Source organism: Xenopus tropicalis, chromosome 1, assembly GCF_000004195.4.
Source record: "Xenopus tropicalis strain Nigerian chromosome 1, UCB_Xtro_10.0, whole genome shotgun sequence".
NCBI classification, from domain to species: Eukaryota; Metazoa; Chordata; class Amphibia; order Anura; family Pipidae; genus Xenopus; species Xenopus tropicalis.
Window position 1 is genome coordinate 5,980,277 of NC_030677.2, and position 72,089 is coordinate 6,052,365.

General features: G+C 40.6%; 1 protein-coding gene across 1 annotated transcript; it reads right to left on the minus strand.

Moving 5' to 3' along the window:
* Positions 1 to 453: 453 nt before the first annotated feature.
* On the minus strand, positions 454 to 13,149 carry LOC116408401 (vomeronasal type-2 receptor 26-like). Its single transcript, XM_031895185.1, has 3 exons — positions 13,075 to 13,149; positions 2,231 to 2,354; positions 454 to 1,361 (listed from the first exon to the last, which is right to left on the minus strand). Exons 1-3 carry the CDS (start codon positions 13,147 to 13,149, stop codon positions 454 to 456), a joined length of 1,107 nt encoding a protein of 368 aa, XP_031751045.1.
* Between the last annotated feature and the right edge of the window lie 58,940 nt (positions 13,150 to 72,089).

Consider the following 72,089-nt stretch of genomic DNA (forward strand, 5'->3'; position numbering starts at 1 on the left):
TGTACCCATGATGCACCTGTGTCTCTGTGCCAATGGGGTCATTTGTAGGTTCCACCTAGTTCTCTATGGAGGTTGAAGGAAAAAAAATACATACACAAAAGCACTGACCAATGCGAATGCTGATTAGATTCCCAGCACTATATCAGCCATTTTGATATTATCTTACATATAGAGATAATGATGGCATTTTCCCGTCATTATATGGCACAGGAATCAGACATGGGGATAAAGGGACAGACTTGTTCAGTGCTGGGAAACTGTGCTTATTGCTCCCAACTCCAATTGCAGGAACAGGGAATATGAGTTTCTGATCTGGCGTGCATTTCCTGACATCACTCACCCTTTCTCTTCAATCTTTTAGCAAAATACTTCAACCCCTAAAAATTTACTAAATATGCCCCTTTTATATATCCAAATACATAAAATGAAGAACTAATAATGGTATTGGAAATCTCAGTGATGATTGTTGCTAAATAAATGGGATTTTGTGTTCATTTCAGGTCCTAGCATAATAATATAACATTTGGGCAGAAATATAGAGGCTAAAAGGCCGGCGCTTGAGGTGAGTATGGCAAATATCTCCACACACACAGTGTTTTTGCCTTTGGTGCTCAGATAGGCCGGGATCATTGTGATCCAAACACTGCAGAAGAGCAGCATGCTGAAAGTGATGTACTTGGCCTCATTAAAACTGTCCGGTAAGCTCCGAGCTAAAAATGCTAAAACAAAACTAACAGCTGCCAGAAGCCCCATATACCCAATAACTGAGTAAAAGCCAATAGCTGAGCCCTCATTGCACTGAATGATGATGGTTCCAGGGGAAGTGTGAATGTCCAGTTCCTGAAAGGGAGGAGAAATGGCCAACCAAGTCATGCAGATGATTATTTGAATGGATGAGCAGAACAAGACTACAGAATTGGACAGTTTGACTCCCAGCCATTTTCTCCATGAGCTCCCTGGCTTGGTGGCTTTGAAAGCAACACAAACCATGATAGTCTTGGCCAGGAGAGAAGAGACAGCTATGGAGAAGGTGATTCCAAAAGTGATGATGCGCAGCATGCAGGTTATATCCACAGGGCGACCGAGGAACAGAAACACACTGAGGAAGCTCAGCTTGATGGAGACAAGGAGGAGGAAGCTCAGGCTCCGGTTGTTGGCTCTCACTATGGGGGTGCCTCGGAATGTGATGAAAATTCCCAGTATCAGGAGAGTTATAATATAGAACAGAATGCTTACTGATGACAAAAATTCAGCAATGGTACAATCAGTAAAAGAGAGAAACTCTTCAGTTCTTGCAATACACTGATTCCTTTGTTCATTGGGCCATTCCAAGTCTGGGCATTTAAGGCAATTATCACTGTCTGTAAAATATAACAAAACAATTATTAAGTCTTCACCAGGCCCTTTGGCATCAGTAATAGGTTTATTAGCCAAAAAAAGAATGATGAGACACTCTACTCATTCCCTTCTATAGTTCCTAGGGCCATCCTATTATTCCTGCATTTTACTGCCACTTACTACAATTGGTAATAACAGTTGAAAGATATAAAATACTTTATAAACCCCATTTAACATAACACTTTGCTTATTAAAAGGTATAGAGGAAAGCCACATAGTTTGCTTGTTGCCCCACACAAAGAACTGCTGTACTGGGTGATGAGCAGGGACCAAAGCTTTATAATTTACAATAGGCTAGAGCTTCCCACACAGCCCTTACACCACTTACACACCAGGTAATCAGCTTGGAAAAGGAACTAAACTGTTCTGACAGCTTCCTATGGTTATCTGAGTTGGTTATCCCCTTTATACCACTTTTGCTATTGTTTATTTCAAAAGGGTTGCCCTGTAACAAGTAGAAGGCAATAATTCAAATATTGTAAAGAACCAGTTGGGTAACGTAAATGGTTGGCATAGATGTGGGAGATGTACCCAGTGTAATTACTGTCCCGAAAATGTGCAGTTGTCTAAGTTTGGTAAGTACCATCTCGAATACAGAATAAGCAGCTTTATTACCAGTTCTTCCTAATTTGTGATTCATATAATTAAATGTATTGTCTTTGGATGAGTGCGACCAGACTGCAGCCCAAAGTGCTCTCTAGCTGGGCTCCTAATAGGGGGTCATGCACTAAAATACTTTTAGGTGAAAATTTAGGTATAAAATCCCAGAATTCTTTTTATTAAAAAATTATCTGGTCCAGTTTACAGGATTTAATATGAGGAGATTTCCTACCAGTCTGATTGGAGATCTCTCCTTCAGAACACCGGACACAGTGATAGCAGCAGGGCTGGGCTCCGGGCTCTAGTGCCTTCCTGTAGCCGGGCTGGCAAGCGTCTGTGCATTGGGCTCTTGGCATCTAAAAACAAGAGAAATTAAACGCACACAAAATCAACAAAATCAGAGATACAGTACAGTTATAATTGCACAGTCACTACACATTGTCACTAAAGGCATTTGCTTGGGAAGAATTAAGCCCCAGGCTACTGAGATGGTGTTTGGCACAGGGGTAAATCTCCAGTGGTGTCGAGGCTGCAACAGGGAATGGTATAAGCTGAGAGGAACCTACATTTTCACACCAATATTCAGTGTATTCTCCTACATTTCTAAAAGAAAAAGAATCGCTCTAAGGGAAACCCTAAAGCGAAACAAAATTTCTCAGAAACAATGTAAATAAATAATGAACAAATAAATGAAAAAATGAAAACAATATAGTAAACTAACAAACTATAAGTACCATGTGGTTCGATGAGGTCCGGGTGTTTAAACCCCGGGCCTGCCGCTCAAGTTTTAGAATCTATCTCTTATGTAGTTTAAAGCCTGAGAAACAGCATGCTCACCAAAGTCCAGCCATGGTCCGGGTGCTCACAGCCCCGAACCCGCAGCTGAGGAGGAATAACTTCAAAGTGGAAGGAAGGACATCGAGCACACTTCGGACACAAGGAATCCGTTAAAATTCTGTACTTTATTTCATCATGTTTAAAAACAAAAGTGTGCCTGACGCGTTTCGTGCGTTAGGAGCACTTATTCATAGGCAAACATCAATCAGTATTGAAAAACTTTAAATAGCTAACTCAGTATGACGTTGGGGATGACAACTCAGGCCACACCCACTCCCAAAATTCAAAATTTAAAAAAGACAGACATGAGAAATACTTCATATCAGATTTTCTCTAACGGATTCCATCAAAGTTAATCCATAAGGGGTTAACATTATCAGTTAAAGACTGGAGAACATACTAAAAAGACTGTCAATTAAATAGAATCAAAATGAAACATGCTGAATATAAAATATACCAATATATAAATATACACATAACATAAATAAGTAAATGAATAAATAAAGCATGTGAACATAGAAAAAATGTGTTGGCAAAATAAAGCATGATACATAATTAGATACACCATTAGATCTTCAACTTAATTAGAAAAGATAGGTTTTTAACACAATGCCATTTCATTAGGGAATGTACTTATACCAAATGGAGGCTACGTGTTTTAAAAGCTACGTGTTTTAGAAGCAATCACCTCATTCCCAGGGTAAAAGGGGCTTCGTACTTTATTAAAATCAAGCAACTTTATCAGCAGAGCTCAATGTAATAAATCAAAAATAACTTTTAAACGTAACAGCTAATGTCAAAGACTGAGTTTAGACCTGCAGGATAACGGGTGTTAAGAGTAAAAATCCATTTGACCTCTAATCGTAAGAGCCTAGAAAGTCTATCTGAATCTCTTTCATCGGGTAAAACCCTATCAATTATCTGTATCCTTAACTTAGAAACATTTGAGTTGCAACAATGTTTAAAATGCCTGGCCACTGGACTACCCTCATTACCTGACACTATGTGTCTGATATGCTCTCGCATCCTGTTCTTCAAGGGACGGGTAGTACAGCCTACATACTGGATTTGGCAACTTAAACATGTTAAAAGATACACCACAAACTGCGTATTGCAATTAGCGTAAAAAGGTATATCGAATGTTTTGCCGGTAACAGAGCTACAAAAGCTGGTGGATTGCTTGATATACGTACATGTCACACACTTTCTCGCACCACAAATATACGTTCCTTTTGTTTCCAACCATGTATACGTATATTTGTGGTGCGAGAAAGTGTGTGACATGTACGTATATCAAGCAATCCACCAGCTTTTGTAGCTCTGTTACCGGCAAAACATTCGATATACCTTTTTACGCTAATTGCAATACGCAGTTTGTGGTGTATCTTTTAACATGTTTAAGTTGCCAAATCCAGTATGTAGGCTGTACTACCCGTCCCTTGAAGAACAGGATGCGAGAGCATATCAGACACATAGTGTCAGGTAATGAGGGTAGTCCAGTGGCCAGGCATTTTAAACATTGTTGCAACTCAAATGTTTCTAAGTTAAGGATACAGATAATTGATAGGGTTTTACCCGATGAAAGAGATTCAGATAGACTTTCTAGGCTCTTACGATTAGAGGTCAAATGGATTTTTACTCTTAACACCCGTTATCCTGCAGGTCTAAACTCAGTCTTTGACATTAGCTGTTACGTTTAAAAGTTATTTTTGATTTATTACATTGAGCTCTGCTGATAAAGTTGCTTGATTTTAATAAAGTACGAAGCCCCTTTTACCCTGGGAATGAGGTGATTGCTTCTAAAACACGTAGCTTTTAAAACACGTAGCCTCCATTTGGTATAAGTACATTCCCTAATGAAATGGCATTGTGTTAAAAACCTATCTTTTCTAATTAAGTTGAAGATCTAATGGTGTATCTAATTATGTATCATGCTTTATTTTGCCAACACATTTTTTCTATGTTCACATGCTTTATTTATTCATTTACTTATTTATGTTATGTGTATATTTATATATTGGTATATTTTATATTCAGCATGTTTCATTTTGATTCTATTTAATTGACAGTCTTTTTAGTATGTTCTCCAGTCTTTAACTGATAATGTTAACCCCTTATGGATTAACTTTGATGGAATCCGTTAGAGAAAATCTGATATGAAGTATTTCTCATGTCTGTCTTTTTTAAATTTTGAATTTTGGGAGTGGGTGTGGCCTGAGTTGTCATCCCCAACGTCATACTGAGTTAGCTATTTAAAGTTTTTCAATACTGATTGATGTTTGCCTATGAATAAGTGCTCCTAACGCACGAAACGCGTCAGGCACACTTTTGTTTTTAAACATGATGAAATAAAGTACAGAATTTTAACGGATTCCTTGTGTCCGAAGTGTGCTCGATGTCCTTCCTTCCACTCCTACATTTCTAGCCTTCTCCTGTTTAATTGTGGATCTCCATCCCTGACTATCTCCAGAATAAACTCTGAACTGGCCTTTTCAAAATTTATTTCAAATTCAGTCTTGGCATCTATAAGCCAATGCCCCATCCATGGCGAATGGCTGCATTTGCTCTTCAGGGCAGGGTACTCCTTCTTTGTGACTTTAACACTTTGTATTTGTAACAATTGGCATGTAATACTTCATGTAAGTTTAAATGTATTTATTTACGTGGTAATACTGTTCGCGCGCTAATTGGCGCGTCTATTTTAACGCAAATTCACTTTAGTGAATCAACCCTATGGTATTTCTTTAGATGAATGTGGCACTTCGTAGACATGCAAATCATTGTCTGTTGTGGGCTGTCCATTTTCTTGCTCCCCACATATTTCAGTTGCTTCCTGCCTTGTCTGGCCTTGAAGATCTGCTGTTTTTGATGAAGGCCAATTTTGATCATCATCAAATGGTCTTTGTGGCTTCCAGTCATCAGGTTCTCCAGTCTTCTTTAAATGTCTACGATTTCTTCTCAATACCTTTCCTTCCTCTGTTCTGACTAGGTACGACCAATGTCCTAGGGTTTTTATGACTTTTGCTTTCTGCCAGTGCTTGCTATATTTATCAAGTGGTTGAACCCAAACATTATCATTTATCTGAAGAGTTGGTAGATCTCTTGCTGATCTCTTGTAGTACTGTGCCTGGCTATTTTGAGTCAGTTTCAGTTTGGATTTTATGTTAACAGCAAGTTCTGGGTTCAGAAGTTGTTTAGTTATTGGTAAGAGAGTCTTTGTGCATCTGCTCATTAGTATCTGAACTGGGCTACTGCCAAAGCCTTGTGTGGGTGTATTTCTTAACTCCAATAACATAAGATAGATATCTGTACCTGCTTGTTTTGCTTTTCGCATCAGTTTCTTGGCCATTTTCACTGCAGATTCAGCTTTGCCGTTGCTCTGAGGGTATCCTGGAGAAGAGGTATTGTGCTCAAATTCCCACTTTTTAATAAATTGTTTGAACTCCTCTGACATAAACTGGGCAGCATTATCAGAAAACAGTCTATCTGGAATGCCATGTCTTGAAAAGTGGGCTTTTAGCTTTTTTATTACTGTTTTTTGATCTGGTGTCTTGGAGGTAGTCTACTTTCCAGAAATTGGAATAGTAATCAACTGTTATCAGAAAGTCTTTTTCATTCCAAGTGAACAAATCAGTACCAACTTTTGACCATGGTCTGTCAGGGATTTCATGGGGTTGCAGCGTTTCCTTCGGCTGCTTTGCATTGTGTTATGAACTTTTTAATTTGATCATTCATACCAGGCCAATACACACATTCCCATGCATGGCATAGACACCCTTCTATACCTATATGTGAGGAGTGTAATCTTTACATAATGTCTCTTCTGAGACTCCCTGGAGTCTCTTCTCTCCCTCAGTCTCTTCTGAGACTACCTCTTTACTCCCTTGAATATGATGCCCTGATGTATTGACAGTTCATCTCTGATGTAAAAAAAGGGAGAAATCTCAACAGGGGTATATTGTGTATATTTTGGCCAACCCTGTAAAATGGTCTTTAGAATTTGCATTGTGGAATCATGTTCTGTGCATGTTTGTACTTATGTTAAAGCCTATCTTTACTCATTGGCAAATATGCACACATATTGATGGTTTCAATATCCTTGTCACCTCCATGTGAGTTGGAAGGTAGGCCCTGCTCAGTGCATCTGCAATTAGTAAATCTTTTCCTGGACAGTAGGAAATGTCACAATCGTACTTTTGCAATCTAAGAAGCATGCGCTGCAGTCTTTTTGGAGCATTTATTAGAGGCTTCTTTGTAATGGTCTCCAGAGGCTTATGATCTGAATGCACTGTTACGTGCCTTCCATATGTGTACTGATGGAACGTCTCCATACCAAATACAGCAGCTAAGAGTTCTTTCTCAATCTGAGCATAACCACGTTCTGTAGTTGTTAGAGTTCTGCTTGCAAATGCTACAGGTTCTTTCTCCTGCATCAGTGTGGCTCCCAGGCCATTCATTGTATTACCACTGCTTGAGAAGGGTTATAGTATTTGAGAGTGGCTGCATCTGCAATGCCCTCTTTTACCGAGTCAAAAGCTGTTTGCTGTATTTCTGGCCACTCCCAGAGTGAATCTTTATGTGTTAACTGTCTCAGTGGGTCACACATATCTGACAAATGGCCACAGAATTTGGAGAGATAATTAACCCTGCCTAGGAAGCACTGAACTCCCCGTACATCTGTCGGGGCAGGCATCTCCTGAATTGCCCTGACTTCTTCTGGATCCACTTTTTAGCCACTTGATGTCAAAAGCTGCCCTATATATGGCACGTCAGTCATTTTAAGCTTAAATTTTTCCAGGTTGGGTTTAATGCCTTTTTGTCTACATCTTTCTAGAAGCTCGATCATGATCCCGGGGGGGGCAGATTCTAGGCTGTCACCTTCACCAACAATAAGTATCAGCTATTGTTTTAACACCTGCAAGTCCCTCTAGAGCTTGATTTAGCCTTTGCTGAAATATTTCTGGAACTGGACTTATTCCCATTGGCATTCTGAGCCATCTATATCTCCCAAGTTATCAAGTAGCTTGATTTCTCATCTAGTTCCACATGCCAGAATCCGTTTTTAACATCACATACTGACAATATCCGGCTTCTGATAAATCTGGCAGAATATCTTCTATTGTAGGCATTGGGTAATGATTCCTTTTTAGGGCTTTGTTAAGTGGTTTAGGATCTATACATAGCCTTAGTTTGCCTGATGGTTTCTTTACTATTACCAAGCTACTTATCCAGTCAGTGCCCTTCTGTACTGGTTCTATAATGTGCCTGCTGTGTAAATCCTGAAGTTTTTCTTTTAGTGGTTGCATCAAAGCTACAGGCAGTCTCCTTGTGGGTAGCCTGGATGGTTCTATGGCAGTATTAACCTTCAGTTTATATTTGCCTTCCAGGCACCCATCCCCTTTAAATAGATCAGCATAGTTTGCTTGTATTATCTGTAAATCTAAATCCAGCTTTTCTGGAGAACTTGCAGAGCCCTGTAGAGCCATTATGTTATGAAACTGCACTTTTATTAAGTCTATAGCCTGAGCAGCTTTTACCCCCAGCAGTGGCATATGATCTCTATTTTTTACAGTAAACTCCAGCCTGTAACTCTTTTTATTACACAGGTTATGAAGTTTTAGTCTGCATTTACCCATAGGTTTCAGAATACTTTTGTTGTACATCATAAGTACTTGGTCAGTGTGCTCTAGTTTAACTTCTTTTTTAAGCATATGGCAAGGAATAACATTGCAGTTTGCCCCACAGTCCAGCTGAAACTTAATGGGCTTTTTATCTAGAAGAAAAGTGGCAAAAAGTTGATTTGAGTCATTAACCATTGGTGGTTTTACCACATTTACACTCCCTGCTGCTGATTGTAGCTGCAGCCACATTATGTCTCTGTGCTGTCTGTGCCCTGTGTGACTTGCTGCTCTGCCTGCACTGGGCTGAGAAATGATTTCTTTTGCCACAGAGCCTGCAGGTCTGACCATAAGCCGGGCATTTCTCTTTGTCTCTTTCATGCCTTTTACCACAGTATTTACACAGGATTGATACTCCCTGGATTTTATATCTTATTTTGCCTTTGCCAGTTACTGCATGTACCCTACCCTCAGATGGGCCCTCAATCACTTTCACACTATCTGTCAGCTCAGAGGCTCTGCAGATCTGGAGACATTTTTCCCGGCCCAAATTCTCTTCCCTAAGCAGTCTCTCTCTCACTTAGGTGTGTGTCTCTGATTCCACAGTCTCTCTCTCACTTAGGTGTGTGTCTCTGATTCCACAGACTATTCGGTCTCTTATGAGGGAATCCCGTATATCCCCAAATTCACAAGTGGATGTGAGTATTTTCAGTTCTATATGTGTCAATATTTTCCCCAGACTCCTGATTCCTTGAAAGGAATGTATATCTTTCCAACATTTCATTCTTTTTTGGATCACAGTATTTATCAAATGCCTGGATTATGTCTCTTAAAGTAGGATTATCATCTCTGCCACTTGTTATACTTAAAGTTTGTGAGATTTCTCTGCCCTTTTCCCCAATCAAACAATGAAAGAGCTTTATTTTGTGCTTCTCATCACTGGGTGCTACTGTGAGTGCCACATACAGGCCCAACTCCTCTCTCCAGTGTTCCCAAGCTTGTGACAGGTTGGGAGACGTTACATTTAGTCTCTCAGGGGGTTTTAGTCCGCTCTCCATATTATGTGAATATTAGCAGTGATTGTTACTCACAGTTATAGCTGTACCTCCAGTTACTTTCACTTCAAGTGATTCCAGTCAGCATTTCACTCTAAGGTTCTGTTCCCTGGTGCCACCATGTTAAGATAGGTTGCCAAATCAAGGTGAGACAATCTCAGGATCAGCACAAACTTTATTAGATGATTCTAACAGAAGCCATTAGTGCTGAACTCTGCAGCTACCAACAAGTTTCTGTTAGCTAACTTGTACCCAGGTCTAAAAGCAGTGAGACCTCTAGTGGCTAAATCTAACTCATATTGCTACACAGCTGAAACCTTCCCAGAAAGGAAAGGCCATTTTAGCAACAAACAGAAAACCGACTTTCTTTTGAAATAAGATTTTGAACATCATTTGTCCTTAGATGTTTGGTTATAGGGACTCATTTGCACAATGGTAAAGTACAAATTCACACTCAAGATTATTCTTTGCTGAATTGTTTGTCTTGGCAGAATATATTTTTTTTCCCCCAGGAATTGAAAAATATCAGGTAAGTTTGTCCAAATTTTTCTCCGCATTCATTAAAAATATGGTTCCACAAGTGGAATGAATGCAAAAACAAATAAACTCTTTGCTTACATAAGAATTTTGCGCAATTACAAGCAAAAAAACCCCCCAAACCTTCCACATGTCCTACAAGTTTTGTATTAGGGTTTATCATGGTATTTACACTTAAATTCTAGATTTAATTTAATCCAAGAGATTGTTAAGTAAATACAGTGCAAGCACAGTGCAAAGTGGTGTAAAACTCTCTACAAAAGGTGACTCCCACGGATGATGTTAAAACCTACTAGTGATGAGCAAATCTGTCCCATTTCACATGGCTGAAAAATTAGCGGAACTCTTGGTAAATTTGCAAAACAGTTAAAAAATTGCTAAAATTGTTTTCCTTGGCAACTGCACAACTTTTTTGTACATGCTTGATTTTTTTTTTTTACATGTGAAACATTTTTTTCTCACTCCAAATAAATTAGAGTTAATGGGCATTTGTTCTCACTCTCACTGTGCAACTTTTTTTTACGTATATGATTTGTTTTTCACATGCAACTTTTTTCTTACTCCAAATACATTAAAGTCACAGCAAGAAATGGACACAGGATTTTGGGAAGCCACAGCTTCATGAAAACATTTTCCATTGAAGAATTGCAGAATTTCACAGCAAAGCCATGCCTGGTAAAAAGATTTGCTCATCACTACCTGGTCACGAAAAAAATCATGAAACAGCAAAAAATTTATAAAATTTGGGTACCGTGCAACTTTTTTTCACAAACTAATTTGGCTATGGTGAAATGCAGAATTTCGCTACAAATCCATGCCTGGTGAATAAATTCACTCATCGCTAGTGCTAACTTTAATGAAAGGCTTTAACTCACCCCAGGGAAAGGTACCAGACTACAACTGAACTTACTGATAGTGATAAGTGAATTTGTCCTGATTTGCTTCGGAGTAAAATTCATTAAACAACAAGAAAATTCACGAAACGGCAAAAAATCTGCGAAACTCGTTTGTTGCACGACTTTTTTGTCATCCAATTTTGACGCATTTTGCCATGACCGCGCCCATTTCAACGTGATTGTGCCCATTTCAGTGCAACCGTGCCCATTTTTACTTGACCACACCCAATTTGGGATTTTTGACGCATAACAACTTTTTCCGCTGCAAATTTTGCAAAAGATTCGCAAAAAACAATTCGCTTAATTCTGCGAAATGCAGAAATTCACTGCGAATTCATGCCTGCCAAAAAAAATTTGCTCATCACTACCTGCTGATGTAAATAAGTCCTGGGGTTTCACCATGCCCATGTTCTTCAGGAAATCTCTATTATGTTTATAGAGCTAATTAATATAGAAAATGCTACAGTATTTACATGACTTACCCCTGGGTTACACATTTGGTTGATAAATTAAACCAAACCAATTTCTCAGGGAGCATCATGCAAATAATGCAAATAATTCAGGCAAAATGAAACATGTTGGTTTGGAAAGATCAGAAAGGGACTTCTAACCGTTTTGTTCTTCATTTCCCATGGAATTTCATCTGGATGGATTATTAGTTTATAATCTGAAGGTGCCGATGGTATCAACCTGCCCAATGTGCCCAAATACGATGCATCATTTACACTGGGAAAGAAATAGATTGTATATCCGGTGTCCATCTCTCCTCTTCCATTGAAAGAGACCTCTCCCCCATACTTGGTTTGATAGGGATATTTTTTCAAATAGTGGTGTAACTGTTAAGAGATATATAATTATTAGAATTTAATAAAGCTGAAATAATTCCTTGAAATAGGCTCAAAATAGCGGCTCATTCAGAATTTGATTCACACATTATATTTTCTTCCTTACAAAATGCTTTTATAACATTGAGTCTCTCTCCCTTATTCTCCCATAGCTCTTTTGATTCCTCACTAGATATGTCTCTTTTTTTCTCTCTTGCTGTCTGTCTGTCTGTCTGTCTATCTTTCTTTGTTTATCTCAACCCCTTCCTCTTTCTCAGTATGTCTCTTTTTTTGTCTGTCCCTTTCCTCATATTCTGTTTGTCTACTTGTTCATCTCTCTCTTACTGCCCACAGCACTCTTTTCCTATAGTTTGATCTAACTGTCCTTCCCTTTTATATGTACTTCTTATTTCCTAATGCTCTCTCTCACTCACTCTCTCTCTCACTCACTCTCTCTCACTCTTTCTCTCTATATATATATCATTTACCTGTTTCAACCTTTCTATCTATCGGGGTCTCTTTTGATGCCTGTGTATCTTTCAATATGTAATATTATGTAGAAAAGGGTCTGACCTGTACTTCAGCTTAGACTGAGGAGTCAAAATTCCCTAGTAGAGATTATACGTTACACAAGACTCTCCCTCGCTGTATTGGTGGAGGAAAATAACTCACACCTCCTTTAAAACAGGTTATTTAGATTATCATATAACATTTTCATATAACATTATAACATCTACAGTATCCCCACTTGTTTTTGGTAGCCCTCATGGTATGGTAGCCATAATAACTCACAGATTGTGTTTTCTTACAAAATGCTTTTCTAACATTGAGACCCTCAGCCCCATTTGTTCTGGAGTCTTTTCTCTCTTCATTCCTCTGTAAATACCTCTCATTTCCTCTCTCACTGCCTGACTGTCTCTCCATAACTTTTTACCTATCTCACATTTCCTTCCTATTTCTCAGTCTGTCTCCTTTTCTTTTTGTCTCATGTAGAGATGTATGTCACAAGTAGAGAGCCCACAATGAAAATCCCATAAAGGACAGAGATCCCCAAAGAGTAAGAGGACCCCAGAAAAACAATTTATTTGGAAAATACACTATTACATCTAATGAGAGAGGTCTATTTGTGCTTTAAAAGTCTGTTCTCCATTTTGTCCCATGGGAGGAGCTGCAGTAACATTTAGGGGCTGTGGCAGGCAACTGGTTATTATCAAAAGAACTGGTAAATGTGTTGGACTAATTGAAAAGAAGATATTTCATAATGATACTTCTACACAAACAGACTGCTAAAATAAATGTCAGAATTCACCTGATATTGATAGCGCTGAGCCTTTCTGCCCTTCTCACTGAGGGAACGGTGCATCTCATGAACTGCCCGGGACATGATAGTGACTGCCAGATGCACGTGGGGAGACAGCGCCGCCAGTACAAGAGATTTCACAAACAAAACACATTGGGTGATGTTCTTGTCTTCGCATTCTGTATAATTTTGTTTGTATAAAAGCCCATAAAGCTTATTCTTATATGGGTCTTTGGATGAACATTGACATATTAGCAGCAAAATATCTTCAAGTAACTTATCTGTGGGATCCTTAGAAGGGTGGATGGCGTTTATAAGTTCTATTAACTCATGAGTTTCTCTGGGATATACAGTATATTGTGTTAATATCAAACTGCCATCAAATGTAGCTGGGATAGACTTCACATTGTGACCAATAACTGATGCAGAAGGTGACAGAATGAAAGTCTTATTAATCAGCATTTGTACATTGAGTTTGTATAATGCCAACAGAATGTCATTGCTCAATTTTCCACAAAGTATAATTATATCAGTAGTGAATGTATTAACGATCTCATTAATCCTGTTAATTTCTTTGTCTCTTGAAGGTGCATCTAAATAAGCACTTAACGTGTGTGTAAATTCAACACAAATTCCATCTCTGGAGAGATAATCTGTCAGCACATGGACTTCATTTTCTCTATCGCTATCATGTATTCTTATAATTCCAACCCACGTCCACCCAAAATGTTTCAGTATTTTACTGATAGCGAGTGCAGATCCACCAAAACCTTGTAATGTCCGGAAAAAGTATGGAAAGCGGACTCTGTCACTGAGCAAAGGGTCTGAGGCTCCGTAACTGATCTGTACATATAGAAGTAAAATAAGAACTAATAAAACCTGTGTTTTTCAAACCCAGCAACACCCTGAGATAGAAGTTGGAGCACCGTAAAGACCCAACATCGAAGCCCATCCATGACCATGAGTAATATGGCCTATGCCCCACAGTGTAGTTAGAGTGCTCAGAACTATACATTGGGGAGACAAAACAACCTCTCTGTAAGAGAATGGCCCAACATAGGGGGTAACTCCTCAGGACAAGACTCAGCAGTCTATCTACATCTCAAGGAAAAGGGACACTCCTTTGGGGCCAGAAATGTGTATATTTTGAGGGGGGCGTGGCCTGACATGGTGGAGAGCGGACGTGTTCACTGAGAGCTCCGTGCACTGGGTGTACAAAATCCCCGATAAATAGCATTTACATTAGCCTGATTGAAGAAATCGGGACCACACTAACCACAGGAGAATATCTGCTGCAAAACAATGGTGAAACGGAAACCAAAAGAGCAATGGGTAACGATGTCTCCATACCTGCATAAATCCGGCCTAGCTGAAAGGCACGCTCTAAGCCAAGATGGCGCCGATGACGGCGACGCACAGGAGGACCCGTCTCCATCGCTCTCTCCAGCACCCTCACAACAAGGTGATGACTCCCCACAACGGAGCTCGCCAGGTCAGTCGACTCTAATATCACAGCCACTATACACAAAGGCATTCCAGACCACAGAAGCCCCTAGATCAATGCGACAGGATCAGGCCACTGACTCAGAGTTGGTTACTCTACATGCTCTCTCAACTCATCTGCTAGCATTGCAAGACAATCTCACGGCGGCCCTGACTACAGCGGTCACTGAGGCAGTCTCTACAGCAGTAAAAGAACTGCAGAATGAGATCACCGAAATAGGCAACCGTACAGATAAACTAGAATCCATAGCAGACAATATCATACTAAGACAATCCTCTCTAGAGGAGGAAAATGCACTTCTCAAAGACGAACTCCAACAAATTACTAATATGTGCGAAGATCTGGAAAACAGATCTAGGAGGCAAAACCTTAGAGTACGGGGAGTGCCTGAGGATATCACACCACAAGACATACCGAACTTCCTTAGCGGACTCTTTACCACGCTATGCCCTGATATACCTCCTGATCAATGGAAGTTCGACAGAGGACACCGCTCCTTGGGCCTAAAACCCCCTCTAACTAAACCCCCTAGGGACATCATAATGTGCCTGCATTACTTTGAACAGAAAGAGCTTATTCTAACCAAAGTCTTCACGGAAATTATCTACCTAAACCATAAAGTCCAAGTATATGCTGACCTCTCACCTATCACTTTGGGCAAAAGAAGAGAGCTCAAACCAATTACACAACGCCTAAGGGACATGAAAATACCCTACCACTGGGGATATCCCTTTAAGTTAATAGCACAGCAACATGGACAAACCTATATCCTGCAAAACCCGAATAGGGCACAGCACTTTCTGGCAGAGTAGGGTATACCAAACAAATTACCCCCTAGCCCCAAGGACAACCAACAGAAACCAGCGCTTCGACCACAGTGGCAACAAGTAGGCAGACCCCCATCCCAACGCAGGCTACCATTGAACCTATCACCTTCCTCAGAGCGTCAAAGCGAATCCTCCAGACCAGGCTGAAAGAAAAACCGCTACCAAACCTCCTGATGGAATGCATGCAAACGGCCTACTAATACGTGCTCCACACAGTGAGCTCACTTTGTTTCTCTACCAAGACCTACCTCTTTCCACCTTCAGATCGGACCCCCCTTGGAGAGCACGGTTTGCTCCCCAAAAACCCACACTAACTGAACTTCTGGGTTTGTTAACTTGTTAATAACACTTTATTAGTTGGTTCTTTTCTTGACTTTTTTCTATTCCAGGTTTTTTTTTTCCATTTTTCCCCTTTTCTCTCCCTTTTTCCCCTTTTCTCTCCCTTTTTCCCCATGTTGAATCCCGAAAAGCACGCAACACCCAAGATAGAGACCACGGGGACCACCAGCCTACCCCCACCGCAAGACCAGTCGACAGTTCCAGAATTCAGACTTACTCCTAGGATGATCTCACCCAGATGGCACAACCCAGCTGGTAGCGGCACCCATGCTACTTGGACCCAAAGGTGTATTAATACGAACTCTTGTTTCCACCCATTAGATGGTTACGTTCACAAGCCTTAACTGTAAGGGTCTTAATACAATTGTTAAATGTTATTTAACACTGAGAGAACTGAGGCTCCATAAAACAGATATTGCACTGATTCAGGAGACTCACTTCTCTCAGGAGAAACCGCATAAACTATACTCTAAGAACTACCCAACAGGTTTCTATGCCTCAGCAAGTTCCACAAGAGCAGGGGTGGACATTATTGTGCACAAAGACTGCCCACTACGGGTAGCCCAAATAACCAGCGACCCTGACAGACGCTTTTTAATCCTGGAGGGAGATATACTTAACACCCCGATTCTTATAGCTAACATCTATGCTCCCAATAAAGGCCAAGTAAAGTTCCTTAAGAAGGTCCTTAACAAAATCTCAGTCTCCACGGCCCCCTATAAAATTGTTGGGGGGGACTTTAATGTACCGGTCTCCCAAATCCAGGACAGATCACACCCCTCTCCTGACAACAATGCCCACCTGTTATCCAGGGATCTTAGACAACTGCTCCACAGAACGGCCTTATATGATTCATGGCGCATTGACCACCCACTTGGTCGGCAATACACCTTTTATTCCCCTATGCATAAAGTCCACACCCGACTAGACTATTTATTCATCTCTCAACCATGCCTTAGACTATGCTTTACCACAGATATTGCAGCAATATCATGGTCAGACCACGCACCTGTCACAATGACCCTCGACCTACACACAGCCCCGCCCAAAAAACTACAGTGGAGGCTCAATGAAACTATATTGCACGACCCAGAAACCCTCAAGGAAATAGAGTTCCTGTTAAAAGAATACTTTACTATAAATACAAACACAGTTCAATCTCAAACTATTCTTTGGGAAGCCCACAAAGCCACCATGAGGGGGCACTTCATAGCCCTATCCTCCGCTAAGAAAAAGCAACAAAACCAAGCACAACAACAACTATTATTACAACTAAAAAACTTAGAATCTATGTACAATAAAAACAAACTAGACACTACACTCAGGCAAATTACAGATGTGCGCAGTCAACTCCAACTCCACAAGGAAAAACTAGCCGAGAAAGCACTGATATGGACTAGGCAAACATATTACGAGAAGGGCGATAAACAGCATACCCTTTTAGCAAAGAAGCTGAGAGATCAAAAAACACATTCCGCTATCACAGCAATTAAGAATGACTCAGGTTTGCTGACCTATAACCCTGACCTTATAGCTGCCCAGTTCCATAAATACTATGCAACTTTATATAACTTGAAGCAAAACCAAACTACAGACTCCCCCCAACAGAACCCACACATTGCAGACATTTTTCCAACAGGCAAACCTACCCAAGTTTCAAGAAAATGACCTAAAACAGTTCATTGCAGAAATCTCCCAAGAGGAGATATCTGCAACTCTAAAAACTCTCCCCAACGGTAAGGCCCCAGGCCCAGACGGGCTCCCCTACCAATATTATAAACTACTTCAGGCAACTCTCCTCCACCACCTTCCTAAGTTATATAATAGCTATCTGCAAGGAACACTGATTCCCCCAACAGACCTCGCATCATTCCTTACACTGATTCCCAAAGAGGGAAAAGACCCAACAATGTGCGCAAACTATAGGCCTATTGCCTTACACAGACCTAAAACTGTTCTCAAAAATCTTCCGCTTAGCCCCCATCCTTACAAAAATGATCAATGCCGACTAAGTGGGTTTCATATTAGGCCGCCAAGCCGGAGACAATACGAGGAGGACAATAATCTAATAGACATTCTGAATAGGCAGAAGAAGCAAGCTCTGATCCTAAGTCTAGATGCCGAGAAGGCGTTTGATCGCCTAGATTGGTCATACCTATTCGCTCTGCTCCACCACCTTAACCTATGAGGTCCCTACCTCCAGGCACTATATGCCCTATACAGCACCCCAACTACCACTCTCAAACTTCCAGGCCACTCCAATGCCCCCATACCTATATACAACGGCACGAGACAAGGGTGCCCACTCTCGCCCCTTCTCTATGCCCTCAGCATAGAACCCCTGGCAGCCAATATCCGCAATCATCCAGACATCAAAGGGGTAGAAATGGGCACAGACCACTATAAAATTGCCCTTTTTGCGGACGACGTACTTCTCACTCTCACAAATCCTCAGATTTCGCTCCCATCCCTACACAAACTGCTGGAAATATATAGCACCCTCTCTGGCTACAAAATTAATGTGACTAAAACAGAGGCACTCCCGCTACATATCCCTCCTTTAACGCTGGAGGCCCTGAAATCTACTTTTAAGTATAACTGGAAGAAAGAATATATATCATACCTGGGAACACGCATCATCCTAGATATGAAACTCTTTATAGCCAAAACTTTCTCCCCCTATTACATGAGGTTAAATCTAAGCTCCAAAAATGGGCAGAATACCCAATATCCTGGTTTGGCAAGATGGCCTCAATAAAAATGTCTATTCTCCCAAAATTTCTCTATCTTTTTGAAACTTTACCTGTTTGTGTCCCCCCTACGACCTTTAAGGCTACTCAAGCTATGCTCCATAACTTCATTTGGGGGAAAACGAGGCATAGAATAAATAAAAAGACACTCACCTCCCAACTAAGTTAGGTGGCCTGGGCGTCCCAGACCTCCAGCAGTAGTACAGAGCAGCCCAAATTCACCAGATACTGGCATGGTCAAGGTGGTCCTCAGATATTGTATGGGCTAACATTGAAACAAACCAGTTCAAACCCTATCACCCTAACGCCTGGATATGGTCCACTTTAGGGAAGGATAAGCCAAAGATAGCAATGCTCAAATCTACAGAGCACACCTTAAAACTCTGGTGGAAACTTAGATTTAAATTTAAATTGGCATCACCTGCATCCATACTACTCTCCCACTTGGGAAACCCAAGGTTCCAACCAGCACTCCCCTTGCAATGCTTACAGAGATGGATAGATACCCCTTTTTTTGCCTTAAGAGACATGACAGATTGCCTGAGAGGCGGGTTTCTCCCACGAGAGACCCTGAATGATAAAGCCCCCGGCCTTACTCTAGCCTGGTATGAGTACCTTCAGCTAAAACATTTCATTAGGCCTATACTGTCAACCGGTAGAAGGGACCTCCTTTTACCTTTTGAACGCTTGGTGGTTCATGGCCTCAATCAAAGAGGCCTGTTTCTGCTATCTACAAAATGTTAGTTAATCCTTTCACAGAGGAGAACTATAAACACAACTATATGCGTAAATGGGAGACTTGCATAGGCAGAGAACTTGAGGAAACTGAATGGGAATCCATATGGGACAATACGAAACGAGGCATTACGTGTGTAAGGCAACAAGAAAACATTTATAAAATAGTCATGTTTTGGTACCATACGCCAGTCAAACTCCATGCACTATTCCCGGAAACAACACAAAATTGCTGGAGGGAATGTGGGCAACCCGGAGACTTACCTCACATCTTCTGGCATTGCCCCTTGATACAACCATACTGGGACAAAGTCCTGGCACTGCTACGCCAGATCATGCTCGCACCTCTAGAAAAAGACATTACCACCCTACTCCTGGGTAAGCCATACAAACAACTGTCAAAACATACACAGAAACTGGTCAACCAGGTACTCTCGGTGGCCCGCATTTCCATTGCAGCCAAATGGAAGACAACTGCTACATCAAACAATTTGAATACAATCTAGCCCGGCTACAAAATAGAACCCCACTGTGTGTAAAAATATGGTCACCCTGGGACCTACTCACACAGCCAACACAAACTTAAATTTGTGTACCTCCCCCCTTTTCACCCATATATTTCCCATTCATTGTCCTCTTCCCCTTTTTCTCCTGTTCTTTTCACTTCAATACATGATTGTAACAGATGACAAATGTATAATTAAGGATATAATGGGCCTGATTCACTAAAGGGCGATAAAAATTATCGCACGCTTTTTTGCGTTAAAAAACGCAAAATAATTTGCGCGCGATTCACCATAGTATTATCGCATGCGAAAGATCGCCATTTTCGCATGGGTTATTTCTCGCAAGTTTTAGCGCATGCGTTAATTTCCGCACTGAAAAGAATACGATCGCATGATTCACTATATCTTTTGCGCGCTAAATATCGCATTCGGCTATGCGAAAATTAACACCTACTACAGGCAGGCGAAAAATTATAGAAAAGTACAGTAAATGAGTTTTTTGCAATAAAATATGGACTTACAGTGTTATTTATTCAAGTTTGTGTCTTTTTACTCAATTTTACTAAAGTCTTGGCATGTATGGAATTTCGCTACTAATATACAGTACTATAGCGGTGAATATGTTGTCGCCAAAATATACTGTACTGTAGCGGCGAATATATTTTTCGCGCAAAATACATTACTATGTATATTTTGGCGATATTTTTTTCGCGATTTTGTAATCTCGCGAATTGCGGACATTTTGTGGCGATTTTGTAATCTCGTGACATGTGCGACTTGGGGCCATTTTGTGTCATTCAGCCAAACTGAGAGGACCATGCCTGGGGTTTCTGATCTGCTACCAGGGGAGAGGCGCTATATTATCAGCATGCTCCTACGTGCAGGATATGACCACCCACCGCCGGGGGACTTAGGGGTCCACGAGAGGAAGAGGGCAATCCTGGCCGAGCTAAGAGAGGGTTTGCTCGCCAGGTTTGCCCTTGATGTGGACCCCCGCCAGCTCCGGCGTCTGTGGTCCGACCTTAAGCGCAGGAGCCCAGAACTGGTCGCTGAAATTAGAGAAGGTAATTATTGTACTTTATTATGCTGTTACAGTATACGTTCAGTAAAAGATTTAGCAAGTAATTTGAACTAAAGGTACAAATGTAAGAAATGTCAGGGATGATGAAAGTAACATAGTAACATAGTAAGTTGGGTTGAAAAAAGACATACGTCCATCACGTTCAACCATAATGCCAGTGAGGAACTGAAACGTTGCTCACAATAAACCTCTGAATATTATTTCCCATCTTTGTGACTCCTTGTGAGAATCCTGTGTGTGCCGTCACCCCATGCCTGTCTAGATTTTGTTTTGCCCCAGGCACCCGGGTATTATTGTTCCTTATGGTGTGCAGCTTCCCAGCACTTCCTATTGTATATATATATACACACACACACACACACACACACACATATATACACACACACACACACACACACATATATATATATGTATACACACACAAACACACACAAACACACACACACACACATACATATATATATATACACACACACACACACACACACACATATATATATATATATATACACACGCACACACACACATATATATATATACACATCTATTTTCAAATACATATGCATAAATGAGTTTAAAGCAGGGGGGAAGCAGCAGGGAGCGGCCCATAGTGTGAGGCATTTGGGGAAGGGCCACGAATGCTTTAGGGGGGGCCCTGGCTAACAATGTCTGTGTGTCCTTTGTATTGATGTGAGGGTTCACAGGGGGAGGGGCCATTGGGGGCGTGAGAGGAGGGGGGCCCAAAAAATGTTGTTGTGAGGGGCCCCGTTATTTATGATGGTGTATGAATGTATATATATATAAAATATTACACAAAATAACATCTTGCAATACTATTTCACAGAACTTCAGCTGGCGCCTCCTCCCCAGGCACAACCCCAGGCCCTCCAGGCTCCACCGGCCCCAGCGGCCCAACCTGCGGCCCCCGAGGCCCATCCACCGGCCCCCGAGGCCCAACAATTGGCCCCAGAGGCCCGACCAGAGGCCCCAGGACCCAGCCAGGCCCCAGAGGCCCCAGGACCCAGCCAGGCCCCAGAGGCCCCAGGACCCAGTCAGGCCCCAGAGGCCCCAGGACCCAGCCAGGCCCCAGTCAGGCCCCAGAGGCCCCAGGACCCAGCCAGGCCCCAGAGTCTGATGAGGGGGAGGAGGCCGCCGAGGCCGAGGAGGCCATGGAGGCCCCGGACACCCCCCCTTTACTCCTCCCCCAGTTTGTCCCCAGTTTCCTCGGTCCTTGAGTTCCCCTCCCAGCCCCCCGGATGCCAGCCACCAGGTTCTCCTGCTGACAAGGGAAGATCACGTCGGTCCATGCAGGAGGACCTGGACAATATGAAGGCCGAGCTGGCCCAGCTCCGGGGGGAAGTTGCTGAACTGAGGAGGGATGTCACCGAACTCAAGGGCAGCAAGCCCTAAGTTTTTCCCCCCCCCCCCTTTTTTATTTTATACTATTAAGTAAAAGTTTTTAGTTTTCTACTTTTGAACTGAGTAATGTGTCATTATTTTTCCTTCCTTGATATGGTATTCTATACTTTCATGTAGTTTCCCCTACACCCTTACATTTATCAGTAACACATCAATATGCTATATGGGTTACATGTTTGCAAATATTCTGCCAACAATTTTGCCTTTAGCCCATTTTGCTGAATAGTAAAACTTGCGCTAATTAGTACGTAGGGTATTTTCTGGCGAGTGGGATAACTGCCAATCCAATGTTTTGTTGCCAGAATAATTGCAATATTATATTTGTCCCCATTTAATAAAGTGCCCATAACATATTTGCCATTTATTCTGTGTCTAAAATCTCTAACTTAATTTAAGCCACTTTAGCAAACGGACCCCTAAGTATTTGGCTAAATATTCTTAAATGCCCCCCCCCATTTTATTATCTCTAGCACTTCTTTTTTTTCTTACTTATATTTTTATTGTTTTTTGGGGTTTTTTTTGGCAAATAAACTTTTATACAGCACCTCTTTAGCACTCTGTGCTCTCCCAGGGCAAAATATCGCCATTTTTATGCTGCCGATTGTCGCGTATTTCATGCGATAGGTTTGTCCCGACAATTAGCGCATGCGAAAATACCGCGCACGCTATTTATCGCATTGAAATACAGCGCGTAAAAAAGCGCGAGTATGCTTATAGTGAATCGTGCGAAAAATCGCCAAAATTAAGCCGCGGTAAAAATTTTAGCGCACAATAAAAATAGCGCACGTTTTATCGCCCTTTAGTGAATCAGGCCCAAAATGTTTTACTATGCTCTGTCCACCTGTGGAAGTGAAATTGCTAACCCCCTCCCTTTTTCCTTTCTGTACCCCCCAAATTTCAAGTTACAAAAAAAGAAATGTGTATATTTTGGACTGAGCAGACTGATGGTTTGAAAAAGGTGTGAAGGAGGCCATTAATGCCAGACTGGAATATACCATCTCTGAAGAGAGGAGGGACCTGCGACACTACTTGTCAACAATGCCACTTTAACATCCTTACCCCGGTGGTTTCACAACAATTCACACTTTTAGTCATGTACTTTGAAAGATTGACCCCTGCATCAACCAGTGTCCAACCCAATACCAGGTATCATGCAGTAAAGCTGTTAAGTAATCCAAGTTGTATTTTGTTCTATTGGACAGAGTGCTCCCATTATTACACTCCAGATCATTTTTTGAGTCCACATACCTACACCCTGGAGCAGCAGTCCCAATACATATATAAATGGAGCTTTTAAAGACATCAGCCAACATCTATCCTGTCCAGAACCCCCTTGGCAATTAAGGTCAATTCTATTAACTTTGCACTTTGACATTTCCTCCATGTATTAGCTACAGAGGCCATCCAACACAATATGGTCTTCTCACCAGTTTATTTGCTAAGAAATATATATTGTCCAAAATTCAGTGTTTAAATATCCAATCTTATCTATAGGGTACTACTAATACAAAATACAGACAGTTTCCACAGAAACCTTGTCACTGTGGGGGTGGGGGCACTGTCAGGAGCACTCCACGTTTTTGCCATGATGGCAGTAACCATGGCTGCAATATCATGTTAGCATGTTGTTTCCATGTGACTTTAGCATTACAATTCAAAATAAATAGACACCAAGGACCCGGGTTCAATGCCCGTATATAGGTCTTACTCTGTGAGTTCCTGGGTGCATCTAAATGACTATTTTGGCTTAATCTCCTGATTCCTGACTACGTTCATTTCTGCCTGCGTCAACCTTTTGCCTAAATATAACCCCTTGGATACCACGAATCGGACTATCTCAATTCTGCTTCCTCCTTAGTCCAGACTTTAACCGCCATTGAGCTTTTCCTCTGAGACTATTTGTGACTTTCTTAGCTTTGCACTAGGAATACTTGTGACAGGAGACTGAACTGTTTCTGACCTGGGACATGAGGTATCTGAAGTGAGGAGCATACACTGAAAATTGCACTTATTAAATTTGAATAAATTAGCTCTGACAATTTGGGGCCTTACTCTTGAAGTCTCTGTTCCTGGGACAAAAAGTTCAGATCCTGAGTTGCTCAAGGAAAGAGAATAATCATGTAGATACCATGACTGGGTTCTTGAGTTTTCAAACAGTAGTCTCTGTATCTCCCAACCTTTTGTAGATTAACCTGCTATAACTATGGGGGAACAAAGGGCTGTGAATGAGTTACAGGAGCTAAAGGGGTAGTTTTTTAACCCTCTAGCAAATGAGGTAACATTGCTTTGCTTCCTGAGGATCAGTATGTCAGGGAATGTTAGTGCCGGTTGAAAAATAATATCCAGTAAGAGATCTTACCCTCAGATCCAACTAAGGTGCACAAGGTAAAGTTATATGACTTGATACAGTTGGCCCATTTAAGGGGAGTTATTCCAAAGAATGAAGTTGAGTTTCCTAAAGGTAAATACCCAGTTATTTCTGTCTTTTTGTTATTTTACCTAAGGTTTACTAACAGCTAAAGAACCCCCAGAATGCCCAATTGTGGCTGGAATTGGGGGGTCTATGGGAGAAGGTTCCTATACTGACTTTTACAGGATTTATATGTCTGCAATTTTCTTTCTTTGTGGAGTTTATTTTAATATTTCTTTATTTATTTTGGCACATATAATTATAAATATCATTTTTGTAAAGGTCTCTTTTGATATTTTTTGGTGCTTTATGCTACGGAGCTTAGTACTTGATTGCCCATGCTGATTGCTGACTAGCTTTGCCCCCACCCAGGGATGACAGGCTTGATGCAAGGATATATATATATATATATACATATAGACAAGACCATACAATAAACTCTATGGTGCTGTAAAGTTTGCAGAATCTTGGAGTCAGCAAAGAATTTTCCTCTTTGAGGCAATACAGGGAGGCTCCATATTGGGGTTTCTCTCATCTTATAAGGCATATTAAAGGCATCACTCTCTGCACCATCTAAGATTAAGGTAAACTTACCTATTCAGACAAACCTGACATTCTAACAGCTGTTTATTAAATTATATAATGAGGTAATATACTGTATCCATTCTAATGAGTTACTAACAGCAGCCAGTTAGAACCTTGCGCTTTGTTCTTCTCACCTGGGAAAAGCCAAACAGACTCAGTATCTGGGCACTGATTATAGTGGTTTCTGATGTTAAATCCCCAATAAAACCAACAATCTTCCTTTTCCTTCCACAGGAGTAATTGGGAACCGGCTGCTTGGTGCCAGATAATATCTGTAATACGCTCCTCACAGCGACCCCCGGATCCCCACAGGAGTCGTATATATGGTACCCCAGGGTCAGGTTGGGTAACAGGGACGGGTTCTTGTTGATCTCCTCGATGGCAAGGCGCAACTCCACCAGCTGTCTGTAATGCCGGGGCTGTAAACTGGCAAGTTGTTTGAGTTGATATTATATTTAATTAAAACAAATCTTTTATCCTTTAATACATAATCTAAAAAGTATCAAAACAATGTGGTTGTATAGAAAATCTGTAGATATGATAGCATATCTGTTCCAATGGTAAGTAAATGTGACTACATATATAAGGAGTATCTGCAAATACTGTTCCCTATCAGGTCAGCCTAGCTGCTGATTGGTTCCTTTCCTACAGTGCCACCGGCCCCCCTGCTCATCCAGAGAATACAGCCAGCAGGAAGTGGAACAGATGGGCGGGGCTAGTGGGGGTTTTAGGGGAGATTTCTCAATAAATCAGTCCAAATCAGTCCAATTCCAGAAAGAGTTAGTGTTTGCAATATCCAACTTTTATTGAACATTACTGACTTGATTGCAGGAGGAAAAAATGTCAAGTAAATAAACTCACTAATATACCATTTATATCCTTAAAACATCAACAAAAGTAGTAACCATACATTTTTTGGGGAACAGATGTATCATTAGCTATAGATTTAGAGCATAGTTTATCTATGCCAATTATCATTAGGTATAGCAGAAGTCAGCGTTTATGTTTACCAAAGTGTATGGCCTTGTATTTATCAACACTGAACCTCAATTGACTATTTGCTGCCAATTCCCTAAATCCATCAAATCGCTCTGCAAAGCGGCACATCCTGCATGGAACTTATAGTTTTGCACAATTTAGTATTAATAGAAACATTACTCTCTATGCCCCCCCAGGGCATTAATAAACAAGTTAAACAGCAAAGGCCCAAGGACTGACCCCTGCGGTACCCACTAACCACACTGGTCCAATTAGAAACTGTTCCATTTCCCCCCACTCTGTGTAATCTATCCTTCAGCCAGTTCTCTATCCAATTACAAATATTATGTTCCAGGCCAATATTCCTTAATTTAATCAGTAACTTTCTGTGTGGAGCTGTATCAAATACTTTAGTACAGTTGAAATAAATCACATCCACTGCCATTCCAAAGTCTAGATTCCTGTTCAATTCCTCATAGTAGGCAATAATATTAGTCTGGACAGATTAATTTTACATTAAACCATTGCTGGCACAAATTCATAGTATTGTGATTTACAATGTAGTCAAACGATCTTTCCCTTATTAACCCTTTCTGACCACTGATGTAGTAAAATAATTAAATATATGTTCACTCCAAAATCATTATTTTGGAGGTTTAATTACACATTGATTTATTCTTCTTACTGCACTACACTAAAACTGTATTAAGTAAACAATTATTTTCAAAGTTATTGTGGGAATGAAGTTGCAACTCAACACATTTTATTATCCCAGACTTCAGAAGGAGTGTGCTTCTTCTAAAGCTAAATTGTCACTTCCCACAATGCCTTGCATGGTCCTGTTATTCTTCTCAGGTTAAATCCCTTTAACTGTCTGCATAAACCTTAACTGCTTACATTTTAAAGGTTGTGAATTTCACCGACCACAAGCCATTATAATCAACCAAACGTTACTCAGCTGTTGCCGGACTATAAATCCCAGAATAATGTAACATATAATGAAGAGTGAGGCATGCTGGGAGCTGTAGTCCAGCAACATCAGGGTTGTATTCTTAAAGCAATATTGCACAATAAAACTTTCCCCCAAATCCCCATTAAAATGCAAAAGAATCCCCCAATGAGAATCCCAGCTGATGTGAGTAAATCCGGCTCCCTGTTCTCTGTTCCTGCAATTGGAGTTGGGAGCAATAAGCACAGTTTCCCAGCACTGAACAAGTCTGTCCCTTTATCCCCATGTCTGATTCCTGTGCCATATAATGACGGGAAAATGCCATCATTATCTCTATATGTAAGGTACCAGAAAGGGGCCTGACACAGGGAATCAGCATTCTCATTGGTCACTTCTCTTGCATCTATAATTAAGTTTTCAGTCAGTAGAATTCTCATTGGTGAATTGGTTTCCATGTGTAATTATGTTTTTCTTTAACTTCTATAGATAACTAGGGGGCGCAGTGGGGCAGCTTTATAGTTGGGTTTAGTGTCCCTTTAAACACAGTTTGCATTGCCTATAGGGCAGGGATCCCCAACCTTTTTTACCCGTGAGCAACATTTCAATGAAATAAAAGCTGGGGGGCAACACAAGCACAAAAACTTTTCTAGTAGGTGACCAATAAGGACTCAGATTGGTTAATTAGTAGCCCAATGTAGACTGGCAGACTATAAGGGGCTCTGTTTAGCAGTTCACATGGTCTTCAAGTCAGAAATTCAAAAATGGGCACAAATTGTGAGGCCACTGGGAGCAACATCTAAGGGGTTGGTGAGCAACATGCTCCCCATGTTGGGGATCACTGCTATAGGGGATCTCACTTACCCACCACACAGCGTTAGTTTGTTGTTATAGTTATTATTCCTACGCAGGAGATGCATTGTATATGCATTCACAGTCAGTAGCCCCCCAATCATGACATCTCCATCCTGAATGTATTCAAAGTCTTCAATTAATTTGGCAATTTCCAGATTACAAGCAGGGTTGGTGGGGTGAGCAGCAGGTTGTCTTATTCGTAGAGCAAAGAGATAGATGAATATTGGGAAAGGATTATAAGTAGAGCAGAACATTGTGCCCACAAACAGTATAGTGCGCCCCAATGATGGGGCTTGGAGAAGTCGTCCAGAATAGCGGCACGAGGGGCCCAGGTCTCCCCACATTTCCAGAACGCTGTGAGGGAACGGCTCATCTAACCCTCATTTTATAGAGCAAAGGGAAGGATTTTCCAACAGGCTGAGAATAAACTCCCACTTTGGGATTTGCTTTCCTGCAAGAGATGTTGCATTTATAACTCTACTCGACAGACAATTATAACAACGAAAAAGTTTGTTATTTTAAGTTCCCTGACTAATAATAATATTACTGGGCAACATATTCCCTTATAAACCACATGATATAGGTATGGTTTTATTATTACACAGAAAAAGAAGATATGATTTAAAGTTTAGAATTGTTTGATTAAAACTTAAGACTATGGGAGATGAACTGGATACAGGTTTCCAGATAATGGATCCCATGTTGGGCAAGGACTGGAGATCTAAATCCAGGATTCCATGAAACCTCCCCTTTCGGCCATTTGTTGTCTCTCAAAAAGGGAGGGAATGACAGACTTCCGGTATGGTGCCTGAGGGAGCGGTCGCACAGTGAAGGAGCTCCGTGCATGCCTGCATATCAGCGAAATTTTCAAAATAAATAGACCCCTCTAACCTGTCTCTTCCATGGCAGGGACCTCTCCTAAGCAGAAAAAGAGACCTAAAAACTCTGCAGCACCGGATTCTGCAAGGGAGAGAGGCACACATCAGATATCCAAGATGGCCGACGAGATCTCTCAAAACCATGCAATATCTGAAGGCTGCTCTGATTTAAAGGCACACAGTATGAATTACAAGCAAATGGCACTTGAGGTAGCAAATTTAATTAATCCTACAATAAAAAAATCAATTGAAATGGCAGTTAGAAACCTACAATCAGAGATTAATAAGATAGTGGAACAAGTTACCTCGCACAATGCTTCAATATCAGAAATGGAGGAAAGGATTTCTTCTCTGGAAGATTATTCTTCCTCAGCTAAGTCTAAAATACAGTTTCTGGGAAAAAAAATCTCTGACTTAGAAAATAAAACTGAAGACCTTGAGAATAGGCCCAGAAGGAATAACTTGCGCTTTGTAGGCATTCCGGAGCATTATAAACAGGACTCTTTCATTGAATTAATATCGCAATGGCTCCCTAAATCTCTGGGGCTGCAAAATGATATTACATCAGAAACTGAGAACAGTTCTGGTAAAATTCCTTGGCTATTCAGATAAAACACTAATACTCCAGACATATAAGAAATCCAAAAACCTTCAGTCCATTTATAAAAAGGGACCGAAAGAATCATAATTCTCAACCCAGGTCCAGATCTCCTATCTCCTCGCTTGATCATTCATTGATGGAGACCTAACCTTTGCTATGTTAGGAGACAACATTCAATTCATTTACTGCATGTACTATACAGGTCTATTATACACGCCTGAGGGGGGTACGGTGCAGTGTTTCACTGGTTAGATTCTTTATAAAGAGTTTATTCAGCTTCTAATCCACTTAAGGAAAAGTAGTGTGATTTAATTCACTTACTTAAATTGCCATCTTTTGTTATTTACACGCACTTAATTTGTTATATATTATGTAATGATGTTCTGTCATTATATCTTTTTCCTAATGTTGTTATCTAATTTACTTTTCCTATTAAATTGTTTCTGTTATCACCATCCTACTGCTATTACAGATAACCATCTATTTAAGGCTAGTCTAATGTTGATGTCTTATGTTATGTATACTACATTTGTTATCTATGGATAACATCAAAATTATTTCATGGAACATGAATGGAATTAATTCACCAATAAAACACAAAAGAATTCTACAAGAACTAAAAAAACTTGATTCTGATATTGCACTGCTCCAAGAAACACACTTAAATGAGGATGAAAACCAGAAACTTTGTTCTTCGTGGGTCGCTGATAATATTTATTCCCCTGCAATAAGCAAAAAGGGTGGTGTTTCAATTTTATTTAGCAAAAAGTCAAGTTTCAAGCTTATAAATACATCCAGGGACAATTCTGGAAGGTTAATCCATGCAGAAATTCTCCTTCCAAATCATGGAATCATGGAATCCTTCAAAGTAATGGAATTTATGTTCAATTTATGCCCCAAACAACAATAAACCTGATTTCTACCGAGATTTAATTCACAGAAATAATTCTTTGAACTCCTTTAATGTGATAGTGGGAGGTGATTTTAATGAATCACGTTTATGGTCTTTGGATAAATGTGGTATATACACTAATCCTTCTCATAGCAAATCAAAGCTATTTTCTGACTTACTGGATCATACAAACTTGAAGATGTCTGGAGAATTTTGAATCCCTCTAGCAAAGAATTCACCTTTTACTCACATTCCCACGGTATGGGGACAAGAATAGATTATATACTCACATCCACCAACCTACTATCCCATATTTCGAATGCAAATATTGGGAATTTTACTTACTCAGACCATACTCTGATCAGCATTACAGTTACAGCTAATTATATTTCCAAATCCTACATTTCTTGGAAATTTCCAGTATACTTAGCTTCCAGGTCAGACTTTCAGCAAATGCTCAAAGATAAGTGGAAAATCTTCCTATCTGATAATGCAATTCACTCGAATAATCCAACTCTCTTCTGGGACACATGGAAAGTATTCATCAGAGGAGAAATCACTTCATTCAGATCACAATTCACTAAAAAATTAACTCAAAAATATTGGACCTTAGTAACAAACAAAACAAAGCCTATATTGCTTTCAAATTAACTCCTTCTCAAGTCAACTGTGAGAAATTTGAAAAATCCATAAAAGAACTCAAATCCTGGTTATCTATTAAAGATTCTATTAACCAGAGTTATGTAAAATCCAAATACTTCAATCTAAGTAACAAAGCTAACAAATTACTAGCCAATATGACAAAAAATTGGTCAAAGTCTCATAAGATTTGTGCTAAGTCCATCGATGATAAAATCACCCATAACCCATTGGAGATTGCTGAGACCTTTCGAAAATATTATGAGACCTTATACTCTTCTACCAACTCTAATAGCAAGTTAAGAAGATCATTCTTTAATAACATAACTTTTCCCTAGATATCCCATTAAGATTTGGAAAACCTAAACTCTCCTATTACTGAAGAAGAAGTAAGATTCACAATATCATCCCTGAAGAAATACAAAGCTGGAGGTCCTGATGGTTTATCCGGTCCTTTGTATACGTGCCTAATTAATGAAATTTCACCTTTACTTACAGAATTGTATAATTTTATCATTACTCAAAAACAATCTTTACCCTCCAGTCTAATTCATACACTTCAGTACTGCTCAAACAAGGAAGAGATCCAACCTTACATCCTCGAACAGACCCATTGCACTAATCAACCAGGATGTGAAGATATTGTCAAAAATTATTGCAAATCTATAATTCTCCCAAAACTCATCTCCCCAGAACAATGTGGTTTCGTCAAAGGGAGATCAGGAACTAAAAATTTGAGAACCTTAAAGTCATATACTCAGCAAAAACTAATAAAATCCCAATCCCATTGGTGGGAATAGACGCAGAGAAAGCTTTCGACAACATTTGCTGGGACCATCTGTTAGACACTCTAGAAGCTTTTGGTTTCCATGGTCCTTTCATTGATTTAATTCATTTATCATATTCAGTCCCAACTACTCAGATATTGGCAGCAGGAGAAATCTCAAAACTAATCTATTTGAAAAGAGGAACTAGACAAGGTTGTCCTTTATCACCGCTTTTATTTGACCTATCCTTGGAACCATTAAGTAGAACACTAAAAGTTACTGATTCATTACCCGGATTATCAATAAATAAAATAAGAGTTCAATTAACTGCTTTTGCAGATGATTTACTTCTAATTGTTAAAGACCCTAATAAAAACTTTACCAACATATTTTCCATTATCCAACGTTATAAAGTTATCTCTGGATTTAAAATAAACCTAAACAAATCTGAACTTATGGATGTATATGGTCAAACAGAAGTATTCTAGAAGTATTCTAAAGCAACTAGGAATTGGCAAAAGCCTCTTAAGTATCAAATATCTTGGAATATATTTACCGACTGATCTCCAAAGGCTCTATTCCTAGCCAGTACAGCTGTTCCTCCCAACGTGGGCTAATTAATACAGGGCACTAGGTGCCCAACAGGGGGACTGTATATAGGGGAGACTGTCCAAAGCCTGAGAAAGAGAAACACACACCCCCACTTTACCATAACAAATAAAAAACTGGACACACCAGTTGGAACCAGTGTAACAGCCCTCACCTCTCCATAAACGATTTAAGAATCTTGGTACTTAACCTTTTCACTGCCAGCTGTTTTGAACAAACTGGAGCTTCTACTGCCAGACAGTTTTTGAACATTTTGCACTGTTTGACTTTAGGGGCTTTTCTATATATCTGTTTTTTTCAGGACATCCTAAGCTTTCAAAATATGGTAGAATTTTTGTGTAATTCCAATTCTGTAACAAGATATAGGCTTCTAAATGTCTAAAAAATAAAAAATATATATTTTCCATAATATAGACACATACACCAGAAACAAAAATTATTTTGTGCACGGAAATACACCTGATTTGGAAAGTCCCATGTCTCCTGAATGTGCCAATACCAAATATACAGTGGTGTGAAAAACTATTTGCCCCCTTCCTGATTTCTTATTCTTTTGCATGTTTGTCACACTTAAATGTTTCTGCTCATCAAAAACCGTTAACTATTAGTCAAAGATAACATAATTGAACACAAAATGCAGTTTTTAAATGAAGGTTTACGTTATTAAGGGAGAAAAAAAACTCCAAATCTACATGGCCCTGTGTGAAAAAGTGATTGCCCCCCTTGTTAAAAAATAACTTAACTGTGGTTTATCAATTTCAATTTTCAATTTCAATATCAATTTCTGTAGTCACCCCCAGGCCTGATTACTGCCACACCTGTTTCAATCAAGAAAGCACTTAAATAGGAGCTACCTGACACAGAGAAGTAGACCAAAAGCACCTCAAAAGCTAGACATCATGCCAAGATCCAAAGAAATTGAGGAACAAATGAGATCAAAAGTAATTGAGATCTATCAGTCTGGTAAAGGTTATAAAGCCATTTCTAAAGCTTTGGGACTCCAGCGAACCACAGTGAGAGCCATTATCCACAAATGGCAAAAACATGGAACAGTGGTGAACCTTCCCAGGAGTGGCCGGCCGACCAAAATTACCCCAAGAGCGCAGAGACAACTCATCCGAGAGGCCACAAAAGACCCCAGGACAACATCTAAAGAACTGCAGGCCTCATTTGCCTCAATTAAGGTCAGTGTTCACGACTCCACCATAAGAAAGAGACTGGGCAAAAACGGTCTGCATGGCAGATTTCCAAGGCGCAAACCACTTTTAAGCAAAAAGAACATTATGGCTCGTCTCAATTTTGCTAAAAAACATCTCAATGATTGCCAAGACTTTTGGGAAAATACCTTGTGGACCGACGAGACAAAAGTTGAACTTTTTGGAAGGTGCGTGTCCTGTTACATCTGGCGTAAAAGTAACACAGCATTTCAGAAAAAGAACATCATACCAACAGTAAAATATGGTGGTGGTAGTGTGATGGTCTGGGGTTGTTTTGCTGCTTCAGGACCTGGAAGGCTTGCTGTGATAGATGGAACCATGAATTCTACTGTCTACCAAAAAATCCTGAAGGAGAATGTCCGGCCATCTGTTCGTCAACTCAAGCTGAAGCGATCTTGGGTGCTGCAGCAGGACAATGACCCAAAACACACCAGCAAATCCACCTCTGAATGGCTGAAGAAAAACAAAATGAAGACTTTGGAGTGGCCTAGTCAAAGTCCTGACCTCAATACTATTGAGATGTTGTGGCATGACCTTAAAAAGGCGGTTCATACTAGAAAACCCTCAAATAAAGCTGAATTACAACAATTCTGCAAAGATGAGTGGGCCAAAATTCCTCCAGAGCGCTGTAAAAGACTCGTTGCAAGTTATCGCAAACGCTTGATTGCAGTTATTGCTGCTAAGGGTGGCCCAACCAGTTATTAGGTTCAGGGGGCAATTACTTTTTCACACAGGGCCATGTAGGTTTGGATTTTTTTCTCCCTAAATAATAAAAACCCTCATTTAAAAACTGCATTTTGTGTTTACTTGTGTTATCTTTGACTAATAGTTAAATGTGTTTGATGATCAGAAACATTTTGTGTGACAAACATGCAAAAGAATAAGAAATCAGGAAGGGGGCAAATAGTTTTTCACACCACTGTATATCGTTTTATGGAGATTTCTCGCTTGTATAGGTCAAAAACTCCCAGCAGGACATTGCCAAATTCCCAAAACACTGCTCCAGAAAGCTGTATACTTTAGATTTCAAGGTCAAAAATTCCACTAACAGAAGATTTATATATAAAATTATACATTTTTAGAAAGAACAGATTCTGTGGAATCCAGAATAGGTAGAACTGCCTGTCTACTCAAAACTACTAAGCTGCAATGCTTTCCTAAAATTATTGGTTTTTATTAAAATTTGTGAAATTTCTTAAAAATCGCTTCAAAGCTTCCGGTCTATAGTATCTTATCTCCTACAGGTCATAAAGTAACAGGATAAAACACCCTAAATATGAACACCAGGGGTCCCCTGAACAGTTTGATACCCAATATTTATAGATTTACCTAAGTATGTAGCATGTAGGGGCCCCAATGAGAACATACCCCCATATGACCAATCATTTCTGTCATTCCAGCTTCTGCAAAATCAACACATTTACATCATTTTATGTAGGATAAAGCTACAAAAAGTACACTCACCCCAGAAAGCCATATAATTTTTTGGAAAGTACACATTCCCCTGAATCTAAAATGGGTACCCGTGTCTTTCTACTCCAAAGTACCAAGCCGCACAGCTTTCCTAAAGTTGGCATTTTTGATAAAATTTCCAAAGATCCTCCCAAAGCTTCCAGTTCACAGCATCTTATCTCCCACATAACATTAGGTACCAAGATAAAACGCCCTAAATTTGAACGCCAGGGGTCCACTGAACAGTTTGATGCCCAATATGTATAGGTTTACCTAAGTATGTGGCATGTAGGGGCCCCAATGGGAACATATCCCCATATGATCTACCATTTCTGTAATTTCAGCTTCTGCAAAATCAATACATTTACATCATTTTGTGTGGGACACCGCTACAAAAAAAGTACGCTCACCCCAGCAAGCCATATATTTTTGGAAAGTACATGTTCCCCCGAATCTAAAATGGGTACCCATGTCTTTCTACTCCAAAGTACCAAGTCGCAAAGCTTTCTTAAAGTTGGCAATTTTTATAATATTTCCAAAAATCCTCTCAAAGCTTCCAGTTTGCAGCATCTTATCTCCCACATAACATTAGGTACCAAGATAAAACACCCTGAACTTGAATGCCAGGGGTCCACTGAACAGTATGATGCCCAATATGTTTAGGTTTAACTAAGAATGTGGCATGTAGGGGCCCCAATATGAACATACCCCATATGATCCGTCATTTCAGCTTCTGCAAAATCAACACATTTACATCATTTTGTGTGGGATAATTCTACAAAAAAGTATGCTCACCCCAGAAAGCTATATATTTTTGGAAAGTACACATTCCCCCGAATCTAAAATGGGTACCTGTGTCTTTCTACTTCAAAGTACCAAGCCGCAAAGCATTTCTAAAGTTAGCAATTTTGATGACAATTCCAAAAATCCCCTCAAAGTGCCGATTTTATGACATTTCCAAAAATCACCTCAAAACTTCCAATATGCAGCATCTTATTTTCTATAGGTGATTAGGTACCAAGATAAAACACCCAGAGGTCTACTGAACAGTTTAATGCCCACTGTACATAGGTTTATCAAAGCACATGGCACTTAGAGACCCCAAAATATACCTTGTGCCACTAATTTCATGGCTTACCTTTACCTAATTCATAAACACATGTCAGTTTTATGTGGGATAGAAACTGCAGAAATGTAGGGTAACCCCTGAAAACCATATATTTTTGGAAAGTACACGTTCAGACAAATCCAACATGGATAAAGAGTCCTTTCTACACCAAAGTACCAATCTGCAAAGCTTTCCTAAAGCTAGTGGTTTCTATGACATTTCAGAAAATCACCTAAAAATGTTGCAATTTGCCGCATTTATCTCACACAATTTCTTGCATACAAAGGAAAATCACCCCAAATAGGAACACCAGAGGCCTACTGAACAGTTTGATGCCCTATATGCATATATTTACCAAACTATGCAGAGTACAGGGGCACCCAAACAAAAATAGCGCATATTAATTTTCACGAATGACACTCCGGCTCGTGCAGTTTTTGCACCCGGTATGTGTATTATGTGCCAAAAGACCCCCTAACAGTACGGAGACCCTAGAAAACCATACATTTTCCAAAAGTACACATTCTGACAAAACAAAAATGGGTAAATACATCTTTCTACTGCAAACTACAAAACTACAAAGCTATGCTAAACAGAACGGTTTTTATAAAATTTCTGAAAATTGTCACAAAGCTTGCATTTTGCCCCATTATGTACCCCACATTTCATAACATACCAACCTAAAACACCCTAAATATGAATGCCATGGGTCTACTGAACAGTTTGATGCCCAATATGCATAGATTTACCAAACTAAGTGGGCTACAGAGGAAGCCAAATTGAAATACAGCAGACAAAATGTCCATGTGCCAGCTAGACAAACAAAGAACAATATGAAATGCAGTAAAATCGCTACTATCCCCCCAAAAAACTAAAATCAATATTTTTTTTCCCCTAGTGATAGTCAGAATCACAGTTTGAGTATTCAGGCTTGGGCAAATTAGTTTTACAGACAAAGTCAAATGAACAACAAATATGCATAACTGAAAATGCAATAAAATGGTTAAAAATGCAATAAAATGACTAAAAATGCACCAATATCACAGAAAATGTAATAAAAACACCAAAATAATACACAAAAGGTATTGCACAGTGCGGTTAGTGAATATGCTATCCGCAATGGCAATAAAACATTTTTTCAGGCAAGAATAAAAATGATGCGATTAAAAAAAAAGTGTGTAAGTGAGTGTGTACACATGGCAAAATGTGTACGTGATTGGCAGGTAAAGGGTTAAGGAAAACTTTAAAACAGAGAATGAAAGGAAGGTCTGGGAGTACAAATTAATGAAAACTTACAACTTTCTGGGGAAGGGACTCAACCTGGGCCTTGGATTTATGGCAAATTATATAGATTAAGAACTGCCTGCACCCAGCCAGGAATACCCACATCTGTAGGGGCACTGGGGCAGTTAATCCCATGGAATTCCATTTACTTCACACTTCAGTAATTTACCCTAATTTATATCAAGCCACTTTAATCTACATTAGCCTTACCTTATCTGTTTGTCCCTTGCAGGCCCCCGTATATATGACTTTGTTAACACCTTCCACACAGATACAGTGGCTTGCAAAAGTATTCGGTCCCCTTGAACTTTTCCACATTTTGTCACATTACAGCCGCAAACATGAATCCCTTTTATTGGAATTCCACGTGAAAGACCAATACAAAGTGGGGTACACGTGAGAAGTGGAAGGAAAATCATACATGATTCCAAACATTTGTTACAAATAAATAAGTGCAAAGTGGGGTGTGCGTAATTATTCAGCCCCCTGAGTCAATACTCTGTAGAACCCCCTTTTGCTGCAATTCCAGCTGCCAGGCTTTAGGGTAAGTCCCTACCAGCTTTGCCCATCTACAGACTCAAATCCTTGCCCAAAATAGCTCCAGCTCAGTCAGATTAGATGGACAGCGTTTGGGAACAGCAGTTTTCAGATCTTGCCACAGATTCTTGATTGGATTTAGATCTGGGCTTATGTTTTGTTTTAAACCATTCCATTGTTGCCCTGGCTTTATGTTTAGGGTTGTTGTCCTGCTTGAAGGGGAACCTCCTCCCCAGTCTCAAGTCTTTTGCAGACTCCAAGAGGTTTTCTTCCAAGATTGCCCTGTATTTGGCTCCATCCATCTTCCCATCAACTCTGACCAGCTTCCCTGTCCCTGCTGAAGAGAAGCCCCCCCAGAGCATGATGCTGCCGCCACCATATTTGACAGTGGGGATGGTGGGTTCAGAGTGATGTGCAGTGTTAGTTTTCCACCACACATAGCGTTTTGCATTTTGGCCAAAAAGTTCCATTTTGGTCTCATCTGACCAGAGCACCTTCTTCCACATGTTTGCTGTGTCCCCCACATGGCTTGTGGCAAACTGCAAACGGGACTTCTTATGGTTTTCTGTTAACAATGGCTTTCTTCTTGCCACTCTTCCATAAAGGCCAACTTTGTGCAGTGCCCGACTAATAGTTGTCGGACAGATTCCCCCCCCCCCTGAGCTGTAGATCTCTGCAGCCCCCCCAGAGTCACCATGGGCCTCTTGGCTGCATTTCTGATCAGCGCTTGTTCGGCCTGTGAGTTGTGCCATACTCCTTCCATTTCTGAATGATCGGTGGAACAGTGCTCCGTGGGATGTTCAAGGCTTTGGGAAACTTTTTGTAGCCTAAGCCTGCTTTAAATTTCTCAATAACTTTATCCCTGACCTGTCTGGTGTGTTCTTTGGACTTCATGGTGTTGTTGCTCCCAATATTCCCTTAGCAACCTCTGAGGCCATCACAGAGCAGCTGTATTTGTACTGACATTAGATTACACACAGGGGCACTCTATTTAGTCATTAGCACTCATCAGGCAATGTCTATGGGCAACTGACTGCACTCAGACCAAAGGGGGCTGAATAATTACGCACACCCCACTTTGCACTTATTTATTTGTAAAAAATGTTTGGAATCATGTATGATTTTCGTTCCACTTCTCCCGTGTACCCCACTTTGTATGGGTCATTCCCATGGAATTCCAATAAAATTGATTCATGTTTGTGGCTGTAATGTGACAAAATGTGGAAAAGTTCAAGGGGGCCAAATACTTTTGCAAGCCACTGTATTCCTTTTTTCTGGTTATTTGATCCATGAGCTGAATGCTGTATATATATCAGAGAGCAGCACAGCTTCATTGTAATTGAAAAAGGAACTAGAATGTTCTGAAAGCTTGCTATGGTTAGTAAGCCAATAAGGTATCACCTTTATACCACTTTTGATATTTTTTATTTCAAAAGGGTTACCCTGTAAACATCTAGACTCACTCCATGTTAGTGCATTCCCCCCTTTTTCCTGTAATTAGAAGCTTGTTACAAAGACGTCGGTAAGTGGGTGCGGTTGGTCTTTTAAAGATTTGGGGAGGGTCCTTCTGATGGGAGCAGGAGGGAGGGGCTATCCCGGTAAGTACTGACATGGAGTGAGTCTGGGAAAGGAAGATCATGGTAAGTATGAAACAATCTTCCCTTAATACCCTTCAGGAAACCCCCCTAAAGTGAAATGACAAATCCTGCTGACCGACAGAAGAGCTAAAGACAAATTTATAAAAAAAATTCTGTAAAATGTCGTCTAAAAGTCAAAAATCTAAAAACTGTTTAAAACAAATTCACATAAGTGGAGATAGAGGTTTGTGAATAAGGTGGGAAATTTGACAAATCAATCTCCACTTTTATTTTTTCTCAGTATCAGAACTTTTCTGACTCCCCCCCATAGTGTATGTGTTTTTATCCTCTCTTAATGCCAATTTAAAGAATTACAAGAATGAGGTTTGTGTAATGAAGATGATTGTGAAAATGCAGAAAAGATTGGAGATTTGTTTAATTATCCAGAAATCTTCTCTGCATTTTTGCAATCTTCCCCAGAATTTCTATAACTGACTTCCTAGAATCTACCAAGTCAATTATACAAATTTGGGGGAAGATTTTTTTTTTAAATTGTTAAAATGGATTTTGAATTCATTTCATTTTTTGAAATTAAGTCATGAAGGGCTATTGTTTTAAAATCAGTTATCAAGGGGTTGTATTGAGGTTTTTCAACCTTTAATTGAACCCTTAATTTTTAAATGAATTTTACAGATAAAGGATAAAGGCAGGGCCGGATTTAACTTGTCGGCGCCCCGAGGCCGCCCCCGCCCCCCCACGAGTGCGCATGCGCAATCACGCGGCGCCCTCTCCCCCCAGTGTGCATGCGCGATCAATGCACATTTAAACTCCCATACGGAGCAGTGGGGAGAGGTCCCGACTGCTCCGTATGGGAGCCAAATTTTAAAAAACTGTTGTGGCGGGGCGGCATGCCGCCCCTAAACTTGTGCCGCCATGCAACCCCTAAACTTGTGCCGCCCTAAGCCCCGGCCTTTGTGGCCTTTCCACAAATCCGGGCCTGGATAAAGGGATCAGAAGGTTTGGACATATTTTCTTTAATTTATTTTTTAACTTTTATATTCTTTTTTTTCCCAAAAACCTGGATTTGTGCTAAGACAGATAAAGAAGGTTTTACTTGGGAAAATGTAGGCATGTGGTGATATGATTTTCTGCACCTTTTAATTAAAAAATATAACCCTTTCTTGGCACGCTCACTTATTTGGGCTGTATACTGGCATAAACAGGAGATTTTTAGTTAGTTCTCTTTGCAATATGTGGAAGGTACTGGGAACTGTTTTAGCGTAGTGCCTCCCCCTAGTGGACACTTAGGAGCACACCTCAAGGGGGTTTCCACTAGGAAATAATCACACACACTTTGCAGCAAGGATAACTTTATGTAACTGTTGAAATAGAATATAAAACAACTTTAGGGATAACTGATAATCCTGTCCTGAGGAACCCTGGGCAGTCTATCCACTCCTGGCACAATCTTGCACAGTCTCTGTAGGTGCCCAGTCCCAACTTGGATCGGGATAGACCCCAACCCTTAAATCAGTTCAGTCCCTTCCCCAAGAGCTCTTTAGTCCCCCCAGGTAGCGCTACCTGCCCCAGAGTACCTTCCCCTTTGGAAAGGTGGCTGCTCCCATGTAGCAGACAAGTGAGCAATACCTGCCCTCACCACTAGGGGACACACACGGAGATCCCACAGAGGACTCTGTTATCACCAGCAGCCCAGCAGCCTTCTCTCTTTGCAGTCTGAACTCACAGTAATTGGCACTGGCTACTCACTCTGGGTCTCTCTTCCAAAAGCTGGAAAACCAACAGGGGCTCCCTTTTTAAGCTGCTGGGCCCGCCCCTGATTTTTGGCTCCAAACCTAGACACACCTCCTCTCTCCCAACAGTGAACTGGGGCATCCAGCCAATCGGGTTTCTCCCCAGTCTGTAGCTGGGCGGGATGATGTCACAGACTGAGAAACAGGGGAATGAGTTCTCTGATCTCTTACAAAAATGTAAGATTTTTGTTTTATAATATTATTATACTTATCATAAACTTACATTTAAGGAGGTGATTGGAAGTTAAAAGTATTCTTATTAGACAAAGAAGATATAGTAAAAGTTTCAATTAGGAAATGTATAATTCCCAGAACAAACATTTTCTTTTCACCAGTAATCATGGAATTAGGTAAAAAAGAAATGAGAGAATTCTTATGAAAAAAGAGATATAGGATTTGATGTAAAAGTAGATAATGTGCAGGAATCCCCAGGATATGATAGGCTAGTACCTGAATTGTATTTAATAGATTGGGATATTTATAAATATCATTTTTCAACTATGATTAAAAGCATGTTACAAATCTGGGCAGTTACTTTATCTAAAAATTTAATTTTGACCATTATATAAAAAATGGTCAAAAGAATAACATTAACATGTTAAAAGAATTAACATTAATTATTCTGCAGAAAGCTTTACCATACCTTAGTAAACAGTCATAGAAGCTCCCACTGTTTGTTTAAGACAGCAACTGCCATTTTAGTTAGGTCTGACATCACTTCCAGGAAGCAGTGTGACACAGAAGATTGTGTGTACAGAATAGAAGGAAAGAAATCCTGTGTTTCTTTTTACTGAGGACTCATAGCAGCAGTTCTGTAAGTGCTTATGGCTGTATTTACATAGGTCATAGTTTTATCAGAAAGGTCTATCTATACACACACATACATAAACCCATACTGATGTATCTATACACTCACATACAGACCCACACTGACCTATCCACTCACATACAGACCCATACTGACCTATCCACTCACATACAGACCCACACTGACCTATCCACTCACATACAGACCCATACTGACCTATCTATCCACTCACATACAGACCCACACTGACCTATCCACTCACATACAGACCCACACTGACCTATCCACTCACATACAGACCCATACTGACCTATCCACTCACATACAGACCCATACTGACCTATCCACTCACATACAGACCCACACTGACCTATCCACTCACATACAGACCCACACTGACCTATGCACTCACATACAGACCCACACTGACCTATCCACTCACATACAGACCCACACTGACCTATCCACTCACATACAGACCCACACTGACCTATCCACTCACATACAGACCCACACTGACCTATCTATCCACTCACATACAGACCCACACTGACCTATCTATCCACTCACATACAGACCCATACTGACCTATCCACTCACATACAGACCCACACTAACCTATCCACTCACATACAGACCCACACTGACCTATCTTTCCACTCACATACAGACCCACACTGACCTATCCACTCACATACAGACCCATACTGACCTATCTATACACTCACATACAGACCCACACTGACCTATCTATCCACTCACATACAGACCCACACTGACCTATCCACTCACATACAGACCCATACTGACCTATCTATCCACTCACATACAGACCCATACTGACCTATCCACTCACATACAGACCCACACTGACCTATCCACTCACATACAGACCCACACTGACCTATCTATCCACTCACATACAGACCCACACTGACCTATCCACTCACATACAGACCCATACTGACCTATCTATCCACTCACATACAGACCTATCCACTCACATACAGACCCACACTGACCTATCCACTCACATACAGACCCACACTGACCTATCTATCCACTCACATACAGACCCACACTGACCTATCCACTCACATACAGACCCATACTGACCTATCTATCCACTCACATACAGACCCATACTGACCTATCCACTCACATACAGACCCACACTGACCTATCCACTCACATACAGACCCACACTGACCTATGCACTCACATACAGACCCACACTGACCTATCCACTCACATACAGACCCACACTGACCTATCCACTCACATACAGACCCACACTGACCTATCCACTCACATACAGACCCACACTGACCTATCTATCCACTCACATACAGACCCACACTGACCTATCTATCCACTCACATACAGACCCATACTGACCTATCCACTCACATACAGACCCACACTAACCTATCCACTCACATACAGACCCACACTGACCTATCTTTCCACTCACATACAGACCCACACTGACCTATCCACTCACATACAGACCCATACTGACCTATCTATACACTCACATACAGACCCACACTGACCTATCTATCCACTCACATACAGACCCACACTGACCTATCCACTCACATACAGACCCATACTGACCTATCTATCCACTCACATACAGACCCATACTGACCTATCCACTCACATACAGACCCACACTGACCTATCCACTCACATACAGACCCACACTGACCTATCTATCCACTCACATACAGACCCACACTGACCTATCCACTCACATACAGACCCATACTGACCTATCTATCCACTCACATACAGACCTATCCACTCACATACAGACCCACACTGACCTATCCACTCACATACAGACCCACACTGACCTATCTATCCACTCACATACAGACCCACACTGACCTATCCACTCACATACAGACCCATACTGACCTATCTATCCACTCACATACAGACCCATACTGACCTATCTATCCACTCACATACAGACCCACACTGACCTATCTATCCACTCACATACAGACCCATACTGACCTATCCACTCACATACAGACCCATACTGACCTATCTATCCACTCACATACAGACCCATACTGACCTATCTATCCACTCACATACAGACCCACACTGACCTATCTATCCACTCACATACAGACCCATACTGACCTATCTATCCACTCACATACAGACCCACACTGACCTATCTATCCACTCACATAGAGACCCATACTGACCTATCTATCCACTCACATACAGACCCACACTGACCTATCCACTCACATACAGACCCACACTGACCTATCCACTCACATACAGACCCATACTGACCTATCCACTCACATACAGACCCACACTGACCTATCCACTCACATACAGACCCATACTGACCTATCCAATCACATACAGACCCACACTGTCCTATCCACTCACATACAGACCCACACTGACCTATCTATCCACTCACATACAGACCCACACTGACCTATCCACTCACATACAGACCCACACTGACCTATCCACTCACATACAGACCCATACTGACCTATCTATCCACTCACATACAGACCCACACTGACCTATCCACTCACATACAGACCCACACTGACCTATCCACTCACATACAGACCCACACTGACCTATCTATCCACTCACATACAGACCCACACTGACCTATCTATCCACTCACATAGAGACCCATACTGACCTATCTATACACTTGCATACATAAACTATATATACCAACTTCAATACTAACTGTACAAACTGCATCACAATAGCCTTGGATATTCTGCTTGTTCAGGAAATCACCCAAGCCCCTCTTATAGGCATTAATAGAATCTGCCTTCCCAACATCAGAACACTCAGAAAGGCATTCCCTATCCTCACTGCCCTCACCGTGGAGAACCCCCTACCCAACATCCCCCAGCAGGGCATTCCCCAACCCCCTCACTGCCCTCACCGTGAGGAACCCCCTACCCAACATCCCCCGGCAGGGCATTCCCCAACCCCCTCACTGCCCTCACCGTGAGGAACCCCCTACCCAACATCCCCTAGCAGGGCATTCCCCAACCCCCTCACTGCCCTCACTGTGAGGAACCCCCTACCCAACATCCCCCGGCAGGGCATTACCCAACCCCCTCACTGCCCTCACCGTGTGGAACCCCCTACCCAACTTGCCCCAGCAGGGCATTGCCCAACCTCACTGCCCTCACCGTGAGGAACCCCATATGCTGCTTCAAATGGAAGTTCTGTTCCTCTAATCTAAAGGGGTGGTCTCTGGTGTGTTGATCGCTTTTATGGGAAAAAAGAACATCCCCCATCTGCCTATAATAACCTCTACTTGTACTTGTACAGAGTAATCATGTCCCCTCACAAGTGATTTTTTTCCAGAGAAAACAACCCCAACCCTGACAGTCTAACCCTCCAGTTTAACCCTTCCATCCCCTTTACCAGTTTAGTTGCAGTCTCTGCACTCTCTCCAGCTCATTAATATCCTTCTTAAGGACTGGAGCCCAAAACTGCCCCCCATACTCACTGTTACTGCCCCCCATACTCACTGTAACTGCCCCCCCATACTCACTGTTACTGCCCCCCCCATACTCACTGTTACTGCCCCCATACTCACTGTTACTGCCCCCCATACTCGGGGTGAGGCCTTACCAGGGACCTATAAAGGGGCAAAATTATGTCTCATCCCTTGAGTCAATGCCCTGTTTATACAAGACAGCACTTTATTTGCTTTAGTAGCCACAGAATGACACTGCCTGGAATTAGACAACTTGTTATCTACAAAAACCCCCAGATCCTTCTCCATTAAGGATCCCCCCAACACACTCCCATTCAGTAGATAGTTTGCGTTTATATTATTTCTACCAAAGGGCAGAACTTTGCACTTATCCACATTGAACCTCATTTCCCAGTTTGCTGCCCAGTTTCCCAGTCAAATCTCTCTGCAAAGCGGCACATCCTGCATGGAACTTATAGTTTTGCCCAATTTAGTATCAATAGAAACAGTACTGTCTATGCCCCTCCCCCAGGGCATTAATAAACAAGTTAAAAAGCAAAGGCCCAAGGACTGACCCCTGCGGTACCCACTAACCACACTGGCCCAATTAGAAAATGTTCCATTTACCCCCACTCTGTGTAATCTATCCTTCAGCCAGTTCTCTATCCAAGTATAAACATTATGTTTTAGGACACATGTGTCAAACACAAGGCCCGCAGGCCGAATTTTACAGTATCGCTCTTCAAACCAATGGCATAAGCCGGCTACACTCATGGGCAGGTCACCTTATGAGGTTGGGAAGTGAATCACTGAATATTAGGTCACATAAATATTACAATGAAAAGATCCTAAGCCATCAGTTGGGGGTAAGATGATGCTCAAACAGACCAGCAGTCATTTTACAACCTGTTTAATTTAAATTTATTGATCCAAATTGAAGTCTGATATCAATTCAATATGATTGGTTGGGTTGATCAGTCATTTTGAGTCCATGTTGACCAAACTCAACGTATCAAATCAACTGACCAGTTCTGTCACTGTGCATAAAATGTAATCTATAATAATTTTTACCATTCTGTAAAATACATTTTTTTTTTGGACTTTTAAAGTGAAAAGAACTAAGTAACAAGTTCATCCAACCCCATGTAGAGTTAGAATTCAGCAACAAGAACAAAAAAAGATTGTTTTGCCTATAGAGACTATTATGGACTTTACCAGTAGGGAGCATTCACAAGGGGACACTGCGTATTTTAAGAATACATTTAATTGTAGGATTTAAAAAAAAACAAGAGGAATAGCAATAGGCAGTGAGTATAAGGACACATATAAATATACCCACCCTGTCAGAGAGCATCTGCTTCACTGTACTTGAGAGAACACGTTACATGAGGATGCAGCTCGATAAACAATGGAGAGGAAAATGATTTATTCTACATGGATCCCTACCAGAGAGCTCTTACCTGACCAGCTGAGAGTGATATTGTGCCTGGCAGCCATTTGGGTAACACTGGGCAGCACTAAGCTGAGTGGGTCAGACTCACCGTGCCGTATTCACATCACCAAGCCTGAGTATGAATACAAATACTTCAAGGATGGAGATATCATCATTGGAGGAGTGTTCACTGTGCACAATTACGTAGAGTATAACTTTACTGGGCCTGAGAGATACACGTCCCTCTGCACACTGTGAGTGGTTTTGTCTTTATTCCACAAACAAAATAAGGGATTAAGACTAAAATGTTTTATTTACATAAGTTTTAAAAGGTATAAGGGCTTCTAATGAAATAAAAATCTTACACAGCTTCCACAGTATAGTACATTGTTATGTTTATATTTGTGTCTTACAAGGTATGTTTTCTTCTCCCTTTTTTCCAGGACATACATTGGTATATACTATTTTAAATATGTTTATATTGTAGATGTATCTATGTATCTATGTATCTATCTATCTATCTATCATCTATCTGTCTCTCTATCTATCTGTCTATCATTATATACAATATGCAGGGAGGATGTAGTAAAATGCATTAGCACTAAGAGAGGAGAAGCACCAGTGGGGACAGAGAAATAGATTATATTATTATATTAAATACATTATGTCTGTTCTGTAACAAGCAAATCTGAGACAAATCACAAAACTCATGTATTGAGGATACAGTTTCATACAAACAGGTGTAGTTTCTGCAAGAAAAAATTTGTCAGATGAAAGCTGAACATTTGGATAACCAACAATATCTTCCCACAGGCCTGTATTTGAATTCTTTAGCCAAATCCACAGCTTCCGGTTTGCTATTGATGAGATTAACAGGAACCCGGATCTGTTACCCAACATCACCCTGGGATACCATATATATGATTCTTGTGGGGATCCCTGTCTCGCTATAGGGAGTATCCTGCAGATATTATCTGGCCCTGGGAATGTGGTGCCTAATTACTCCTGTAGGGGCAAAGGGGAAATTGCTGGATTTATTGGAGATCAGTCCTCACTCACATCCCTGCCTATAGCCCAGCTACTGGGTGTATATGGATACACACAGGTACGTTTATTAATGTGCTAATGTCACTCTAAAGCTTCACAGCCAAATTGCAGTTCTACATTTGTTTAGGCTTTGAGGAGTGCAACGTATGTGCGGCTAGGCCTAGGAGAAAAAGTTTTGGCTGGGGAGGATAGTGACAATTTCAACTGAGCAAAAAATGAATTAATGTAACTTAAAATATGACTATGAAGAGTTTCATTCATCCAGGTCATGGTATATCTAGTATAAATAAATCTAAAGCAACTGGACTTGTTAGGTAATCATTGAAGACGTTTCACTACTCATCCGAGTAGCTTCTTCAGTTCAACTGATTAGTGGAAGAGTATATATGCTGAGGACTTCCCATACCAGTCTGAAGAAGCTGCTCGGATGAGTAGTGAAACGTCTTCAATGATTACCTAACAAGTCCAGTTGCTTTAGATTGATTTATACTAGATGTAACTTCAAATAGTAACTAAACAGTCAGCAAATACTGTAGAATGAGAGAAATCAGTGAGTAAGTGCTATTTACAAGAATAACAGTGAGCATGAAGCAAAGCACAAAGGAGCAATACAGACTAATACAGAGGGGTCTGTCTGGCTTCCAAGTATATTTACCTAAAGGGAAAACTAAATCAGTGAGGGCCCAGACGTTCCTATGGCCCCCAGTTGGCTAAATACTGAGCAGTTCTACTCTGAATTCAAGCAATTCCATATCCCAAGCTCATATGGTTGATGACTCTCGTATGTATCTCGGGATGACGGGGGAATAAGGTGGTTTCCATTTTGCAGCAATTGCCAAATGAACAGCAGTCAGAATGTGATTTATTAGTTGATTAATTGACCTTTGCAATTGTTTAGAAACTTTGCATGTTGGTTTGCTTACCAAAAAGGTTCGGCCTATGGGCTGATGTATGTGGAGAGGGTTCTGGAAGCTGCTGGATAAAAGTAAATTTCATCCTCCCACTTTATGTTCCTTAAGTAAAGGAAATGTATTGATTGTAGTTGTGTCACTATAACTCTCTTTACTTCATGATTTTGATCCCAAAGCCTGAGACACAATGTGAAAACTTGCTGGCTGCATCTGTATGTTGGGGGCATGTGATGTTAGTCTGAGTGTAACCCCTTGTAGCCACATCCCAGGGTCACGTGCCATTTTTGTTACAGTGCTAACATATCCGGATTGTACTGTTAGCTGTCTGTGTGCTTCTTATGTGGCCATAAACCTGCCCCATGCTTAATAGATTTGTTATTTTACTTTCATAATGGCTGTACCATTGGACAGGACATTAAAGTATGGAAAGTGAGTTTGATTCTCCTGAGCTCCTCCAGCTTCACTCTGGAAATAGACTGGGCAGTTCCATTGGTGTAGGATACCAGAACGTCATGATTGTGTAGTGCAGATATGAAAATTAATAGCATTTTGCCATATTAGTCTCTCATCCCAGTCCCATCTATGATGAGGTGAGAGACTTCATTTTCCATATAGAAATACCTAATAGGTATATGGGTATAGTTTGTACATTTTGGAAATCAGCGCTGTTTGGGTGGGTCCTTCTTCAACAAACGTGGGACGTGTAATGTCTTAGCTGAAAAGAGTTGTATAACTGAAGGAGAACATTGGGAGGTTTCAGGAGAAAATATGTGAATGGAAAATCTCATGGGTGACAGGGTCTATTATATCTGTGACTGTATGTAACTGTCTCTATGGTACAAATATTGAGAGTCAGACTGGTGAAACGAGAGGGAAATAAATCATTTATCTTCAGGGTAATTTGAAGTGTAACATGTGAATTGGATCATTGAGGAGGGCCAAAGAAAGAGTAAGTAGACCCAACTCAGTTCATATCTGTAACCCTGTTTATAAATACAATGGCAGGTTATATTCTATGTATATGTATTTTATTGGTGTATTTAAAATTAAAAAAAAAAGACAGACTGGGTTCAGAAGCAGTAAATCCATAGTAAGAAGCAGTTTAGAAGAATAAAACTTCATTTTCTGTCTATTTCTATTCCAGATCTGCAGAGTATGTTTAACAGAGGAAATTAAGTCACATATAATAGTTGTATTTTTAGTTATAGACCACGAAAGGAAATTAAAGTCATTGTTCACCTTAATATGTTATAGAATTAGAACTTTTAAATTACTTTTTATTTTCAGTTTTCTATAGTTTTTGAATGATTTGTTTCAGTTACTCCCTTATAGCGCTGTCTCTGCAGCATTATCCCAAAGGAGACCATGTTGGGATCACTGTTCCCCAAATGCCCCCACCCCACACAAATGTTAGAGATGAGTTCATTATTATTAGATATCACCAGGTCCAAAATAGAGTCATTCCTAGTGGGTTCTTGAACCGCCTGAAATAAAAAGTTGTCATTTAGCATATTTACAAACCTACTAGCTTTTTCTGACTTAGCCCCCCCATTACTCCAGTCAATGTCCGGATAATTAAAGTCCCCCATAATAACAACTTGACCCAGTTGTGAAGCCTCCTCCATTGCAACAGTTGCTGGGCCTCATCCTCCTCACTTATGTAGCCCACTTTTGCTGACAGTGCTGCTACCTGCTGATACTTTTGGCCCTGAGCACTGCTTACTTTGGGGGAACAGATGTTACTTTACTTGATGGCATGCCTCCACCCAGGTTAGGGACAGTTTGAACTGTAACTCCCCTCCTGAGAACTTAATACTGTACTGTATTCCCTGGTCAGGGACTCCCCGCACTCCCGGTACCTTGCCCCTTCCCTTTGGGGTAGCTGCTTACCAGGCAGTGCGAATCCTCTCAATGAAGAGACCAGGACACTGAAATGATGCTTAACCAGTGGAACTTGTTTATTGCAGATAGAGCAGACAGGCAGGTTACACAGGAGTACTGTCAAATATCAGGTTACTCTCTCCTCCTTGGAGACCCTCTCTCCCTGGGGCTACTCGCGGTACTCCCACCAAGTGATTCTCTTTTGGGGTTGCCTCCAGTACTCTTGCCAGAACACCCTCTGTAGGGCTCTCCCTGGTACTCCCACCAAGCGGACACCCCTTTGAGACCTCACCCCGGTACTCACGCCTGAGCATCCTCCTGATCTTAACACTTAGTGCCCTGACTCCAGCTATGAGTGCTGGGGGATCTTAATCCCTTTAAATCTCCTGTAGGGGCAATGTCAGCCCACTAATTAACCTGTCTCCCACTCCTAGAGTGAGCTATTACCTCCCAACCTGCTGTCTAAGCACAGGCCTGTCCTTAACCTCTGTCCAGAGGGGGTCCCAGGCAGAAAGACCTGGCAGCACATGGCTGCACTGCCTTATATAGTCTAACACACCACCCAGTGGCTGCTAACTGAAACTGCAGGGATACTCCCTGTTAACTAATTTCCTCCCAAACCGCCCTTGGGAGCCTGTGCTAAGGGAACCATCCTAGGGAGCCCAATTTTGGAGATCCCTACACTTATATGGAGGGGGGTTTATAGCATACACCAATGATCATTTCTTTGTAACCTTCAGCCTTATGAAAATCTCTAGCCAGAGGGATTCCACACCCTCCCCAGTGCTATCACTGGTGATTTATTTGGAACATTGCATTTATTCAGGCTTTACAAAAAGACTAGAATGCCATGGAAACGTAAATTTTGAAGCCATTTTCAAAGTCCTTATATAAGTAATTTAACCACATAACTTTATCTTTCAGAAAAGTGATTTTCTTCTCCATATTTGATCATTTCTGTGCACTTTCACTAGTAAATATCTCTAGCTTATCAGCGCATTTGCTCATTTACAGTAAAGAAAAGAAGCAAGAAAGGAACCCTTATTATCAGAGGGAAGTGTAAAAAAAGCAGCAATTCTGAAATGTTATTTATCATCTGTCTTAAAGGACATGTAAAGCCTACATTTGCCTACAATGTATATCAGTTGGACACGTCTCCCCCACCCAAATGGCATTAGTTGTACTGCATATCCCCTCCAGCTGTCACCCGCTGACCATTTTTCCTCTGATACATAATCAGATACATTTAAATCCACAGACCCTAAAGGTGTCCATACACATTAAGATCTGCTTATTTGGCAATGTCACCAAGCGAGAAGAAGTTTTCCCGATATCCTCACCTATGGGTGGGCGATATTGGGCGAATCCAGGCTAATTTGGTTCTAATCGAATTAGAATGACGGTAATAGGTGCAGTCATTTTGGGGACCACATCAACAAGCCAATGTGGTCCCCGAACAAACTAATTTTTTTAACCTGTCCGATCAATATCTGGCCAATTTCAGGCCAGATATCAGTTGGGCAGGCCCGTCGTTAGTGCCCCTACACGGGCCAATTGTAGCTGCTGATATGGGTCCCTTAGACTGACTCGGCAGCTAATCGGGGACCTTTATTCAGTATACATGTCATCAGGAATACAGGCTCGTTGATGCGGTCCCCGAACCGACTGTGCCTATTACTGGTGTTCTAATTTGGGCTGGTGTTCTAATTCCCCCGTAGGTGGGGATATCGGGAAAAGATCCGCTCGCTTGGCAACATCGCCTAAACTCACCCAATATCGCCCACCCATAGGTGGGGATATCGGGAAAAGATCCACTCGCTTGGCGACCTCGGATCTTAATGTGTATGGGCACCTTAAGTGATTAAGGGGATGCTGCAGCCTTACTATTAATCTCTGGGTACCCAGTGTGGCAGGTATTGAAAGATTTCAAAGAGGCTGTTTACTGATTTATGTGTGTGTGGTTTACATGTCCTTTAATTCACAAACAAGTCAAAAGGGTTGAGGAGACCACCCTGTATATATGCATATAGACCAAAGGGATTCTGGGAACAAATTTGATAAGGCTCCTTAAAAAAAATCCCACTTACATGGGTTTATCCTATAGGCTAAAGCTCACCCACTGGGTTTTAACTACTAAGAAACCAGGCTTCTTATTTTTTTTTTAACAGGCCCAATTCTAATAACATAACTAATCATGCATAGGTTACTCAGGAATAAATGTAAAACAGACTAGAATATGTGAAGGTAAACAGAGGTCAATGACCAGAGGGGACTCGTCCCAGGGTACTAAATAAGCTTGGCACTGTGATTGCCAAAACTACATTTTTCAGGATTCATTGAGGTCGGCATGGTTCTGAGAGACTGGCCAATTGCTAATGTGGTTCTGCTATTCAAAAAGGGATCCCATTCTCAGCCTGTCAACAATAGTTGTTAGTAGTGATGAGCAAATCTTTCCCGTTTCGCCAAAAAATTCGTAAATCTTTCAAAAGATCTGCGAAACGGCGAAAAATTCACAAAACGGTGAAAATGTCACGTGTCAAAAAAAATTGTGGCCTGCGATTATTTTTTTGTCGTGAAGGTATTCTTTTGCCACGCGCGGCTATTCTTTTGTCGCCAGCGGCTATTCTTTTGTCGCAAATCTATTCTTTTGTCGCACGGCTATTCTTTTGGACGCGCAACAAATTTTTTCATCCGTTTCGCGAAACAATCCGCCAATGCCAAAACGCAGAAATTTGCCGTGAATTCATGCCTGGCAAAACATTTTGCCCATCACTAGTTTTTGTATCAGTGGTAGGAAAACGTTAGGACTGGAGAGGACCTAATATCGCGAATATCACATCCAATGCTGGGAGGCATCAGGGAACAAAGTCAACTAGGAAAAAGGGGATAAGAAAATGATGTGATAAGTAAATAATGTGAAAAGATATATATTAATACATGAATGCTATGTAAGGACAAGTAAAGATAAAATATCATGTTTGTTGATCCAGTTTGATTTTAATTAAGAAAATGAAGACTGTTCAGCAATAACCAATATGCATCAGTCAAAATTTACGTTCAAAGCTATACTCGGTAAAAATAGTCATTCACTCTTTTTAAATGTATTCTTCATTCAAATTTCCACCAGTCCCAGTTGGACCTGGATTAATCCAGAGATTTTAGACCTTTACTACCACCATTGTGAAATTCTAGCAAATGTCTGTTTACTGAAGTCAATTGTTTATTGGCCTTGGCATCTGGTTTGGGTTGTTCAATGTTCTGTCCATGTTCCAAGAGTCGGTTTCTCAATATACAAATTGTTTTCCCTACATAGAATTTGCCAAAGGGACATTGAATCAAATATTTGACACCCGCTGTTCTATAACATACATGTACCACATGCCTGGCAATTACCACACATACAGGTACTGTACCTCTTGGGCTTTAGGAGTCTTCATACAGTAACTGAAAACTCATTAATCCCGAAGTTTGAGGAAACCATAGGCAGCGTGTTTGAGGGAATCTTTCCACAAATTTACTTAGGACAGTATCTGTACAGGTAGTGGATCTGTTATCCAGAAACCCATTATCCAGAAAGCTCCAAATTATGGGAAAGGCCATATCCCATAGACTCCATTTTAAGCAAATAATTCAAATAAAAAAAAACAAAACAAAAGCATTTTTAATAATAATAAAACAGTACCTGTACTTGATCCCAACTAAGATAAAATTACCCCTTATTGGGGGCAGAACAGCCCTATTGGGTTTATTTAATGGTTAAATGATTCCCTTTTCTCTGTAATAATAAAACAGTACCTGTACTTGATCCCAACTAAGATATAATTACCCCTTATTGGGGCAGAACAGCCCTATTGGGTTTATTTAATGGTTAAATGATTCCCTTTTCTCTGTAATAATAAAACAGTACCTGTACTTGATCCCAACTAAGATATAATTACCCCTTATTGGGGCAGAACAGCCCTATTGGGTTTATTTAATGGTTAAATGATTCCCTTTTCTCTATAATAATAAAACAGTACCTGTACTTGATCCCAACTAAGATATAATTACCCCTTATTGGGGCAGAACAGCCCTATTGGGTTTATTTCATGGTTAAATGATTCCCTTTTCTCTGTAATAATAAAACAGTACCTGTACTTGATCCCAACTAAGATATAATTACCCCTTATTGGGGCAGAACAGCCCTATTGGGTTTATTTAATGGTTAAATGATTCCCTTTTCTCTGTAATAATAAAACAGTACCTGTACTTGATCCCAACTAAGATATAATTACCCCTTATTGGGGCAGAACATATTTAATGGTTAAATGATAATAATATTGGGGACAGAACAATCCTATTGGGTTTAGTTAATGTTTAAATGCTTTTTTAGTAGAATTAATGCATGGAGATCCAAATTATGGAAAGATCCCAGGTCCCAAGCTTTCTGGATAACAGGTTCTATACCTGTACTTTGGTTTTTATGGAAAGTGTTTTGTTTCCTCTCGTTATTATCTAAAGCTAGGAATATTAAATAAACTTGGATGCCTATATGAGCTTTGCCCTTGTGACTTTCCCATATTCCTCTCTGTCTGTCAAAGCACTGGGAAACATTTTGCCCATAGAATATTTATAAAACCCCACTTAGGGGTAATTTCTTTGAATGTCAATCTTGTTTACTTGGATGTCTTTCTTCACATTTCTACCTGTTAGCAACAAGCTTTTTTTTCCGCCAGGCACGGAATAGCAGTGAAATTCCACATTTCGGTATTTGTAATTTGTTTTGCGAAAAACAGGTGTGGTGGTGGGGTGCAGGCAAAAAAAAAGGGGCGCAGGTGCATCAAAAAGGTGCAGTTGCATAAAAAAAGTTGCCCCTATTTCACAAATTTTTCACCGCTTCGCACATATTTTTTTTAGGGAATTTTTGCCAAAGCAAAATGGGACAGATTCGCTCATCACTACTACCTGTGTGTGTGTGTTGATCCAAGCCCAATTTCCCTTTTGAGGCATCTAATCCAGAGACTGGAACTCCCTGGGATATTAAGAGCTCTACTGTTAGTCACATACACGTCAACAAAAGCCAAATATAATCTAACTCATTGCTGTGTTTTGTAACAAACTTCTGTTGATAAGCAGCACCATGAATTTCTCATTGGCTAGTGAGATATTCCCTTATAGATACACGGTTGGATTTAAATAGAGTATATTATATATATATATATATATATATATATATATGTAACACTGCTTTGTCTGAACCTAAAGCTTTACATCTTAAAGGACAACTAAAGCCTAAAAAAGAATATGTCTAGAAATGTTTAGCTGTGTGTTTTGGGCCCTTGTATCAGCCCAAAGTCACCAAAGCTCTATAGAAATAAAGATCCATGCCCCTGAAGATGCCCACAGTAGCTCTCCATCTTTTGCCTTGCCCAACTACTGCACATGCTCAGTCTGCTCTTGGCTGATGTCAGTGACCTGAGCTTAGGGATCCACTCACAATATTTTTCTTTCCCCTGCCTGCTTGGTCTGGTCACTATTAAACATGCATACTAGCCAACCAATCACAGTCCTGTCTGGCTGCTCTCTTAAAAACTAAAGGCACTTTGAGCTTGGGGCGAGACTTTAGCTGAATCCTTAGTGTGGCTTCTCTTTCCCCCTTGTAATGATCCCAAATACTGAGCTGTGTAACAAATATAAGTTACAAAGGTTGGAAACAGAGGCAGAAGCTGTGACAAAAGTTCCAGCCACTTTGCTGTTACCCTCTGGGAATAAACTGCCCCATTGGAAAGGTTTCTCTGTATGTAACACAGTGACTGTATATGCCCCTTACACTCCCCCCCAGGGCTAAGGTACAGAATATTATTCACTTTGGTACCCAACAGACCAATAACTACTCAGTGTTTATGAAGCAGTTGCATGGGGGTGTGTGTGCATTACACACGGGGAGAGGCCAAACTGTGCCAGTAGGTGTATAGGCAGAACAACATGTACAGGGGAACCTCTGCACAAACACTATGTTCCTTCCCAGGCATGCTGATTTGCAAAGTGACTGACACTGAGCTCAGAGTTTGTGTCTCACTATTATAAACAGGCTGTGTATGGCACCCCCAGTCTGTATGGCACCCCCAGTCTGTATGGCACCCCCAGTCTGTATGGCACCCCCAGGCTGTGTATGGCACCCCCAGGCTGTATGGCACCCCCAGGCTGCTGAGCAACCCTTTGCTTTGGTCAGTGTGTCAATGTGAGTATAAGAGAAAGTCATTTGTAGAAGGATAGAATTCAGAATGTGTTTATATTAGAAAAAGCCCCAATTATCTCCTGAGCTGATATTTTGGGGGATGGGGATATGGGAATATTTGGGAGTCTGTTATAAACAAGTTATGTCTAAATACTGAGCTAAAGCTTGTTTGTATTGATATCCTGTAATACAATGTGTATAATAGGGCAGCGCTAGTTTATATGTAGCTGTACCCATGATGCACCTGTGTCTCTGTGCCAATGGGGTCATTTGTAGGTTCCACCTAGTTCTCTATGGAGGAAAAAAATATATACACAAAAGCATTGACCAATGAGAATGCTGATTAGATTCCCAGCACTATATCAGCCATTTTGATATTATCTTACATATAGAGATAATGATGGCATTTTCCCGTCATTATATGGCACAGGAATCAGACATGGGGATAAAGGGACAGACTTGTTCAGTGCTGGGAAACTGTGCTTATTGCTCCCAACTCCAATTGCAGGAACAGAGAACAGGGAGCCGGATTTACTCACATCAGCTGGGATTCTCATTGGAGGATTATTTTGCATATTTATGCAGCCACTGGCTTTGTGCTGTTGTTTTGATAATTTACTACGTTCCCTAAGCTCCGCCTCCCAACAGCAGCCCAGAGCAAACTGAGCATGTGCAGGAGCCAGATCTTATAGAAGATGGTATAACAAAGTAACAAGATGGCAGCCCCCTGTGGACAACTTTGAAAGCATAAATCATTATTTTAATTAGGCTTCTCAACCTCTGGGCTTGTGCAGTAAGTTCATAATGTTTATGTTTATGTTCAGTATATAAAATACAGCATGTCTAATGATTTTCTATTTTAGGCTTTAGTTCTCCTTTAATGTGTTTTATGTATTATGAGAGGGTAGCGGTACTGTATATACTCGAATATAAGCCGAGGTACCTAATTTTACCCAACAAAACTGGAAAAACTTATTGACTCAAGTATAAGCCTAGGGTGGTAGTAAGTTTCTTTTATTTTTTTTGTTCTATAAAGTACTGTATGTGTGTAACTTTAAATTATGGTACCAGTAATTAATAATAAATAATAGCCTTTTTCAAAGTAAATAAACAACACACAAAGACCCACTGGTGCCATAAACCGGCCGATGACGTCAGTATATAAGTGGCCAGTTAACACCTCCAAGCGTGTTGATAATAAACATAAATACAAATAAAAATAAAAACAAACAGTAGTCAGTTATATCACAGAAAATAATGATAACACAAAATAAATATAATGATAGGACAGGTTAAGACATAATAGGACACTCAGAAGAAAGGAAGACAACCTGTATTGCTGAACTGCAACCCTCCTGTAATGCTGAGTGTTACAAGGTATTGGTGCACAGGTTTTTATTTAGGTAAAGGAAGGAGAACAAGTGATGATCGTGTCGCTTATACATTAGTATTTACTGAAACTATAAGCGCACCTTATAATCACCAAGATTGGAGGTGGTGGCAGTGTGGTGACTGTCAGCTGAGGTTACTGGAACTGGGCTATTTTGAATCCCGGCTGGCTGCAGGGGAGCATGATGTCACTTCCGCCCCAGGTACTACTGCGGTGCACAGAAGAGCGTGAACAGGCAGTCTGTAGGCGGCGGGAGCAGGATGGAGTATAAGCTGAGGGTGACTTTTTCAGCACATTTTTGGTGCTGAAAAACTCGGCTTATACTCGAGTATATACGGTAAATGATTTTCATGTTTAATAAGAGTTTACTTGACTAAATATGTTAAAAACATGTTATTACTTTGCTTTCAGATCAGCTATGGCGCCACAGACCCCACACTGAATGACAGAAACATGTTCCCATACTATTTTAGTACAGGGCTGAGTGATGATATTCAGCACATTGCTGTGGCAGAGCTGGTGGAACAGTTGGGTTGGACCTGGGTGATCATTGTGGCCCCCGATAATGACAGCGGAGAGAAGCAGAGTCAGAACCTTCAAAAAGAGATCAATAAACGTGGCGCCTGTGTTGAGATGATTATCTTACTTACGGACGATTTTTACACAAATATGAAACTATTTGAACAAATAATGACTGCGGAGGTTATTGTCCTGTGTGGGACACCGTCTGATCTCATGTTGCTGTCACTAAGTTTCCTGCAGAAAATGGCTCCTCAAAAGACTTTGGTGATTACATTGACATGGGGCCTCATTGGCTATGAATTTAAATTATTATATAATTGCAGTTTAACTTTCTTATATCCACAGAAACGAATTAAAGGATTAAATGATCAGTTCAATGATTATCTCTTATCAGTTGAGGAAGACATGTTACTTAAAGACATTCTGGAAAAGTATCCTTTGTGCGATGCTCCAGAGCCGTTTAATTTAACTGATTTTTCGAATTGCACTAAGAGAACGGCTTTAAAAGACATGAATATCTATTTTACTATCAATGATGAAGTGTACAGATCAGTATATACATTGGTACATGCCCTGCGCACTGAGCTCTCTGTATCTGTAACACACAGGGATAAATACGTCCCAATAAACACCCATAGGAACCAGGTAAAAAGTCTTAACTGTATTGAGAATAAAAAAGGGGCACAAATATTACTTAACTATTTGAAATGATAGGTAAAATGGAACATTTCTCTCATGCATTACTATTATTTATTTGTTTCACGCAGCTCAATAGAGAATATGAGTAGTGATGAGCGAAACTGTACCGTTTTGCTTCACTGAAAAATTAGCGAATCTTTTGAAAGATAACAGAAAAAATGTTGTGCGTCAAAAAAAATTCCGCGTGCGACAATTCTTTGGATGAGAGAGACCATTCTTTGGATGAGAGAGACAATTCTTTTTGACACGAGAGACAATTCTTTTGACGAGAGAGACAATTCTTTTTGATGCGAAAGACAATTCTTTTGATGAGAGACAGTTCTTTTGATGAGAGACAATTCTTTTTGATGCGAGAGACAATTCTTTTTGACACGAGAGACAATTCTTTTGATGAGAGACAATTCTTTTTGACGAGAGAGACAATTCTTTTGATGAGACAATTCTTTTTGACGTGAGAGACAATTCTTTTGATGAGAGACAATTCTTTTTGACACGAGAGAGAATTTTCTTTTGATGAGAGGCAATTCTTTTTGACGAGAGAGACAATTCTTTTGATGAGAGACAATTCTTTTTGATGAGAGAGACAATTCTTTTGATGAGACAATTCTTTTTGACGTGAGAGACAATTCTTTTTGACGTGAGAGACAATTCTTTTTGACGTGAGAGACAATTCTTTTGATGAGAGACAATTCTTTTTGACACGAGAGAGAATTTTCTTTTGATGAGAGACAATTCTTTTTGACGAGAGAGACAATTCTTTTGATGAGAGACAATTCTTTTTGATGAGAGAGACAATTCTTTTGATGAGACAATTCTTTTTGACGTGAGAGACAATTCTTTTGATGAGAGACAATTCTTTTTGACACGAGAGAGAATTTTCTTTTGATGAGAGACAATTCTTTTTGACGAGAGAGACAATTCTTTTTGACGTGAGAGACAATTCTTTTGATGAGAGACAATTCTTTTTGACACGAGAGAGAATTTTCTTTTAATGAGAGACAATTCTTTTTGACGAGAGAGACAATTCTTTTTGATGAGAGAGACAATTCTTTTGATGAGAGACAATTCTTTTTGATGAGAGAGACAATTCTTTTGATGAGAGACAATTCTTTTTGATGAGAGACAATTTTTGGCCACACATTGAATTTTTGTCGCCCATTTCGCAAAAAAAAATAAAATCTGTCAATGATGAAACGTGGAAATTTGCCGCAAATCCATGCCAGGCAAATTTTTTCACCCATCGCTAAATATGAGGTGGGAAAAATTCCCCATATGTAGCAAAAGGCACAACATTTGCTAAACCACTACATAGTCCCTTCTTATTGGTTGCTACTGGTGATTAGGAATCTTATTGGGTTTATTTAGTTTTTGATTTTTATCAGACTTAAGGTATAGTGATCCAAATTTACAGAAATATCACTTATCTGGAAAACCCCAGGCCCCTCTGGCGCCATTATGGATAACAGATCATATACTTTCATAGTATTTTAGGATCCTTTTAATCTGTATTATAGGTTTAGGGTGTCACATCCTAAAATTCTATGTTGTGCTTCCCTCTACCTACATTATCCCAAATCCAGTTGCAGAACACAAACCCAGGGAGAGGAATGCCATGTCAGCCATGTACTTATACTTGTATCTAAGGGTGAGTGATAAGGGCGGGTATTTCATATTGCCTTCTTATCTTGGCACACCTTGTGGAGGAATGGGTGGGGGGCAAGGCCCCAGGGTTTTGGTATCAGAGAACCAATGGTAGGGGGTTGTCTTTGGTTAAGGGTCACAATAATGTGTTATCACAGTTGCCTGGTCCAACTTGCCAACCCAGTTCTGTTGAAAGAGGTGGCCAGCATGGCAGACAACTATACAGTCATTTTTAGGGTTGGCAAGTCTTCTGTGTAATTTTACAGAAACTTTAACTTTATTTAGTTCAATTATCATTACATATATATACTTTCGCTGCTAATAAAAGCTGTGGCCTGTTACATGGCAACTTGGATGCCCTTATTGTCCCCAAAGGTGAGGTATCGAGGGAGGAATGGTAAATAGTCAGAAATAGTGATGAGCCAGTTTTTGCGCTAGACATGGATTTGCATTGAAATTCTACATTTCGCCATTGGGGAATTGTTTTGCAAAACTTCCGGAAAATTTCCAGTACCCACAATTTTTTCACAGTTTCGTGACATTTTCAGCGAAGCAAAACGCTACAGATTCGCTCATCACTAGTCAGAAATAAATGGGCCATTTATCCCTTAGTGCTCATCTAACAAACAATGTAGTGCTTCATGGTATCAGCCCTTCAAACACTGAGAACCCAGTGGAGGGGCAGGGTTGGGCCAACACAGCACTGACTAACACAGGGTTTAGGAGAGACAAAAGGACAGAAAAAATGTAAAAACAGCAGTATGTCTGTGTGTGTGTGGCGTGGTATCAACCTGAGTGCAAAGGTAAAAGCGGTGGTGGAGATGAGAGGGCTTATGGATGATATTTTCCATATATTGTAAGGCAGGGATCCAACCTTTATTACCTGAGAGCCTCATTCACGTGTAAAGAGAATTGGGGAGTAAAACAAGCATTAAAAATGTTCCTGGGGGTGCCAAATAAGGTCTGTGATTGGTGACAGCCTACAGGGGTCTCTGTTTGAGAGAACACCTGTTTTTTATGCAACCACAAAATCCAAAAATAAGCACCTTTATGGAGTCCATTGGGAGCAACATGTTGCCCTTCAGCCACTTACAATGTAAAGTGACAGGAAGGTTAATGGTTGGCGTATGCCTCAGATACCCCTGTGTAGAGCAAAGGGAGAGGAAGAGGTTCAGCTCCTCTTAAAAAAAACACAGAAAAGGCTTAAAGTCTGAGGCAAATCCTGATTCATTAAAAACCCCAGACTCAAGTGCAAGAGCACTAAGGGGTGCAAAAACACACTTGTAAATGAGCTTTTATTAATTCTTTCATTTTGACTCTCCATAAGCCTAACCACAATGTTAGTATTGATAGATACTAATTGGCAAATAGGGATTCTCAGGCTTCATATTTTGTCTTTCATACAACATTTTTCTGAGTTTAACAAAAAAATTTCTGAATTTGTCTTTAGTTTTGCCTAAACCTGTCAGTTTGCCATCAGGTGACTCTCAGCCGTACCTGTGCCTTGTACTAATGATAGTGCCTTTAGCCCCTCCTCCTAAACCTGTTAGTCTGCCATCAGGTGACTCTCAGCCGTACCTGTGCCTTGTACTAATGATAGTGCCTTTAGCCCCTCCTCCTAAACCTGTTAGTCTGCCATCAGGTGACTCTCAGCTGTACCTGTGCCTTGTACTAATGACTGTGCCTTTAGCCCCTCCTCTTAAACCTGTCAGTCTGCCATCAGGTGACTCTCAGCCGTACCTGTGCCTGGTACTAATGACTGTGCCTTTAGGCCCTCCTCCTAAACCTGTCAGTCTGCCATCAGGTGACTCTCAGCCATACCTGTGCCTTGTACTAATGACTGTGCCTTTAGCTCCTCCTCCTAAATCTGTCAGTCTGCCATCAGGTGACTCTCAGCCGTACCTGTGCCTTGTACTAATGATTGTGCCTTTAGCTCCTCCTCCTAAACCTGTCAGTCTGCCATCGGGTGACTCTCAGCCGTACCTGTGCCTTGTACTAATGACTGTGCCTTTAGCCCCTCCTCCTAAACCTGTCAGTCTGCCATCAGGTGACTCTCAGCCGTACCTGTGCCTTGTACTAATGACTGTGTCTTTAGCTCCTCCTCCTAAACCTGTCAGTCTGCCATCAGGTGACTCTCAGCCGTACCTGTGCCTTGTACTAATGACTGTGTCTTTAGCTCCTCCTCCTAAACCTGTCAGTCTGCCATCAGGTGACTCTCAGCTGTACCTGTGCCTTGTACTAATGATTGTGCCTTTAGCCCCTCCTCCTAAACCTGTCAGTCTGCCATCAGGTGACTCTCAGCCGTACCTGCGCCTTGTACTAATGACTGTGTCTTTAGCTCCTCCTCCTAAACCTGTCAGTCTGCCATCAGGTGACTCTCAGCCGTACCTGTGCCTTGTACTAATGACTGTGTCTTTAGCTCCTCCTCCTAAACCTGTCAGTCTGCCATCAGGTGACTCTCAGCCGTACCTGTGCCTTGTACTAATGATTGTGCCTTTAGCCCCTCCTCCTAAACCTGTCAGTCTGCCATCAGGTGACTCTCAGCCGAACCTGTGCCTTGTACTAATGATTGTGCCTTTAGCTCCTCCTCCTAAACCTGTCAGTCTGCCATCAGGTGACTCTCAGCCGTACCTGTGCCTTGTACTAATGACTGTGTCTTTAGCTCCTCCTCCTAAACCTGTCAGTCTGCCATCAGGTGACTCTCAGCCGTACCTGTGCCTTGTACTAATGATTGTGCCTTTAGCCCCTCCTCCTAAACCTGTCAGTCTGCTATTAGGTGACTCTCAGCCGAACCTGTGCCTTGTACTAATGATTGTGCCTTTAGCTCCTCCTCCTAAACCTGTCAGTCTGCCATCAGGTGACTCTCAGCCATACCTGTGCCTTGTACTAATGATTGTGCCTTTAGCTCCTCCTCCTAAACCTGTCAGTCTGCCATCAGGTGACTCTCAGCTGTACCTGTGCCTTGTACTAATGATTGTGCCTTTAGCCCCTTCTCCTAAACCTGTTAGTCTGCCATCAGGTGACTTTCAGCTGTACCTGTGCCTGGTACTAATGATTGTACCTTTCAGAGAAGAGATCCCCTAAGGCTAATATGGGAGAACACACACTTTATCACCTAAAAGTTGAGTTCATTTTCCATCTTTTAGTTCAGGGATCCTCAAATTACAGCCTGTGGCCCCTCAAGGTAATTTACACCTGCCACGTCCTCACCCCTGGCTACTACCTGTCTGCCTCATTGCGGTGACATGATGTGAGGACGCAGCAGGGAGCGGGGGGGTTTAGCTTGAGGACTAAAGTCCAGCCCCCAACAGTCTGAGGGACCATAAACTGTCTCACTTAAAAAAGTGTGAGGACCCCTGTTTTAGCTATGGAATGCAGCATTGTGTGAGTTATATTAGGAGGGGGCTGGGGGCTTGTGTACTGGTACTAAAATTAAAACAAATTCTAGGTGCTTAACTTGTCCTTTATAAAAAGATTCATACATTATGTTCATCAATATGCTAATATTGCCTAATGCAATGCTAATGAGTCCTCTATACTGCCATTGAAAATGAGGTGAATGAAAATGATGTGAAATAATGCAGAAAAGCTGAGAACGTAGATGACACAGGGGGAAAAGTTACACTGACATTTATTCCATTTTAAAAATGTTGGGGCAAAATGTCTTTTTTTTCTTCATTTTTAATGGCAAATTTACAAAAGTGTCTGTCAACTGTCGTTCTATCAAAAAAAACCTTGCGGTGGGTAAATAGGAATTGTATGTATGTATGTATGTCTTTATTTACTGTATGAAGTGCTACTTATGTACCCAGCGCTGTACAGTAGAATACATTAATACAAACAGGGGGTTATTAAGATAATAGGTAATCACCTTGAAAAAGGAACTAGAATGTTCTGAAAGCTTGCTATGATTATCTTAGTTAGCCAATAAGGTATCACCTGTATACCACTTTTGTTATTTTTTATTTCAATAGGGTTACCCTGTAACATTCTGACTGGCTAACACGGTACATCACCTTTTCCTGCATCTAAGATAATAGATAAATACACAGTATAACAATAAACACAAATAAATACAAGATACAGTTGCAATAAGATAAGAGTCAAAGACACAAGAGGATGGAGGTCCCTGCCCCGTAGAGCTTACAATCTATATGGGAGGGTAACTTACAGACACAAATGGACAAATATAAGTGCTGTAGGTCACAGTGGGTGACACTACAATATAAGTGCCAGTTCCTTGTTTGTGAGAAGTTGGGCAATTCCTGTGAATATGGAGAATGTATTTACACCAGTTTTATCTTCAATATTCCTCCACTTATGTGAATCCCTCCTCCCACCTTTATATTTGCTCCTGTGTAATAAGAACTAAGTAAACTTTATTGGTTGGCTTTGATTAATAAATCATTGCTCACCTCCCTGCAGGGCCCCCCCACCCATCCGACCCCCTCCCCCGGGCCTGCATAAATGAAACTTACCTGCGGCGCACTGGGGGGAGGGGACTGGAGGATGGGCGGAGCGCCCTGTGGGGGGGATTGGGTCTGGTGGCCCAGTCCGACCCTGGCAATATCCTTGATTCAAATGAATGAGAAAATGTTATTTTATAGTCTATCAACTGACAAACTTATAGGTGAGATTCTATTTGATGAGAAAAAACTTTTCTCCTAATTAGTGATGAGCGAATCTGTCTTCCCCATAAAATTTGCGAAAAGGCAAGACAATTCGCGAAATGGCGAAAAATTCACGAAACACATTTGTTGTGCAGTTTTATTTGTCGCCCGCGTCTATTTTTTTGTTGCCCACAGCAACTTAATTGTCGCCTGCACTTTTTTTGACGCAACCGCGCCCTTTTTTTACATGAATCTTCACGGGAGTTTCGCGAAACCATTTGCCTATGGCGAAATGCGGAAATTCACTGTGAATCCACGCCTGGCAAAAAAATTCACTCATCACTACTCCTAATTCTTTCTTATCTGACTATGGCTCAAAATAGCTATAGTGTTACTTATTATTATTATTATTATTATTATTATTATTATTATTATTATTATTATTATTTTTATTATTATTATTAATATTATTATTATATTTATTTATTTAGAAAGTGCCAACATTTTTCTCAGTGCTGTACATTAAGGGTATATCATTTATAAAGAAATTGATACATTAGGTAATGAGGGCCCTCCCTGGAAGGGTTTCTTGCAATCCATAGGGTGGGGATAGTTTATATACAACTTATACAAATGTGTAGCTGTGGGGAAAGTATATATATTGGGTGTTTCTCCCAATTCCTCAAACTTCATGTAGATGCAATTGATTATATCTGATTCTTTGTGCAGTTACACCGCTATATGAAAAACCTGCACTTCAAGGATCCCTGGGGAGAAGAGAGTTATTATGAGGAGTTCCGAGACATTCTCAGCGTATACTGGATTATCAACTCATTTTATATGTCTGATATGGTTATTACTAGTAGCCTTGTAGGAACAGTTACGTTTCCCCAATCCAAACCCAAAATTGAAATTTACGTCGAACGAATAATGTGGAAGAAGGACACGAAAAATCAGGTATAAAAGATGAAAGAAAGAGAAGCATTTGCATTGTATTTTCACTTGCCATTCACCATTGTAATATTTCCATTGAAGTAAATAAAATGACAATTCTGAACATAAGACATTATACAGGCAGTCGTGTCTGAAAACATAATAAATCTATCATATTGTAAAGGGGCACTAAACCCTGCGGCACAGCGCGGCTCAACCCAACGTTACTCAGCTGTTGCCGGACTACAAATCCCAGAATAATGTAACATATAATGAAGGGTGAAGCATGCTGGGAGCTGTAGTCCAGCAACATCAGGGCTGTATTCTTAAAGCAATATTGCACAATAAAACTTTCCCAGCTCTCTAGGGCCCGCATTGGCAGAAATGCAAAAGAATCCTCCAATGAGAATCCCAGCTGATGTGAGTAAATCCGGCTCCCTGTTCTCTGTTCCTGCAATTGGAGTTGGGAGCAATAAGCACAGTTTCCCAGCGCTGAACAAGTCTGTCCCTTTATCCCCATGTCTGATTCCTGTGCCATATAATGACGGGAAAAATGGCATCATTATCTCTATATGTAAGGTACCAGCAAGGGGCCTGACACAGTGCTGGGAATCAGCATTCTCATTGGTCACTTCTCTTGCATCTTTAATTAAGTTTTCACTCAAACTTAAACCTAGTTTTTGGACCATGTCTGGGCCCCAAATTATCATTTTCTCAGAAAGGCTGAGTCATTTATTAGACAAACACAATACAAGTCTTGTGGAAGCAGTCTCTCTACATACATACAGACACACACACACAAGCCAAGGCTACACCATGTCATAAGAAAGGCTTCAGATAGCATAATGGCGGTTCATGCTTTTGTAGACAACACAAATGCAATAGTTTACCTCAAAGGGTACAACAATTTCCACGAAAGGTAAAATCTATAAGAGAAATACTGTATCTATTTCTAGAAGTATAAATTTGATGTTAAGCTTATTGTTTTCTGTAAAGTGCAGACTTAGAATGGCAGCTGTCACACAATTGTGTAGGGGCAATGTCCTAGACATCTCACTGTCATTTCTTTCAGCTATGTGTATTTCATGACTCTTTGACATTTCTCTCAATTGTTTGTTATTAACCTTTTACTGTATTGTAAGTCATTCCTCCTACCTCGCCCTGCCTTTGGTCAAATGTAGGGGTGATGTCCCACCTTAGATAGGTCCATCTTGGGGCGAGGGTCTCTTATTTGAAAACAAAGATCTGATTGGTTGCTATAAGTAATAGCACTAGTGCATTTTCAATTCTTATTTACAGATTCTGAAATCCCAGTGTTCTGCAAACTGCCCTCCTGGCTCCAGAAAAATACCAGGGAAATCAGCGGTGCCCTGCTGCTATGCCTGTGTGCCCTGCTCCCATGGGGAGATCTCTAATAGAACAGGTACTGAGTCATAATAGGAATCACAGTTATTAGGACATTTAGCTCCTTCCATCTGTTGCTTATTCCTGCCCCCCACAATGCTTTGCACCATTGCTTTTCCACTCATAGGTTTCTAGTTACAGACTGATCTCCTGGTGAATTGCTCTGCTGTTCTACTGACAGCTTTATTGATGAGCGAATTTTTTGCCAGGCATGGATTTGCAGCAAATTTTCTCCAAAAATCCTCCGTGGAAAATTTTGCTGCTTGTCAAAAAAAGTCACGGTCACATCGTTTGCCGTTTCACAAATTTCCTTGCCGTTTCTTGAATTTTATGGCGAAGCCAAACAGGACAGATTCGCTTATCACTAGACAGCTTCTTCCAATGCAGGAGATTAACAAGAAAATAAGAGAGACGGGAATTATAGTTGTACAGAAATACAGGCATGCAGTCTCTTATCCAGAAAGCTCTGACGTATGGGAAGGCCCAGAGACTCCATTTTAAGCAAATCATTTTAAAATTATTCTTTTTGTTTGTAATAATAAACCAACTGATTCCAGCTAAGATATCATAAATTCATATTGGTGGCAAAACAATCCTATTTAATTTATTTAAATTTTAAATTATTTTTTAAGTAGATATAAACCAAATTACAAAAAGCTCAGGTCCCGAGCATTCTGAGAAAAAAAAAATTGCATACCTGTATATGGTTCTCATGGTTTCAAATGTGATTTTATTGTCACTACAGCTATATACAAAAATATACAGTGAGACAAAAATTTGAATCTACCAGACCAGACATTTAACCCTTTAAGTTCCACCAGAATTTTGCATTTCATTTGCACTCAGTGGCAACAGTTTTTTGTCATTTTGTGCTCTTTTACCTTAGCGACATTACCTGGGGGTGATTTTTAGTTTACCTAGGAAAACTATACATTGTTCTAAATATATTTAAAAAATGCTATTTTTTGTGATATAGGGATTTATACCAGAGAAATATTTAATTTTATGCACAAAAATTCAACTGATTTGTAAAGCCTTGTGTCACAATGATCCCGGCCTATCTGAGCACCAAAAGCAAATTCATGGTGGCAGTGGAAATATTTGCCATCATCTCTTCATCCTGTGGCCTTCTCTTCTGTATATTCCTACCCAAATGTTACATTATTGCATTTTTTGTAGGGTAAAGCTACAAAAAAAGTTTAGCCCACAAAACCAAAAAAGTACACATTCTTCTGAATCCAAAATGGGTAACCATGTCTTTCTACTCCAAACTACTGAGTTGCAAGGCTTTCTCAAAGTTGGTGGATGAAATACCTGAAAATCGCCTCAAAGCTTTAACTTTCCAGCATCTTATTTACAACAAATCAATAGGTACTAATTAAAAAAAACACATCCTAAATATGAATGTCAGGGGTCCACCAAACAGATTGATGCCCATTGTGCATAAGATTACCAAAGTGCCTGGCATAGAGACCCCAAAACAAATATATGCTGCCTGAGTTATGTATGGTAAAAGTGGCAAATAAGTAAGTTGACTCATATTTTCAGAAAATACACATTCAGACATATAATTGTAATTTTTTTAAACTAATTTGTGTTCCATTTGACTATTTATTTGCTCCACAAGTACCAACATAAAAAATCCTAAATATGAATGCCAGGGGTCTATTGAACATTTTTTTTTATATATTCTTTATTTTTTAGATTTTGACAGTAGGGAAGGGGGTACAGAAAGGAAAAGGGGACAGGGGGTGGGAGGGGGATGCATTGATTCTTTTACAAACATAGTCTTTGTTCCTGAACTGACAGTAAGTTCTTGCTACTTTAACATAGACATTTTTTCTCACTTTTATATTATGTAATAGGGGGGAATAGAGAGAAATAAAGAAAGAAAGAGAGGGCACGTGTGACGTAATGCGTCCATACAGGCCCCAGATACTTCTCTCTGGGTACCTGTTATGTTATAGATAACAAGGCCATAGATTGTATGTTCCTATTGGATGCTGTCTCCTTCCCGTCGCTGGGATAAGTACTTCTGATGGCTACATAGGGAAACCGATTTACTATTGAACATTTTAATGCCTAATATGCATAGATTTACCAAACTATGTGGAGCAGAGAGGCACCCAAATTAAAATAGTGCATATGAATTGTCATGTCTGACACTCTGGCAATATAAGCACCCGGTATGTGTATTATGTGCCATAAGACCCCATAACAGTATGGAGACTCAGTAAACCATATATTTTCTGAAAGTACACATTCTGCCGAATCCAAAATGGGTAAATGTCTTTCTACTGCAAACTACCAAACTATGCTAAACTTTTTTTTTTGAAGATTCTGAGAATCATCACAAAGCTTGTATTTGACCCCATTATTCACCCAACATTTCCTAATGTACCAGAATAAAATGTCCAATTTATGAACGCCAAAGGACTACTGAACAGTTTGATTAGCTGAATACACAGATTGCCTTTATGTCCTATAGATACTGATAATGGTTGAATGCAGGGAATCCGTTGCTTTTATGTATCTATATATAAATGTATTTGCATTTGTTGCAGATATGGAAAATTGTCTCAAATGTGAAGACAATAAATGGCCAAATCAGGAGAAAACCCTGTGTACTGAGAAGCAAATTGAATTTCTTTCTTATTCTGATGATCCCCTAACTGTCATCTTTATTATCATCTCTATGATGCTTTTTATAATAGCAGCAGTTATACTGGGAATCTTTATTTCATTCCGAGACACCCCAGTAGTGAAAGCCAATAACCACACTCTGAGCATTGTTCTCCTTGTCTCCATCAAGCTGAGCTTCCTATCTGTGTTTTTGTTCCTTGGATGTCCTGTGGATATAACCTGCATGCTCCGGCAAATTTCCTTTGGAATCACCTTCTCCATAGCTGTGTCTTGTGTCCTGGCAAAGACCCTTATGGTTTCCATTGCATTTAAAGCCACTAAGCCTGGGAGTCCCTGGCAAAAATGGGTTGGGGTAAAACTGGCAGACTGGCTTGTTTTTATTTGCTCATTAATTCAGTTCCTAATAAGTGTTATATGGTTGGTTATTTCACCCCCTTATGTGGAGCACAACACACATTCTGAACCTGAAAAAATCATCATTCAGTGCAATGAGGGCTCAGTAGTTGCCTTCTGTATTGTCCTCTCCTACATGGGACTGTTGGCATCTGTGAGCTTCATTGTAGCTTTCTTGGCTCGGAGCTTACCGGACAGTTTTAATGAGGCCAAGTACATCACTTTCAGCATGCTGCTCTTCTGCAGTGTTTGGATCACAATGATCCCGGCCTATCTGAGCACCAAAGGCAAATACATGGTGGCAGTGGAAATATTTGCCATCATCTCTTCATCCTGTGGCCTTCTCTTCTGTATATTCCTACCCAAATGTTACATTATTTTATTCAAACCAGAGATGAACACAAAACAATATTTATTGGGGAAATGTTATAGATAAGGGCTCGCTTACCAAGTGCAGGACTGGGCAAAAAGTACAAAAATAGGTGCAAACTGCACACTTTTTCCCTGCTCTGTAGTTTTCTGTATTGTCACAGTACATTTTGCAATACAGAGATCTGCATCTTCTACATGGGTGGCAGGCAGATGGAGGCATTTAGATGTGCCCCCTCCTATCCCCTACCTAGCAAAATGGAAGAGATCCACTCATCACTAATCAGTATAAAATATAACAAGATCATAATGCTGAAA

What these genes read in the sequence shown, in the direction of transcription:
- LOC116408401 (XM_031895185.1), bottom strand. Translation starts at nt 13,149, where the DNA reads ATGTCCCGGGCAGTTCATGAGATGCACCGTTCCCTCAGTGAGAAGGGC. An exon ending in CTCAGCGCTATCAATATCAG is followed by an intron (nt 2,355 to 13,074) that starts GTGAATTCTGAC and finishes TCTTGTTTTTAG; the next exon opens with ATGCCAAGAGCCCAATGCAC. An exon ending in AGAGATCTCCAATCAGACTG is followed by an intron (nt 1,362 to 2,230) that starts GTAGGAAATCTC and finishes TATATTTTACAG; the next exon opens with ACAGTGATAATTGCCTTAAA.